The sequence below is a fragment of the Neoarius graeffei genome, chromosome 15 (genome assembly GCF_027579695.1).
Source record: "Neoarius graeffei isolate fNeoGra1 chromosome 15, fNeoGra1.pri, whole genome shotgun sequence".
In the NCBI taxonomy this organism is placed as follows: Eukaryota; Metazoa; Chordata; class Actinopteri; order Siluriformes; family Ariidae; genus Neoarius; species Neoarius graeffei.
In genome coordinates this window covers 17,086,564-17,158,652 of record NC_083583.1, presented here as the reverse complement: position 1 = coordinate 17,158,652, position 72,089 = coordinate 17,086,564, and the positions used below count along the sequence as shown (strand labels likewise).

Below are 72,089 nucleotides of genomic sequence, written 5' to 3'. Positions count from 1 at the left end.
GTAGTGGTTAGCGCTGTCGCCTCACAGCAAGAAGGTCCGGGTTCGAGCCCCGTGGCCGGCGAGGGCCTTTCTGTGTGGAAACTAGAATATGGTGTGCATGTAATTAACGTAGTGATTGTTGCTGTTCTACTGAACTGTAGTATGTTATTCACATTCTTATAAGGTATCCTATTTATTTATTTATTTGTTTGTTTATTTCCAGAACTGCCAATGTAAACTCTGAGGAGTGCTTATTCAATATATTTAGCTTTCTAATTCCTGGTTTTTGTCTATTAGGCATAATCAGCTATTAATTAAAAAATACAGATAAATATGGGTGGCACGGTGGTGTAGTGGTTAGCACTGTCGCCTCACAGCAAGAAGGTCTGGGTTCAAGCCCCGTGGCCAGTGAGGGCCTTTCTGTGTGGAGTTTGCATGCTCTCCCCGTGTCCGCGTGGGTTTCCTCCGGGTGCTCCGGTTTCCCCCACAGTCCAAAGACATGCAGGTTAGGTTAACTGGTGACTCTAAATTGACCGTAGGTGTGAATGTGAGTGTGAATGTTTGTCTGTGTCTATGTGTCAGCCCTGTGATGACCTGGCGACTTGTCCAGGGTGTACCCCGCCTTTCGCCCGTAGTCAGCTGGGATAGGCTCAAGCTTGCCTGCGACCCTGTAGAACAGGATAAAGCGGCTAGAGATAATGAGATGAGATGAAATTGATTGGGTGTTCATCTGTGTTCGTCTGAATGGTGATTGATAGGCCTACATATGTAGAGTCCAAGAATATTAATATTTTTGTTTATGAAACAAAGTACATTTTTACAAAACAAATAAAAATAAATAAATAAATAATATATATATATATATATATATATATATATATATATATATATATATACTTTCTCTTCCCATCGGATGGGTGGGCCAGCCTTGTGATTAAGTGGGCCAGGCCCATGCTGGACCCCTTGTAGAACTGGGCCCGTATGGAATAATGTGGTAAGAGCTACAGTTAGAAACTCTTACTTTCTATCTTCATCAGTCCATTTCCGTTTCTGGTTGAGAGTATGCTGTGCGTATTCTGGCTGCCGCTTCTCACCAGAGCTTTTTATTTTATTTTCCCTTTTGTTTTTCTCTTTTTTGTGTTTGTGTGGTTTGATGTTTGTTTTTTGTTTGAGTGTTTTGTCCGCCAGTCGTGATGTAGCTCCGGACCCAGTTTTAAGTGTCGGTTCCCTCCAGGCCTTAGTCCACCGTGGGTGATGTCTGTGTTCCTCGCTATGGACTGCAGTGAGGTCATTGCTTTTTTTAACATCGTGGTTGTCCAGCGCTTGTGCGGCGGTGCTTTTGTGCTTGACACAGTGTTCCGAACGATGTTGCTTGGTGGCATTGCGTTGGCTGTGCAGGTGGTTTGGGACATACCAGCGCTCTTTGTGGTGGTGCTTCTGTGCTCACTTTATGGATCCATGGCGTGGCGTTCCAAGCAACGTTGCCTGGTGGCATCACAGCGGCTGTGCAGGTGGTGTGGGACTTATTTTCATGCCCCTTTTGGTGGAACTGTGGCTGCTACACCATTGGAATGACAATTTGACCTTTTGGTGGACTTTTTTTTTCCCTATAATTGTAAAGCAACCTTATGAGAAAGTAGTCACTGTTTACCTTGATGACACTTTGTACGCTATTGGCATTATCTTAACCAGCTTCATGAGGTCATCACCTGGAATGCTTTTCAATTAACAGGTGTGCCTCGTCAAAAGTTAATTAATGCAATTTCTTGCCTTCTTAATGTGTTTGAACTCATCAAACAGTAAATAGTCAATCATACAAATACAAATAATAAAATAGCCCTTTTCCACAACTGTAGTAATCCATATAATGTCAAGAACTGCTCGACTAAGTAAAGAGAAATGACATTCATCATTAGTTTAAGACGTGAAGTGTTTTTTACTTCATAAAAGTAAAGAAGAAACATTGAATTAGAGTCGTATGTATGTATATATAAAAGCAGGAAGATGACTCATAGTATATATTAATTATACTTCTCCATTATCTCCTGCACCTGTCCCTCTCATGTGACTAATGTCAGTGTAAACAGAAAAGCAAACAAAACTGTTAACGTGTGCAAGGCACTTAATTACTTAATATGCCATGTGGAACCTTTTCTTCTGGGGGATGGAGGGGGGAAGGTTGCTGGGTGTTTTTTTTTAACATACTGTACTATCTCACGCACGTCACTGTTCGTAAAGATATCCCACTGCTCACCTCCTGTCACTCTGCTAATATCTTTTTCATTTCATTTACATAGTATTCTAATTAAACTGCACTGCTTTACTCATGTGACACTCTTCAAAATGTCATTAATCTGCCGTGACAAGAGGGGTTTCCATGAATCCGTAAAAAATAAATAAATAAACAAATAAAGATTAACGTGCCAAAATTCAAATATTTGCAATATAGTTATGGGACAACACTAACCGATCTTATCTACGTTTTGCCAACAGTGGGGACTTTTCCAGCGTTTTCACATGGTTAATCACATAAACACGTCATCTATAGAAGGAACAGGCTGCTGTCTTTTTAGGCTGCCAAGGCAAAACTCATGCAAAGTTATGCAAATGACGGGTCTGGAGCGTGCCACAACCACATCAACATTTTTATGAAGGGTCAAACAAAAGACACGCACTAAGCATACAGACTTGTTCACTCATCGGATCTTGTTGGGCCCGAGGCTGGATTGGATTTCCTGATGCACGGGACACAAAAGCTTTCTTCCCGCTGAATATTAATCAAAGAGAATGAGAGTTTGAAGGACATTTAGGACAGCCTTTGCCCAGCTGACAACTTTCCCTTGCTACAGTAACGTTCTGCAACTGGTCTCTATCAACTCCTTCAAGCTCATTCAAATAAATGTACAATTTTTAAGCTACAATATTTAATAATAGTAATACTAAGTAAGGAAGAGTTACTCTTATCACCCTGACATTTATTATTTTGCTATAAGAACCAATCCTGAAGTGTTTTATTTCTCATATAAATCGTTCCATGATTCGTTCTACAATTGTTAATTTATTAAAGAACCTTAGGTCATTTTTTATCCATTTAGAGTTATTTTTGAATATTGCGGAACGTCAGCGAAACAAATTAGTTCCTGTTATCACTCGTGTTGTAGCAAGTATAAACATCCGTTTTGTTCCCTCACCCGCATCTCTTATCTTGACGTGAACAAAGCAAAAGACCATACAGCTTGTCATGCTGCAGAGAAACCATAAAGCACAAAGTCCTCAATCCAGAAGACTTTCCTGTTTCTAAAAAAAAAAAGTTTAAGTTTCAGCTTTATCTCTGACACTGGAGACTCCTTCCAAAAATGATAAACATCAACACACATGTGACACATTTTTATCTGTTTACACTGAGTCTTTGTTATACAAGTCACTCTGGGGGAAGTCATGGCTAAATGGTTAAAGGAACAGCTTTGGGACTAAAAGGTTGCTGGTTCAATTCCCTGAACCAGCAGCATTGGCTCAAGTGCCCTTGAGATAGGCACCTGACCCCCAACTGCTTGGACAAGTGTGCTGGTGTACCTTGTGTCTAATATTAGCCAAAGAAAAACGGATAATGTGATTATCAGTTTGGGCAAGAACTTGGCCATAATAATAAAGTCCTTCTGAATGAGCTGTTACTATAGAAACAATTATTAAAAGCGCAATAATATAAACCTGTTTGATGCTATTAACATCTTCTGACCAATCAGAATCAATCTGACAGTGTAGTGGTATAACTGTTAATATTACACAAATGTACTCAATAAATTCCCACCCATAGCGTTAATTTATGCAAATGTCTTGGTTTATATCAACATAAGCAATGTATGTTTTTTTTTTTTTGTTGGGGGGGGTTATACCTTGATTGTCCTCCATGAAGCTGACAGCAAAATTATGTATGCAAATACAGTGTGGAGACTGAAAGGCACTCGAGATATATGAGAGAGGGGCAGACAGAGAGAGTTGTAAAGACTTATCAGGTCACCTGGGGCCACGCTGACAGCCCTTTGAGCAGCACATACAAATAACTGTAGGGAAAAGGAGCAGGTGATAACAGTGCAACAGTCTCCAACAACACCCCCCCACACACACCCCACACACACACACACCCATTTGCCAGCATGCTCATACAGTGAGAGAGTGTGTGTCAGAAAGTGAGGTCTCTTTGTAAGTGTGTACCTCCACATAGAGGAAAGGAGGGTTAGAAGGGCATTCAGAGGCAAATGAGCAGGGGACCGGCAGCTTGGAGATAGAAAGTCTGTGAGAAAAGGCCTCAGAGGGGTGCGAGACGCTACAGCCAGAGCAGAGGCAGCCAGAACGGCTGTAGGTCAACTGTGCCATCTGAGGAGATAAATATGTATAACGTGCTATTGTTCGCTGAGCTGTGTATCACGTATACCCCATCAGGCATGACGGATTTGACAGTTCGTTTAGGAGGCATCAAGAGAAAGAAGCCATCATTACTTAGTGAAGAGACTCTTAATGACAGATGATGGATGATACGCAATGAAACAGCTAAATTTGTTAATCCAGACTAAACACTAGTCCAGTGTGTTTTAGGTTTTAGGCCTTTAGACCATTAGGACATCATGTCATGTATTAATGTTAGATCAGACTGCAAGAAAATCCTCAAAGTTTACTGAATTCAATGTACTATTGAAGCAACTCAGTCATACATAAAGAATAAAACCAGGGCTTTGAACCAGGATTTTTTTCCTATTGGTTCGTTCCGAACAGAAACAGAATTTTAACGTTTCCGGTTTTGGGTTCCACCATTAAATAGACGTTCCCAAACCGGTTAGAACAAAAAAATTTCATCCCCGGAATGGTTAATTACGTTCCCTGTCAGCTGTTTAACAAATGGCTATAAAATTATGTCTCTGTCTCATCCAGCTTAAGCCAAATGTAGGCTAATTCTATTACAACCTTCATTAAATAAGACAAGAAATAATTCAAAACAATTATTATTTCAAATGTTGGCGATTTGGATTCCCAGTATGTCTTCCCATCTACACAAACAGAAAAAGTGCCAAAAATGAAAGATAATTCGTTTAGTGTGTTACCAAAGGCTAGTCAGGCCCTATGCATTGATAGGCTAACAGAGGTTAACGTCATTTAATGTTCGCGAGCCTCTCATTAACGTGGACAAATATATTGATATCGTGTTTGAAATTGACGTTTTTGAATAACGATAGACTGCAATATTTACCTCTTATTTAAGATGTGGAGGCGTGATAGTAGTCTACCCTCCCGCTCTCTCCATTCAGTCAGCGAACGTCACACAGGAAGTGAACCCCAGCGGGTCATAGAAACTTGCGCAGGAGAAGAATGACTTTTATTTGTAGGCTACAGAAACTTTGAGGAACAAAATAAAAACCGGTATTAACCAGTTACCATTATTTTTAATAAGCGTTTCTGTTCCGGAGCATAAAAAATAATAAAGTTTCTGGTTTCGTTTCTGTTCCATGTGAAATAGAAAAAGTTCCCGGTTTTCGTTTTCGTTCCTTGAACCGGTTCAAAGCCCTGAATAAAACACAACAGGACATGCTGTTATAAAATATACACAATAGACACTGAATATATAGAGCTATTTAAGAGTTATTCCATGAAATCGAGTCATACATGAGCCTCGTCAGCTATCAGCCATGTACAATGATATTTAATGGAATAACTGTTTTATTCTATACACATTCACTGGATTTTGAGAAACAGAACATTTTTATTTTTATTTTTTGCAAATTCCATAAATAAAATCTTTATACAAAACGTCCAACAAAATCATTTATGCTTAACAAACCGGAGAAATGACAGTAGCAATTTGTGAAAAATGTGATGATAATAATAATTCTTGAAAAATAAAAAGATATGTTCTTACCATCAAATATTTTTATTCCATATTTTGCTGCTTTTTTGTTTTTTGGGGGGGTTTTGTTTTCGAGTAGTTTTTATTTCGTCCTCAGTTGGTTCAGCAACACACTCTGCCATTTTGTTTTTCTCCACTCATGGTATCCTTGACTTGCAAGTGACATCAAAGCAAAATAGAAACCCGGATGTCGGCCATGTTGGTGGATATACAAATGTGGGGTCAAGCGACATTCCATACAAAACATAGTCACGCGTGCACAACTCTCTTTGTTTTTCCACTGCTTTAAGCATTCTTTTAGCTATGTCATATCTTTGTGCTGTATATGGTTGTGGTCACAACAGTACTTGTGACCTTGGCATGTTCTGATTTTTTAGAATTCCATCTGTGATTCGGAAAGAGGGGGGCGGCACGGTGGTGTAGTGGTTAGCGCTGTCGCCTCACAGCAAGAAGGTCCTGGGTTCGAGCCCCGAGGCCGGCGAGGGCCTTTCTGTGTGGAGTTTGCATGTTCTCCCCGTGTCTGCGTGTCCGGTTTCCCCCACAGTCCAAAGACATGCAGGTTAGGTTAACTGGTGACTCTAAATTGACCGTAGGTGTGAATGTGAGTGTGAATGGTTGTCTGTGTCTATGTGTCAGCCCTGTGATGACCTGGTGACTTGTCCAAGGTGTACCCCGCCTTTCGCCCGTAGTCAGCTGGGATAGGCTCCAGCTTGCCTGCGACCCTGTAGAAGGATAAAGCGGCTAGAGATAATGAGATGAGATGAGATTTGGAAAGAGGGTGAGGAAACTCTGAGGCTTAGTACGGAGAGCAGACGAGCATGGCTGAACAACATCGGCAGGGCTGATCTAACAGAGGCTAAAACCAAAACAGCTCGTGTTTGCAGGAATCATTTTATCTCAGGTGAGCTTCAAAAGCTTTCTCAATAATATCTTGGAAGACTTTTATTTCATGTTGCTAGAATGAGCGTTCCCTTGTCATGGTTCACTTGGTTGTTGTTATAATTTTAACACGTGTATTGCCATTTCGCTTCTAGGAGCGCCAGCAAAATTATATAATAGAAACAATCCAGACCAGGCACCCACTCAGAAAATAGGCTATGTTTCATCCAAGGTCAGACTTGATTCTTCGGCAGCCAAACCAGATAGATATCTGGGTACTCGATGGTTGGTAGAAGTGTCTTATCTTCAGAAAAGTCTGACTTTTTAAAATAATATGGGTCAAAACCACACATATCTATCTTCTCTTTGTATCAAATCTTCGCTCGACCGTTTAAATCATGGTAATACTGAGAAAATTCTGCATTGTTTACAGACACACTTTCAGCGGCTGCCATCCTAGTTGCTTTGTATATCCACCATCATGGTGGACGCTCGTGACATAGCACATTTTGATCACATAAGTCATCCATATGAGCTGATATTCTAGTGTCAGGTACGTGAAGGAGGCGGATGTATGTGCAGAAGTAATCAGTTTAAAAACAAAGTGCAGTATATATACACACAGGCAAACAATCCAAAATGGCAGGCTAGATCAAAAATGTGGTAATAGGCAAAAGGGTCAGGCAAGGCACAAACAGGATATCAGAGGCAAAGCGAGAATGGGAATGAGAAACAGGCACAGGAATCAAGAAACCAGGAAATCAAGAACATGGGTAGAAAGGCTCAGTAATGCGTACTGGCGTATCATAATACTTTGCGACGATTGTGCATCAGCACAGTCCTTAAATAGGTACACACATAGTTCCTTAATTGCATTCAGGTGCTGGAGTCCACTTAGCGCGCGCACAGCCCAAGGCATGCCTTCAGGTGCACGTGCCACGTGCGCAAGACTGACAGAACCCCTTCCCAAAGAGCTCCCACTGGGAGTGAAAATCCATCATACTTGTCCTCGGTGGGGGTTCGGGCTCAGGCTCAGGACAAGACTTGGATTCTTGACGAGGAGTGGGCTTGAGTTCAGGACTTGACTTGGGCTCTGGGCCAGAATCATGCTCAGACTCCAGACTTGACTTGGGTCTTGGACTTGGCTCAGATCCAGGACTGAAGGTGGACTCAAGCTCCAGGCTGGAGCTCTGGCTCCAGTTCAGGAGATCACTCAGGCTGGAATTCTGGAACTGGCTTGGAATTCTGGAACTTGACTGTGTCAGCCACTGGAGGGAGCACTGGATCAACTGCCTCCTCCACTGTGTCAGCCACTGGAGGGAGCACTGGAATGACGGCCTCCTCAGCTGCGTCAGCCACTGGAGAGAGATCAGGAGCAACGGCCTCCTCCACTGCATCGGCCATCGGAATGATTGCCCCTTCCCAAAAATTTTCATGGGATTCCTCCTTTTCCAAAGATTCAAAAATGAACTTGAGCATGGCAAAGAAAGTCTGTGAACTCCGTAGGCATGGATGCTCGACTCGGATCAAGTAATTGACCCATTGGCGTGCTTGTCCAGAAATAAACATTAGGACGGAGTTTACCCAGATGGGTTCAGGTGTTTTGGGCTCTTGGAGGTCCTCATAGAAGATGCCACACTGGATGCTGAATCCACACGGATGATACTCTCCATCATAGGGTGTAGGAGCGTAAGCACCGTACTGGTCTTACATCCTACACCCTATGATGGAGAGTATCAGCATACCACATACAGCGTACTACTGGTGGAAAAACGAGGCTAGACACAGAGACAGGGAGACCTGGAAGCGGCATGGAATCATGTGCTGAAAAACGTCTGCTACATCCATAGTAAGGCAAAGTATTCTGTCAGGTACGCAAGGGAGGTGGATGTATGTGCAGAAGTAATCAGTTTAATAACAAAGTGCAGTATATACACACAATGAAACAATATACACACAGGCAAACAATTCAAAACAGCAGGCTAGGTCAAAGATGTGATAACAGGCAAAAGGGTTGGGCGAGGCGCAAACAGGATATCAGAGGCAAAGCGAGAAAGGGAACAAGAAACAGGCACAGGAATCAAGAAACCAGGAAATCAAGAACACGGGCAGAAAGGCTCAGTAATGCATACTGGCGTACTGTAATACTTTGCGATGATTGTGCGTCAGCACAGTCCGTAAATAGGTACACACATAGTTCCTTAATTGCGTTCAGGTGCGCATTGTACACAGCGTGCGTGCTGGAGTCCACTCGGCGTGCGTGCAGCCCAAGGCACGCCTTCAGGTGCATGTGCCACAGTGCGCATGACTGACACCTAGTAGCAGAGTAGCCAATCAGAGCACGTGATTGCTCATATCCAGGGAATGTGGATAAAATAAATGTATTTAAACATCTCGTCTCGTCTCGTCTTCTTCCACTTATCCAGGACCGGGTCGCGGAGGCAGCAGTCTAAGCATGGAAGCCCAAACTTCCCTTTCCCCAGACACCTCGGCCAGCTCCTCGGGAAGAACACCGAGGCGTTCCCAGGCCAGCCGAGAGACATAGTCCCTCCAGCGTGTCCTGGGTCTTCCCCGGGGCCTCCTCCCGGGGGGACATGCCTGGAACACCTCCCCAGGGAGGCGTCCAGGAGGCATCCGAAAAAGATGCCCGAGCCACCTCAGCTGGTTCCTCTCGATGTGGAGGAGCAGCGGCTCTACTCCGAGCTCCTCCCGAGTGACTGTGCTTCTCACCCTATCTCTAAGGGAGCGCCCAGCCACCCTGCGAAGGAAACTCATTTCAGCCGCTTGTATCCGCGATCTTGTTCTTTCTGTCATTACCCAAAGCTCATGACCATAGGTGAGAGTCGGAACGTAGATCGACCGGTAAATTGAGAGCTTCGCCTTTTGGCTCAGCTCCTTCTTCACCACAACGGACCGGTAAAGCGACCGCATCACTGCGGAGGCTGCACCGATCCGCCTGTCGATCTCACGCCCCATCCTTCCCTCACTCGTGAACAAGATCCCGAGATACTTAAACTCCTCCACTTGAGGCAGGACTTCTCCACCAACCTGGAGAGGGCAAGCCACCCTTTTCCGGTCGAGAACCATGGCCTCGGACTTGGAGGTGCTGATTCTCATCCCAGCCGCTTCACACTCGACTGCAAACCGCCCCAGTGCATGCTGAAGGTCCTGGTTTGAAGAAGCCAACAGGACAACATCATCCGCAAAAAGCAGAGATGAAATCCTGTGGTTCCCAAACAGGATTCCTTCCGGCCCCTGGCTGCGCCTAGAAATTCTGTCCATAAAAATTATGAACAGAACCGGTGACAAAGGGCAGCCCTGACGGAGTCCAACATGCACTGGGAACAGGTCTGACTTACTGCCGGCAATGCGAACCAGACTCCTGCTCCGTTCGTACAGGGACCGGACAGCCCTTAGCAAAGAGCCCCGAACCCCATACTCCCAAAGCACCCCCCACAGAATGCCACGGGGGACACGGTCGAATGCCTTCTCCAGATCCACAAAGCACATGTGGACTGGTTGGGCAAACTCCCATGAACCCTCGAGCACCCTATGAAGGGTATAGAGCTGGTCCAGTGTTCCGCGACCAGGACGAAAACCGCATTGTTCCTCCTGGATCCGAGGTTCGACTATTGGTCGAATTCTCCTCTCCAGTACCCTGGAGTAAACTTTCCCTGGGAGGCTGAGAAGTGTGATTCCCCTATAATTGGAGCACACTCTCCGGTCCCCTTTCTTAAAAAGAGGGACCACCACCCCAGTCTGCCACTCCAGAGGCACTGTCCCCGACCGCCACGCGATGTTGCAGAGGCGTGTCAACCAAGACAGCCCCACAACATCCAGAGACTTGAGATACTCAGGGCGGATCTCATCCACCCCCGGTGCCTTGCCACCGAGGAGCTTGCAAACCACCTCAGTGACTTCGGCTTGGGTAATGGACGAGTCCACCTCTGAGTCATCAGCCTCAGTCTCCTCAGTGGAAGACATGACGGTGGGATTGAGGAGATCCTCAAAGTATTCCTTCCACCGCCCGACAATGTCCCCAGTCGAGGTCAACAGCTCCCCACCCGCACTGTAAACAGTGTTGGCAGAGTACTGCTTCCCCCTCCTGAGGCGCCGGACGGTTTGCCAGAATTTCTTCGAGGCCGACCGATAGTCCTTCTCCATGGCCTCCCCGAACTCCTCCCAGTTCAGAGTTTTTGCCTCCGCAACTGCCCGAGCTGCAGCACGCCTGGCCTGCCGATACCCGTCGGCTGCCTCAGGAGTCCCGGAGGTCAACATGGCCCGATAGGACTCCTTCTTCAGCTTGACGGCATCCCTTACTTCCGGTGTCCACCACCGGGTTCGGGGATTGCCGCCACGACAGGCACCGGAGACCTTGCGGCCACAGCTCCGAACAGCTGCATCCACAATGGAGGTAGAGAACATGGTCCACTCAGACTCAATGTCCCCCGCCTCCCTCGGAAGCTGGGAAAAGCTCTCCCGGAGGTGGGAGTTAAAGACCTCCCCAACAGAGTGCTCGGCCAGACGTTCCCAGCAGACCCTCACCATACGTTTGGGCCTGCCAGGTCTGTCCAGCTTCCTCCTCCACCAGCGGATCCAACTCACCACCAGGTGGTGATCAGTTGACAACTCAGCCCCTCTCTTCACCCGAGTGTCCAAGACATAGGGTCGGAGATCAGATGACATGACTACAAAGTCGATCATCGACCTCCGACCTAAGGTGTCCTGGTGCCACGTGCACTTATGGACACCCCTATGCTCGAACATGGTGTTCGTTATGGACAAACTGTGACTAGCACAGAAGTCCAATAACAAAACACCACTCGGGTTCAGATCGGGGAGGCCGTTCCTCCCAACCACGCCCCTCCAGGTGTCACTGTCGTCGCCCACGTGAGCACTGAAGTCCCCCAGTAGCACAATGGAGTCCCCAGTCTGAGCACCCCTCAGTACCTCTCCCAGGGACTCCAAGAAGGCCGGATACTCTATACTGCTATTTGGCCCATAGGCACAAACAACAGCAAGAGCCCTCTCCCCAATCCGAAGGCGCAGAGAGGCGACCCTCTCGTTCACTGGGGTAAACTCCAACACATGGCGGCTGAGCTGGGGAGCTATAAGGAAGCCCACACCAGCCCGCCGCCGCTCACCACGGGCGACTCCAGAGAAGTGGAAAGTCCAGCCCCTCTCGAGGAGCTGGGTTCCAGAGCCCAAGCTGTGCGTGGAGGTGAGCCCGACTATCTCTAGCCGGTACCTCTCAACCTCCCGCACAAGCTCAGGCTCCTTCCCCCCCAGCGAAGTGACATTCCATGTCCCAACAGCCAGCCGCTGTGTCCGGGGATCAGGTCGCCGAGGCCCCTGCCTTCGACTGCCACCCAATCCACACTGCACCAAACCCCTACTGCTACCTCTGTGGGTGGTGAACCCACAGGAGGTCGGGCCCACGTCACCTCTTCGGGCTGAGCCCGGCCGGGCCCCATGGGCAAAGGCCCGGCCACCAAGCGCTCGCATACGAGCCCCAACCCCGGGCCTGGCTCCAGGGTGGGGCCCCGGCTGCGTCCTACCGGGCGACGTCACGGTCCTGGATTTTTTCTCCATAGGGGTTTTTTGGTGAACTGCTCTTGGTCTGGCCTGTCACCTAGGACCTGTCTGCCTTGGGAAACCCTAACAGGGGCATAATGCCCCCGACAACATAGCTCCTAGGATCATTCAAGCACACAAACCCCTCCACCACAATAAGGTGGCAGTTCTAGGAGGGGGTATTTAAACATATTCTGTATATTGTGTATGTTCTGCAGTGCACTCCATTGTTACATTGTTATTTTTATTTTTGATTCTATTTATTACATTCTATTTTACTCCCTTTCTTTTTTCCTACTTTTCCTCCCCCACAACTACCTTCTATTGGAGCACTGCAATAAGCATTTCACTCTATATTGTACTCTGTATGATTGTGTATGTGACAATAAAATTTGAATTTGAATTTTGAGGATGTCCAGTATTACAATATTCCCGCAAATATTTGCACTCTACCTAAATATAAATTTAAGGCTATCCTACAAAAGCAGTTATTGCAAATATTGGTTGAGGAGGATACTTATGTTGACACGCCTTCTATAATTAAAATGTTTTTTTTATATATATATATATATATATATATATATGGGGCGGCACGGTGGTGTAGTGGTTAGCGCTGTCGCCTCACAGCAAGAAGGTCCTGGGTTCAAGCCCCAGGGCTGGCGAGGGCCTTTCTGTGTGGAGTTTGCATGTTCTCCCCGTGTCCATGTGGGTTTCCTCCGGGTGTTCCGGTTTCCCCCACAGTCCAAAGACATGCAGGTTAGGTTAACTGGTGACTCTAAATTGAATGTGAGTGTGAATGGTTGTCTGTGTCTATGTGTCAGCCCTGTGATGACCTGGCGACTTGTCCAGGGTGTACCCCGCCTTTCGCCCGTAGTCAGCTGGGATAGGCTCCAGCTTGCCTGTGACCCTGTAGAAGGATAAAGCGGCTAGAGATACTGAGATGAGATATATATATATAATATTTTTCTTTTTTTTTTAGTTTGCTTTTTTGTATAATTTTTGTCAATGTCATCATTATCCTTTTTCTGTTTCAACCCTACAACTTAATTTTAATAATTTTTGTCTTCTTTCCCACCTTGACTAGCTACACTACTTGTGGGCAAGGATGTCTGTATTTTTGTATATATGATATTAATAAACTAAACTGAACTAAATAGAAAAATAATCAATGACAGACGCGAAGTTACTGTTACAACCGATTATCTTCCTATAATGTTTTATTCCCCTTATATTACATCAGTATCCCAGTGCTGACAATTTTTTTTTTAATTCATTGAACAACGTCTTGTTTTTCCAGCCAATCTGAACGATCTGGGTTTTTTAAGGTCACATGAATTTTAAGCCTTTAGTAAGTCATGTCTGGTGTTAACTTTGGCATGCCAATTGCATTTGCGATTACAAATTGTAATACATTTAAAATGCTACATGCAAACGTGATTCCCATTTAAGACCACCATGGCATTGTAAGGATGACTGGAAAACAAGATGGATGATGGCATTCCTCCATTCTAATTGGCTTTGAATGTTTTAATTCTCCATCGGCCCCTTTCTGTGTTGACAACGTAAACAACATTCCTGGAGGAACGTGAGCAGTGCCAATGCTGGCTAAAAGAATGGGACTGCCTGATCAATCAGAGAGCACAGAGCTCCTTTAGCACATGTGTAAATATGGGCTGAGAGAGAGAGAGAGAGAGAGAGAGAGAGATTAATACAGTGACGCTTATTATTTTTATCCATGAGAAATCAGGTAAAGTCATCTCTTACCATTATATAGTCAAGATCAAACTCTATAACTCTATTCTTGGTGGTTGTAATGTTTCCCCCCACTCAGTTTGGCTCCCTTGTGGTTGGCCCTCAGCAGACCAGTCTTGCTTCATTTCAGGCCCCTGGTGATCTGCTGTCTCTTTCATGCACCTCCATTGTCCCAGGGGTCTTTTCCTCTTCTCAATGCCCTTGGACCCTCTGCGCACCCCACCCCCTACACCCTGTTCCTTAAGCAGAGTGAGTGAAGGGCCAGCGCAGGCCACTCCTACACTGCAGAGGAACCCCAGCTCTCCCCGTTTGCGGATCACTAAACAGGACAATCACTCTATCCATCTTTTCACGGCCCATTGTGGTGCCCACCCTGGCTTGAGAAAAGGGACTCTTTCAGTGGGTGAACTTTTTCTCCCTCTCTCTCACTCACTCTTTCCTCTCTTTTTTTTATACATTTTCTTGAGGGCGGGAGGGGAGAATTTTGATGGCGTGAAAGGACACCCCCCCAAAAAAATCTGTGTCCATTATTGCAAGCCCCCTGCTCCTTTTTCTAGCACATATCAAAGATATGAAGAGGAGTCAGAACTTCAAAGCTGGAGATGGACTTAGTAGAAAGAATGGTCTCCTCCACCCACACCCACCCCAAATAAGGCAACAGGGTTAAATGGAGGAGGGGATGCCAAAAAAATGGCACTTCAGTTAAACAACAACAGAAAATATGTGTGGTATATTTTATTATGATAACTGTGTGACTTTAATTATAATTAATTCAAATGGAACCTGTGGGAAGGTGGACACACAATGCAGTTTGGAAAACTGGTACAATTCAGCACAAATTGGTAAAATTATGAAAGCATAGTTGCTAGGCAACTGGGAAATATGTATTAACATATCTCCAATCCTACAACCCCAGAAAAGGGTAAAAAAAAAAAAAAAGACTCTAAAAAAAGGCATTTTTTAGGTTAGGTTAATATGGGACGGCCTTGGGCTGAGGTGCCCTTGAGCGAGGCACCTAACTCCCAACTGCTCCCCGGGCGCTGTAGCATGGCTGCCCACTGCTCTGGGTATGTGTGTGTGCTCATTGCTCCTGTGTGTGTGCATGTGTGTGTTCACTGCTTCAGATGGGTTAAATGCAGAGAGGAATTTCACAAGTGTGTGATGAATAAAGTTGTGCTTGCTTTCTTTCTTTCTTTCTTTCTTTCTTTCTTTCTTTCTTTCTTTTATTTTTGGTAAATATTATTTATTTTGTTCCTTAGTAAATGGAAACATCTAATATGGGATGGTGAAAAGGTGGTACACTCACTGTTAATTATTAAAATAATGAAAATAGTCTAGCTAGGCAACCAGGAAATATGGATCCCAAGAATTAACTAGCTATCTAGCTAGATGACACGTCTTTCATATTGTATACAGTGTTGTAGTCGAGTCACTAAACCTCGAGTCCGAGTCCAGTCTCAAGTCCCCAGTGTGCAAGTCCGAGTCAAGTGCAAGTCAACTGAGGTATTTCACCTGACGTCACAGGGTCACGTGACGCCCCGGTGACCGCCATTTTGAACGTCAAGCTAGCTAATGTCAACAACAGTAGCTGGTATGTTACTGTAGCAATGTTTACGTTCAGTCATTTGGATGACTGTTAAAACCTTTCAGTCTCAAGTTTTTCCTTTACTGGATTTACTAGTTTACCGAGCTAGCACGCGCCGGCTGCCGGCAGGCTAGCGCGCGCCGGCCGCCGGCAGGCTAGCGCGCGCCAGCTCCCAGCTTGCCCGAGCACGCTAGCTCAGTAAACTAGTAAATCCAGTAAAGGAAAAACTTGAGACTGAAAGGTTTTAACAGTCATCCAAATGACTGAACGTAAACATTGCTACAGTAACATACCAGCTATGATGTTGTTGACATTAGCTAGTGCTAACAGCTAGTTGCTAATACACTGCTACAACTACACCGACCCTAATAATACAGTTCTTGGTCACTGCCTGGTAACAGCAAATTTATAACGGGCCATGTCTCAACAGACTAAGAAGTTATTTCAATGATCTTTAATAACATTTTGTTTATCCTGAGGACCGAAAGTAAATGAAAATGTGAACAAACCTTAGCTGTAATAAGATGGCGACCACCGGCTCCAGGGACGACCCGCTGATGTAGGCATGTTACCCAGCCTGACACAAAATATTTCTAGGTATCCAAACTTTTATACGCTTTCAGATCAATACCTGTGTATGGCGATGGGTTTTTAACGACATAGGTATACAGATCATGTGGGCCGAAGTCAGGTAAAGACGAGGGCTTCGTGTACTTCTGTACGTCAGTGAACAATCCTGGTGGAAGCAGGTAAACGTCGTTCTCTAAGCCTGCTAACCTCAATTTTTGCAAATACCTCTCCCTCTGCTCACCCTGTAAATGCCCTACGTCGCTGGATAGTGAAGGTGTTTTCTGCATCTCGCTCTTTTTTCTTTTATGTTTTTCGTTTGTCGCCTTCCTCGCATTCAAACTGATTCGAGCCGTGCCATCCAAAATGGCAGCATCACATGACTTGGTCACGTGGGTGAAATACCTCAATAAAAAAAATTTCGAGTTGAGTTCACTACTAATCCAAGTCGAGTCCGAGAACAAGACTCCACCCACACCATTTGATGGTGGCTGTTGCTGCTTTTATGTGAAACCGTCTCTGCTACTGTGTTGGACTAACGTTATTGCTCGACTGCCCCATTTTAGTTAATAGGCTACAGATAAAAAGCTTGTTCATCGCTCAGCAAGCCCCGCCCACTCTCAACAGGGCAAATAACACGAGCTAGTTCATTGATCAGCAAGCAAGCCCCGCTATCAACAGAGCAATGAACATAATGTGTCACTTCCTTCTCTGGGTGGAGTCTTGCCAAATGACAATTGAAGTTCGAGGTTGTCCCCGTTGTCTCCTTGATAGTTCTTCTACATATGGAACACATAGCAGTGCATTTTTTTCCCACTGCATGAGAAGTCTGTATAAGCAAAGCGGACAATCCTGGGGCTTCTCTCCAGGTATTTTAGCGCCATCAATGTTAATTTGTTCCTGAACATGACGTATGAACAGGTGAATGTGCATTATCTTGCACAAAATTAGTATAAAAATTAATGTAGATATAAATATCTTATGCCAAATTATTGCATATTACAAAAAATAAAGAAAAAATCTGAGTCCTCGTCTCTAATTTACGAGTCTGAATGCAGTTAATGCAAAAGCCCGAGTCCAAGTCATCAGTGCTCAAGTCCAAGTGAAGTCATGAGCCTTTAAAATTTGGCATGAGTCGGACCAAAGTACTACAAGCCTGACTGTATATACAGTGTAAAGAAACAGTGACAGTGGAAACAAAACAAAAACAACCGGAATAACCAATATTTCCCTGGAACATGTTGGAAAATTGCTAATGATACCATTAGGATAAAAGTACAATCATTACATGTCGTACTGACCACTAACTGAATCTCTACCTGTTACACCATTTTGAGAAATATCACCATTATACATACTTGTTAGCTCCACCGATTCACACAGTAGTCTACTACTTTTAACAGGTGAATACCACCTACTGCTTTTAGTTCTGAAAACTACCGCATTACAAAATATTCAGTGAACACTGTTGGATTTGCTCTTCTGATCTTGCTTCAGCTGTTTTCGGCACACAGGATGCAAGTAGATTGGGGATGCCATGGCCTAATGGTTAGAGAAGCAGCTTTGGCACCAAAAGGTTGCTGGTTTGATTCCCTAGACCAGTACACTCAAAAAAATAAAACATTGGATTTACTTAACCGAGTTATGGCAACCGGTCCAATGAAACTGTGTTAATTTAGATGTATTGAATACAGTTATGTGTTGAAAAACTCAACATAACTGTATTCAATACATCTAAATTAACACAGTTTCTTGGGACCGGTTGCCATAACTCAGTTAAGTAAATCCAATGTTTGTTTTTTTTTTGAGTGTAGGCTGAAGTGCCCTTGAACAAGGCACCTAACCCCCAACTGCTCCGGCAAGAGTGGTGGAATACCTTGTGTCTGATTAGCCAAAGAAAAACTGATGATATGATTATCAGTTCGGGCAATGCCTGGACAAAACTAAGATATAAGTATATAGCGTCAAATAGTCATATTAAGTGAAGCCAAGAGCCAATGGAATGGCACGATGATGAAACTGTATCGCTCTATCACGCCATTCCATTGGTTCTCATTATGGTTCTAGCCAATCAGCAATGAGGTCACACATTACAACAAATTGCACCTGTAGGTGCAATAGGCTTAGCAAATCAGTCTTATGTAAAAAGGGATCAGACTCATAAATTCATTAATCATTAATTCAAGTGTCTAATAGTTTATAGCTAAACTATTAAAATCAATGGAATAACTTAGTGGTGATGCTGCTATAGTTTTAGTGAGTATTGTAGCTCTAATGTAATACGTTTATTCTAGATCTATAACATTCATATAACAACCAAATGGGCGAAGGCAATTAGAATACTTGTTGGCAGAGGTTGACACTCAGTGAATGTTGTAGCAATAGACAGGACACAGTTTACTCCAAAGGTACCATTTATTGAAATAGCTGACACGAATTAGCAAACTAATACTGATCAGATATAGCAACAATAGCAGCCAAGGAATAATTCAATATAAATGGTGATACAATGTATGCAAATAATAATCAGTAGTGTATAAAGCAATAGTCAGTAGTAAATAGAATAAAAATCAGCAGTGAATATGATAACCAAGGCACTAATGGTGATCAGAAGTAATGGGCTATATGCAAGTGTTACAGTGTAGGGAACAAATGAGTGTAGGGGCGAGTGAATGTTAAAATGTGAGAGGGAAATCACGTGTTTGTGTGTGTGTGTGTGTGTGTGTGTGTGTGTGTGTGTGTGTGTGTGTGTGTGTGTGTGTGTGTGTGTGTGTGTGTGAGACAGTGTGTGTGTGAGTGTAGGCATGTGCGTGTGTGTGCGCAGCTGCGCACTAACGAGATGAGGAGGAGCTAGGGAGAGAGACCGTGCACAGGCGCACAACAAGGAGGAGGGGAGTGAGAGAATGAGGCGGCGCACGGGCGAGAGATAGGTGTGGTATATGAATGTAGTGCGCGAGCCTTTGTGCTAGGCACCGCCTAAAGGGGGGGGCAAAAAGGAGAGCGCACAAGGGAGAATAACAAAAGATCTGTAACTTAAGCACTAGTCTTAAACCCAGACTTCTACCCAACCCTTAGCTTCTCCTGAAATCCCAATGTTGAGAGGTGTAGTGCGATGGAGGGAGTTAAAAAGAAAGAGAGAGAGAGAGAGAGAGAGAGAAAACGCATGCACGATCTAACTAATACGAATAGTAAACAAAGCAACTCAAACAACACGCGGTCTAAGACCGACTTTCATGTGAATCAAAATGCGTACATTTAAACCATGAATGAATTCCAATAAACAACACTCTTCGCATTAACTACCCACAGCTAAGACTAACAATTGCCCAGATGCCAGCCTTACTTGAGATCGCTCTTGCTTGGCGACTGAAGGTGGGTCGTCTGTTATCCGAAGACAGCGCGGAGCGCAGGTCCAGGGAGAAAACAGTTCTGTTCCTTTTGCTTTTACAGCTCGTCAGCTGAAGATCTGTGGTGTCCCATCGGTCATCTGATGATCTGGAAGGAATCTTGTTTGTAGTTCGTCGACGTTGCGAAAGGGAAAAGGGATCCGGTCGCCTTTTCTCTTTTAAAATATTGCGTGGGCTGCAGTAACTAACCGGTTCAGTTATTATTACAACTATGCGAAGATCAAATACATTTAACTTTGGCTAAAGGTCCGGTATCAATAGCTCGTTCTTTGTTCTTCTTTAGCACAGATGCAACGACATCTCTTTCACGCGTGGGGATCCACCACCAGAAAGAAAGAATTTCAATTCCACCACGGGTTTTAAAGCACAGTCATGTCGTCACTGTATTTGGTATCCGGTATAATCTCTGTATCCAGTACTATTACAGTGAGTGTGAGAAGAATGGGCGGAGATAGAACATGGCATCGAGTACAGGGATTGTTGTGTTCAATGCTGTAACAGTGAAAGGGGAGAAGATGGGCCATAAAGTGAAGCAGGGAATTGTGGGTACTATGGCTATGGCATGGCAGCCCCCTACACACCAGTATTTGTAAAAACCAAACACACACTGGTGATCGTGAACAATGAAAACTCTGTAGGAAGAAAAGATTTGCAATGACAAGAAGTTCAAGGCGACTTGGTTATCAGATCATCCAGCATCAAAGCATCGAGGCAAGGTGGGAAACAACGTTTTGTGAAGTATGTCGGTCCAATTTCCTGATCAATTTTCTTCAAATATATAATAATAATAATAATCCTTCAAATATGGCACTCAGAATACAAGAAAATGTACCATTTTACACCTTTTTTTTTAATTTTCCGGGGGGCATGCCCCCCAACCCCCCTAGAAGTGCGCAACTCGACTGTGTCACACAATCTCAATCTGATCTACTGCTTTTCATTCTCTGGGGGTTGGCAAATATGCATTACAACAGAACATAGTCAGAAATTTTTGATTTCCTAAGGGGTAAATATCACAAAGAATATTCGTTCCAGGTGAAAACCATCATGAAAACACAGATGTACTGTAGTATTAGATCCAACGCTTGTTGGCGACATCATCATCACTCTAATCCTACAATCCCAATTCTTCGTGTGCATGTGACATCACACTTATTTTCCAATCCAGAAGTCCTCCATGTTGGATGATACTGTAACAACAACCAGGAACCAGTGCTTCATGTGTGAGCTACTGCAACACTTTGTGATTTTCTTTGGATTTCATTGCCTTTGAAGAAAGACAGTGTCTACTTTGTGTGCGAGATATAATTGCGGTAATAATGCTACTCGTGACAAAGAGAAACGATTCTTCAGGATTCCCCAAATAATTAAAAATGGCAACAAAACAGATGAAGAGCTGTCCAGAGAACGCCGTGCATACACTGTGGTTCAAAAACATACATCATAAGGACTTAACTGAGGAAAAAGCTATTTAGACCCATGTGTGTGGTGACCACTTTATATCTGGTAAGAGTTCATTGCTAATTAACCCTCATCCTACCATGCTATTTTACACCTTAATCTTACCATGTGGGGTCCGTTTGGACCCCAATACTTTTCTTTAAAATTAAAGCTTATAAAGACAAAATCACCAGATAAGTTTTGTTCAGAACATCTTGTATTAATAACAGCAATACACTAAAGGGCCCAAGGCATAAAGAACACACTTAACCTTCATCCTACCAGCCAATTTTACATACACAAACTACCAGGCGGGGTCCGTATGGACCCCAGGAGGGAATACCTTGAAATCAATGCCGTAAGAACCAATTCAATGCAGCAAACAGACATAACTTTATTGAAGAACAAAATCCACTATGGCTGAATATCAATGATGTATTATAAATGCAATAACATTGCAATAATATTGCAATAACTAGCATACATGTAGCAAATTATAGCGCCACAAAAAAAATTGGCATTATATACATGATTTTTGCAGCTCATGCAGCTGTAAAACATTTTGGATTACAACTTAGGTCTTTTCTTACAGAATTTAAAACAAAAAAGTAATTGTAAAATAATTTAGGGCTTTTGTTTTGCAGCCTGTGCTTATTGCAGCAGTGGGGTCCACACAGACCCCAAGAAGGAATGCTTTGGTAATTTCATTATGGAACATAAAAGAAATAAAAGAAGTTAACTTTCAGTGTGCTATTCAATTATAAAATGAAAGACAGATAAACTTTACTCTGGGGTCCGGTTGGACCCCAGTAACAAATTAATTATACCTTCACAATGCAAAAAGCTGATCTTCCGGTGCTTTAGTGTTTTAATTAAGACATAAATTCCGACAAATTCATAAAACGGTGAGGCAGTATGTCACATATTTTTAAAATGGCAAACAAACATATAGGTGCGGGGTCCAGATGGACCCCACTTGGTAGGATGAAGGTTAAAGCTGTGTTTTCTGCTGATTAAATTGAACTTTTGAACTTTAACATGAACACTCTGCTTCTCACCTTGCAGGAGCACTGGCAAACCTATGCAATAAAACAAATCCAGATTGGGCACCGACACTCAAATTAGGACACAAAAAGATCAAATGCATGCATCACACTATTTTGTCATGTGGTTGCACATGAAGAATAGTCATTCCAGGTGAAAACCGTCATGAAAAGACAGATGTACTGTAGGATTAGACCCAATGCTTGTTGGCGACATCATCATCACTCTAATCTTACACTACCAATAGAAATATTTTCTGAAACTTATTATAGCTTGTTATTATTATACCCCTGCTCCGAAAGGGTAGATGGGGTGGGGAGATACTGTTTTTTTACCTCTGTCTGTCCATCCGTCCAAAATGCCATTTTTCTCAGCAACCACAAATCATAGCCACTTGGTACCAAACTTCAGCTTGGGATTCTATATCGTGTGTCACGCTTTCATGTCTGTTGCACATTAACTTCCTGTTTTCCGACTGAATGTATTTACAAAACATATAGCGTGGATTTACAAAATTTTCGTAACACTTTTCTCAGCAACTACAAATCACAACTGCTTGATATTTGGTACCGATCTTCAGCTTGGGGTTCTATACCGTGTATACCATTTTCAGATCTGTCGCACATCGACTTCCTGTTTACCAACCTAATGTATTTACAAAACATATAGGATGGATTTACAAAATTTTCGTAACACTTTTCTCAGCAACTATAAACTACACTGCTCTTTACTTACTTGTTTCAGGGTTAATTATTTGTTGAAGTCAACGTTCATAATAAGTGTCCTATTCCTTCGATTGTGAGATCGGGGATATATGTAAGTGAGCAGTAGCTCACAGTTGATCTTGTTAATATTAAGTTGTCTTTGGCAAGTCCTGTTCATTTTATTCATTACATACAATACTGTTTTTCATGAAAAGGGAACAGACTAATTAAATGCCTAAGCAAATTTGAGATTGTTGAAAGATAATAAACCATGGCTTATGATCACGGAGTCTCCACAATCATATCATGCTTTTTCAAATTAACACTATATGGTGTACCCACCATTTTGATTTGCTATGTCGTCCATCTGTCGCATGTTCTAATGATATAATTAACAGTTACAAGGCGTGGAATGTTTACATATGTTCTTTGACAATGTGCTCTCAATGGGCAGAACTCAGACGTATTTACTTGTGTATTTGATTTTTAAATACACGTATTAGCATTCCCTAATGTAAAGGATTGGGGTAAATGGCCCAAAGCAAAAAGCTTTGGCAAAACAAAGATCCTTTTGAAGAGGCCTTTCAATCCTAATCTCATATCCAAGCATTTAGTCCAGGAGAACCATTGTGTATAATCGGGTCTTAAAGGAAAGAGGACACTGGGTGTTGCAGGACGGCTTGGAGCATGCATACAACAAACTATACACTCCAGTGACACAATTATGCATGCATACCAACACACATTCCTCAATATGTCAGGGGATATAATATGTCTAATATTGGATATGTATGAACTTCATGAGTGCAATTTCTGGCCCTTGAACCACTGGATAGTTGCAGTGTCGAATAATGGCCATAGGATAATGCGGCCTCTATGTGTGCTAATTGATACAGCTCTGGAGAGACCGTGGGTAACCTTTTCTCTTCGCTCATATCATACAGTATGCCTTTGTTGAGAGGCATGGATGTCCTAAGCACTGAATAGAGACTTCCTTGATGGCTCCTGTGGCATCAAACTGCTTCCTCGCAACCATTCGCTATTTCCCCCTTGCCATACTATTTCTGAGCTGAAGCTCTAAAGTCAGTTATGGATGATAAAATGTCAGCAAATGTCAGAGAAAGAAAGACAAAAGCACAATTCTAGCACATGAAAGCAGAGGACGAAAACTTGAAAACTTCCTCATATCCATCAATTTGTCTCTGTTGAGAGTGAGGTGGGGTCCATTTGCCTTCATTTGGCACCACATTTATCTTCATCGCCATTAGCGGAATAAAAGGTGACTATAGGGGAAGAATGATGGTCTTTGGAAAGGACTGATCCCCCCACAATGAAGCATTGGGGCAAAGGGTCTCAAAGAGTCCACTACAGATTCATCATAAAGGGATGTGAGATGAAAGTTCACTTGTTATTCATTTGTTAGGTTCGATAAAAGGAGAGATTGAAAAAAAATTGTTTGGAATGACAATGACAAGTGGTAAATGAAGTGACACTAAAGATCACATATCTATGATTAATTTGTGAATGCATGATTCTGATTGGTCAGAAGATGTCAATTAATTTTCTATAACAGCAGCTTTGACAAAAGTCCATCCATCCATTATCCTGTGCAGGGTCACGGGCAAGCTGGAGCCTATCCCAGCTGACTATGGGTGAGAGGCGGGGTACACCCTGGACAAGTCGCCAAATCATCACAGGGCTGACACATAGAGAAAAACAACCATTCACACTCACGGTCAATTTAGAGCCTCCAATTAACCTAACCTGCATGTTTTTGGACTATGGGGGAACCGGAGAACCCAGAGGAAACCCCTGCAGACACTGGGAGAACATGAAAACGCCGCATAGAAAGGCCTTCATCGGCCACTAGGCTCGAACCCAGAACCTTCTTGCTGTGAGGTAACAGTGCTAACCACTACACCACTGTGTCACCCGCTTTGACAAAAGTGATAGATTCAATTCAAACTGCAGACTTATATTAATGCACTGTTTTAATATGTTCATTTCTATAGTAACAGATCATTCACAGGGACTTAGCACTGTTGCCTCACAGCAACAAGGTTCTGGGATCAAGTCTCATGGCCTGAGTAGAGTTTCCATGTTCTCCTCGTGCATCCATGGGTTTCCTCCAGGTGCTCTGGTTTCCTCCTACAACACAAAGACATGCAAACTGGCTACTCTAAATTGCCCATAGATGTGAGTGCAAACAGTTGTTCATCTCTGTGTTAGCCCTGAGATAGACTAGCAACCTGCCCAAGGTGTACCCTGCTTCTTGCCCAAAGTCAGCTGGGATTGGCTCCAGCATCCTTCACAACACTCGCAATGGATAAGTGGTTCAGCTAATGGATGGCTGGATGGATAGATGGACTTAATCACTTCAAGAAAGAGAAAAAAGGCAAGCTGGTGAAGGAATGACTGTTTATAAGGTAAGTAACATCTGGAACTAACTTGTCTCGCAGATGTTCCACATAATTATAATTGGTTAAAATGCATAATGTCTTGCTCATTAATAAAAATAAAAAAAAACTGAATCACTGGAAAATCATTGTGGCATAAGAGGACTTCAGGACATTACATTATTGGAGAGTAATCCACTCCTCCTTAGTGTTATCTTCATAGCTGCATCACACTTGCCTATTCTTTGTTTGCGACCACATGACCAAAACTGCTTGCATCAATGACCACTGCCATGTTGAAGGATATACAATATATATACAGTGGTAAGATATACCGTGTTAAGAGTACAGACTGGAAGGTAAAGAGGAGTTACATTTAGAAGCTTGTAGTCATTTCTCAAATTGATTTTAAAAACGACTATTTTGACTGCTTTAAAAAGACAGGTGTCTAACATGCTATATAACATATTTAGTTATAAAAGAGCACTCCCCGGGCGAGGAGGCTGCAGTATTTGAGGTAGTGGATTGACATGAAGCATGTTCGATTGACTCTGTGATCGTTTGGGAAACTTCTTCAATAATTTTGTGTTTCTTTCTGCACTCTCTAAGCCAAGCATTTCGAGCTATTGCTTTAGTACTACCTTTGATTTTGTTGTCGCCCATATTTTGTGTTGGAGCCCAGTCTGGATCTGTAAAATTGTCGAGATCAGCTGGTTTCCCTAATGGAAAGAAAAAAACAACTTAAAGTGGCGTCATCAAAAATCACATACAGCTCTTTTCAGAATGAAATAATCGTAGAAGCCTTTGATTGTCAGATCACACACTCGATGATCATGGCAAGTTTCTGCACGACCATGCTATTAAACGATCCAATATTTCTTATATATTACAATCTTTCATTAATAACTAGTTCGTAGCACTTACCACTGATAAAATGTTCACTGCAGATTTGTGTGGTTTTTGCTTTCTCATCACTTAGATTAGCCTGGTTTATGTTGGACAGCCATTGACGTCTACGCTCCGTGGACAACTCTCTTGTTTTTTCTCCTTGATTATTTATAATTGCTGGAATTCTAAAGAACTTAAGTCCCCTTGTCTCGAATAAAGTTGTGCCCGCATCCTATTACAGCATAAAGAGTAGGTATAGTGAAGAAACAAAAGGAATTCTTGGGCGTAACAACCTCTCGAGCACATCTTCTATAGTAAATGTGCGCCGTGTGAGTTTGTGTATATCCTCCAACATGACCCACTTCCAGTTCAAAGCCTCATGCATAATTAGCTGTGACGTCATGTGCAAACGAAGAATTGGTGACTATTTCCTGAAACTTATCATAAGCATACAATGTGCTTGAAAAAACTGGGATTTGTTGGTGTCTCTGAACAACTGGCAAGGGACATGTTGCCAAAATAAACTAGCAGGCTATGTAGAACAATGATTTTTGATGAGGAACTTATAAACTGAATCCTGACGGCCATCCTCTTGGAATTGGGTTCTGAATTAGAGGTAAGGTTAGAGAGAATTTCTTCATTAATGCAGAAAACATGCAAATCCTTTCACTATTTATATGCATACAGGATCATGAATCAACAAAATGGAGTTGTAGGGACATGGGCTGTCACTTTTGATCTTACATTTAAGTTCTGGTTTTTGTGCATAAGGAAATATCTTAAGGAATGTATGCCAAGTTTTGGCTAAATGTGACATCCCTAGCTGGTACCCCTAGCGCCCTAGTGCCCAAACTCATACACAAAGTGTCCCAGGCAAAGTTGTTAGCCAGAATACTGAGGAGACAGCAATTAATCTTTGATATCTGTTACACAGCCCTTTACCACACCCTCTGTAGTTGGTTTTGCATTATAGAACCATGATTTATCGTAGCATTCAGGGGGGTTTGGGGGCCCCATTTCCAGGGCACAGGATTTATGATTTCTAAGACATGGCAGCTCAGATGTTGTTCAATAGAAAGCAGTGAGGTCCTGGAGTCCCTCTGCTTGCTCTATGTACTGAGGATCTTCTCTGGTGGCCTTCCTTTGGTGGATTAGTTGATGAACCTTAACTCAATAACTATCACTGGACCACAACTCAATACAGACTCCATATCACATGTCTTCACCTTCTATATTAAATAGAAATATTCATTATGTCACACCATATACTCACATACCTGTATATGGGTATCTACTACAGTCATATGAGTCATCCCGTTTTACTTGTCAGAGGAAATTAGTGGGGATTGGCCTGGCTAATGCTTCTGAACCGTGGAGATGGGCTTAGTGTGACCAGCTGGAGCTTAATGAGAAGCAATAGAGAACAGAGCAGGATGGAGATGGCAGGCAGGGTCAGAGGGCCTGCAGGTACAGCGCCGGCTGGAGGGATTAGTCCAGGTAATTGACAAGCTCTAACGCTCTCATTAGTTCACTGACAGTTCTGCAGTGTGCAGTGATGCTGGTTTAGCCACCAATAAAGTTGTATACATGCCTCGCAGTGCTTGTTATCCCACACAAATATTGTATTGCTAACCACTTAGTTATTATTCAGTTATCCCTTACATTTTTTTTTAATCCCACATACTCCAAAGAAGCTCTGTAAAAGAAACTTTGTAAGTGACTCTACCTATATATGAGTGTTTTACTGGGAAATACGCCACTCATATTTTTCACATGAACTGCGTACGGGACATTGAGTGACATATTTTTCAATATCCTCCATGAATTGTTTTGATAAATTTGGGTACTTTTTGTTTCTGAATGTGTCTATGTAATAAAAAGAACAATCACACGTTGGCTTGAAGATATGAAGTTTATCTTTTCATGTTGAAAAACTTGTATTTTTTCATACAAAATACATCACGGATCTGAGTGACATATTTCCTGATATTTCACTCCGATGACGTCACTCCCAGTGTTTTCCCACTGACTGGACACGTTATCAAAATGGCGAACCGATTCAAACTTAAAATTCTTTTGATTCACTTGCTTTTATTTTTGTGGATGTGTCCATATAATACAAAGAACATTACACAGTGGTGTGAAGATATAAAGTTTATCTTCTTGTGTTGAAAAATATTTCACGCTTTCACCTGGCTCACTCGTGAAATAGGTTCACCATTCAAAGATAAACTTCATATCTTCACGCAACCATGTAATATCCTATATTCTATCGACATTCACTGGATATGAGCAATCGTACGATCTGATTGGCTACTCTACTACTAAGATATCAGCTCATATACCGTGAGTAGAGAAAAACAAAATGGCGGAGCGTGTTGCTCAACCAACTGAGGACAAAATAAAATCTCTCCTCGAAAACAAACCCCCCCCAAAAAATGGAATGAAAGTATTTGATGGTAAGAATGTATCTTGTTTTATTTTGCAAGAATTATTATTCTAGCATTTTTCACAAATTGCTGTTGTCATTTCGCCGGTTTGTTTACATGCTAAGTGGAAATGATTATGTCAAACGTTTTGTACAAAGTTTTTAATTATCGAATTTGCAAAAAATAAAAATGCTCTGTTTCTCAAAATCCAGTGATTGTGGGTAGAATAAAACACTTATTCTACTCAATCTCATCATACGCGCCTCGTCGGCTATCAGCTCATGTATGACTCAATTTCGTGGGATAACTGTTAAATACACACACACACACACACACACACACACACACACACACACACACACACACACACACACACACATATTGGCTGCTGAGTGTCAGGCATTAGCTCACATCAGATGATTTCAGTTCCAACGATACTGCTTTGTCATCTGGAAATTTCTTGTCAAATCTATAAACTAAATCTACACTGACACTTCAGCATTCTAACAAGAAAGCAGAACTTTTCTGCCTTCCCATTCTTTAAAAATACATTTTACATACTGTGAGGAAGGTTTGAAGATGTAAAGACAAAGAAAGACAGTTCAGACTTAGGGCCTCTGCATGCTCTTGCGACAAGGCTTTCACAGATAGCTTTTCTCAGACAATTGTAATTTATCGTTGAGTGGGGAGTAATAGGCGTGCGCAATGTTATTCACTGCCACAACGCAAGGGGGCGCGAAGTCGCGAAATCGCTAGGAGTAGTTGGTGGGTGTGGTTAGTGGAGTGTTTATCCTCCGGTTACTTATAATGACTAGAACTGGAGTCGTATAGATGTACGTACTTCCTCACTTCCTCGATCAACCGCTCTTCGTGCTGCTCCATCTTCGCTCGTGTTTTTAAAAATGGCGGTAGTGAAAACAAACCAAACCGGGAAAGTAGGGAAGCGGAAGTGCGTGTACAGCGGATGTAGAGTGGACCAATCAGAGCCCTCTTGTCTGCGACGCTGTCTGCGAGGCTTCTGCGGTGGTCACAAATTTTGGGAGGTGCGCGCAGAGCGTCTGCGAAGGTGAGGGGGCTACGCAGATGCCGTCTGCGACGCCATCTGCGAGGACTGCGTTGTCAGCATAAATTGGCCTTTACTGTGCTGTGTACAGCAACCTGCATGTTATGTCTCTATGAGCAAATCATTTCATTTACATGGAGATTGCAGTGTGAACAATGGCTCCAAATTGGTGCTGAAAGGCGTAAGATGGGACTGCAAGGTGGAGGAGAGAAGTGCTGAGCACTGAGCAGCAATTAGACCAGCACCCTGTTTGAAATCTCAAACAAAGACCATCTTTTGTCCTTTTGTTTCCTAATCTTCTGCTCACCCCAGGTCTGACAACTGACTCTTGCCCTTAGGTATCCAGAGAGAGTTATTTATTATGCCCGAGGCCTCACATTTAAAGGATATGGGACATGGATTTTTACCTGGGCATAATTATGTATAAAGGACATAAGAAATGCCATCTAAATCACTGCAGGGCATCAAAAATGTGAAAATCATCACATTATTCAAGTTTTTTTATACATCAGCGTAAAACAAGGATTCGTTAATGAGCTAGGTGGTCACGTGACCCGTGACGCAACAAAAACTTTCCAAGGAGCCAGCGCTTGGGAATCTAATGTAAACAGGTTACCGAAATGGACACCATCGACAGTGATATTCCCGATGTTTCACAGAGATGTGAAGTTAGACCCTATCAATTCGAACCGATAGCTGGAAATTCACATGAACATAGATCTTGTCTTTACTCTGACGGGTCAGATGATTCTGAGAGTGAGAGTTCATTCAGTTCCCATGAAACTGAAAGTGGTCGGCTCGATAACACTTCCTGGTAAGTTAAAAACAATTCTGCTCAAAGGCTAATGATCTGTTGAAAGAAGTATTATTTTTGTATCATACATTGAAAGTTCATCACAGATCTAGCTAAAGTCCGTTGCAAGCTAGTTTTTTTTTGCTGATATTTTTCGAGATTGATTGAGATACAATGCTTTCAGAGTCCGAGATGAAAACATTCAAAATGGCGAAACGAGTCAGAATTATGATAATCAATAATTGATACACCCAAAATTATAATACTAATCCTTACCTCGGCTTTCAGTCGCTTAGAGCAGAGGTCTTCAACAGGGGGGTCGCGAAATCACACCGGATCACTCATATCAACAAAAATATTCCTGCCCTGTCCCCTGGCCTCGCAGGGATGCAAACAGCGCACCTTTCGGCGGATGCCGCCTTTTTCACGGCTGAATCGTGCAGATCCGATTTTTTTTTTAAAATAGCGATATTAATTCATGAAACATGAAGTATAAGGATGAGAAAAAAACAGTTTAAATCGGGAAGCTGCGCACATTTGTACAGCCTGGCGCAAATGTGCGCAGCTTCCCGATTTAAACTGTTTTTTTTTCTCATCCTTATACTTCCTGTTTCATGTTTCATGAATTAATATCGCTCAGTACCTGAGTATTAATGTTGAAAGAATCCTCAGTGAAATGGTCCGAACACAGTTTGTGGGAAACAGTAGGTGCAAAGTTTTTTCAACAGGTGTTCTGTAAAGTTATCCTACCTCTTGGATTTGTCCTACCAAGCCTACTGCGCATGCGCGAAGCCTACTGCGTATGCGCAGGTGAGCCCACACTTTCCTCAGCTTCGGGTCCTTGGGGAATGCAAAAAAACTTACTCCAGGGCATTTCCCATTGGAATTATTGCAACCATAAGCAGCACAATACACCATGATGTCCAATGTATGATGTCCAATGTACTTTAAAGACTATACAAACAATTTTCTTGTCATCCACTTCTCCATTCATCTACCCGCTTGTGCTGTGCCCGAAAGTTTTTGTTACGTATGATCACGTGACAGCGGCTCTTCCGGTTGCAAAAAATGCATATCGGAAGTCGAGCAGAAATGCCATATAATCATCACGAATATAACGATTTTGCTGAAATGAATAGATGATTTTGTATTTGTTGATGCAATTAATTCATATTTTTAATGGAAAGAAACTGATATAGCGTGCTTTTACGGTATGTTTCATGTCCCATATCCTTTAAGTAGACGGACATTCCCACTATAATGTGCTCCTCACGGAGAGTGTGTTTGAACATCCACCTCAGGGTTACCTGGCATTAATGCTGGTCTCTTCATACCTTGGGCCCTTTGTTATAATCTTCAACAATTTTTATTGCTGTTCTGAAAAAAGAGTCCTAATAAAAACAGTCCCATTAAAAGGTCTTCAAGTAGCAGTACCTATCATGTAACCTATTACCGTATATGTCTGAATTGCAGATTTTTACCCACTTATTCATAGTTATTACTATTCACTTTCAGAGGCTCATTTTAGTACTTTATAATCACAACGCTGCCTGAGGTCCATCTGTGGCATTAAGTGGCAGGACAAGGTTTCTAATGTCAAGGTCCTAGAGCGTTGTGGTGTCCCCAGTGTAGAAAGCCAGGTCATCAAGGCACAGCTTCGCTGGGTAGGACACCTCTCCAGAATGGCAGACACGAGAATACCTAAAGCGCTTCTCTTCAGTCAACTGAGCTACAGAAAGAGATTAGTAGGCAGGCCGAGGTTGAGGTACAGTGATGCTTGAAAGTTTGTGAACCCTTTAGAATTTTCTATATTTCTGCATAAATATGACCTAAAACATCATCAGATTTTCACACAAGTCCTAAAAGTAGATAAAGAGAACCCAGTTAAACAAAGGAGACAAAAACATTATACTTGGTCATTTATTTATTGAGGAAAATGATCCAATGTTACATATCTGTTAGTGGCAAAAGTATGTGAACCTTTGCTTTCAGTACCCCCCTGCCTTGTGCAGCATTAACTGCATCTAAACGTTTCCCGTTACTGTTGATCAGTCCTGCACACTGGCTTGGAGGAATTTTAGCCCATATCTCTGTACAGAACAGCTTCAACTCTGAGATGTTGGTGGGTTTCCTCACATGAACTGCTCACTTCAGGTCCTTCCACAACATTTCAATTGGATTAAGGTCAGGACTTTGACTTGGCCATTCCAAAACATTAACTTTATTCTTCTTTAACCATTCTTTGGTAGAATGACTTGTGTGCTTAGGGTCGTTGTCTTGCTGCATGACCCACCTTCTCTTGAGATTCAGTTCATGGACAGATGTCCTGACATTTTCCTTTAGAATTCACTGGTATAATTCAGAATTCATTGTTCCATCAATGATGGCAAGCTGTCCTGGCCCAGATGCAGCAAAACAGGCCCAAACCATGATACTACCACCACCATGTTTCACAGATGGGATAAGGTTCTTTATGCTGGAATGCAGTGTTTTCATTTCTCCAAACAGAACGCTTCTCATTTAAACCAAAAAGTTCTATTTTGGTCTCATCCTTCCACAAAACATTTTTCCAATAGCCTTCTGGCTTGTCCACGTGATCTTTAGCAAACTGCAGATGAGCAGTAATGTTCTTTTTGGAGAGCAGTGGCTTTCTCCTTGCAACCCTGCCATGCACACCATTGATGTTCAGTGTTCTCCTGATGGTGGACTCATGAACATTAACATTAGCCAATGTGAGAGAGGCCTTCAGTTGCTTAGAAGTTACTCTGGGGTCCTTTGTGACCTCGCCGACTATTACACATCTTGTTCTTAGAGTGATCTTTGTTGGTCAACCACTCCTGGGGAGGGTAACAATGGTCTTGAAGTTCCTCCATTTGTACACAGTCTGTCTGACTGTGGATTGGTGGAGTCCAAACTCTTTAGAGATTGTTTTGTAACCTTTTCCAGCCTGATGAGCATCAACAACGCTTTTTCTGAGGTCCTCAGAAATCTCCTTTGTTCGTGCCATGATACACTTCCACAAACATGTGTTGTGAAGATCAGACTTTGATAGATCCCTGTTCTTTAAATAAAACAGGGTGCCCACTCACACCTGATTGTCATCCCATTGATTGAAAACACCTGACTCTAATTTCACCTTCAAATTAACTGCTAATCCTAGAGGTTCACATACTTTTGCCACTCACAGATATGTAATATTGGATCATTTTCCTCAATAAATAAATGACCAAGTATAATATTTTTGTCTCCTTTGTTTAACTGGGTTCTCTTTATCTACTTTTAGGACTTGTGTGAAAATCTGATGCTGTTTTAGGTCATATGCAGAAATACAGAAAATTCGAGAGGGTTCACAAACTTTCAAGCACCACTGTACAACCTCAAGAGATGTGGAATCAAACCTGACGCCTGGGAAAGCACTGTCAAAGTCTGTGTGACATGGTGCAGCACCTGCAGCAAGTGCATCCAGGTGTTTGAGGAGAGGTGAACTGGTCTACTTAATGAGAAGCATGTCAAGAGGAAGGCCACTAACACCACTACCAGCCCTTTGTACCAGTGCAGCATATGTGACAGGGCTTGTGGCTCTAGGATTGGTCTCTTCACTCACAAAAAGAGTCATCATTAGTGTCACTGGATACTCATGTGTTGCCTTCGACATGAGAATCCATCAATCACAGTGCTTTAAGATTTTATAACACTGTAATTCAAATCTCATCTCATCTCATTATCTCTAGCCACTTTATCCTGTTCTACAGGGTCGCAGACAAGCTGGAGCCTATCCCAGCTGACTACGGGCGAAAGGCGGGGTACACCCTGGACAAGTCGCCAGGTCATCACAGGGCTGACACATACGGTACGTTTACATGCACATCCAAATCGAGCTGCTGTCGGTAATCGAGCAAAGGGTCCCAGCAGGGGTGCCAGAGAAATCCAATCCTACATGCACACAAGGAAATCGAGCTATTGTGCGAGGTACATTGTGCACCCGAGCCACAGGTGGTGCTACACGCCCCATCGTGTTGGTACACTTCCGGTTGTCGTCATGAAGAAGAGCTATTCAAGAGTGTAAACAAAGTTATCAATTCCGTGTTCTCCATTGCGCGTTTTTCTCCCGTCCATGAATTTTAATATATTCAACTCCTTAAGCTGAATGAGCATGAACTCTGTCTCCTCATTGCTCCAGAAGTGCACATTTCTGCTCGCCATTTTCTCTTCTTCGTTTGTTCCTCCTGACCTCTTCTGCTGCTCGCTACTACTGTTGTCATGCCGACCGAGGCTGTTGTGTTTCCCGCTTGTGGTCTCGTCACTCGTCACTTCCGGAAGGGGCAGTGCTGAAGTAAGTCGCTCGACTACGTAGCTCGATAGGGTATACATGCACTAAGTAGCTTGGCAAAAATCGCATAATCTAGGTCATGTAGCTCGATTACGAGAAATCAAGTTCGGTTCAATTTCAGCCTAGCTAAGGTGTTTCCATGGCATTTAGAACTTCGATTTCAGTCCAGCAACGGCAGAAATTTGATTTTCTCTATGTGCATGTAAATGCACTGATAGACACAGACAACCATTCACACTCACACCTACGGTCAATTTAGAGTCACCAGTTAACCTAACCTGCATGTCTTTGGACTGTGGGGGAAACCGGAACACCTGAAGGAAACCCACGCGGACACGGGGAGAACATGCAAACTCCACACAGAAAGGCCCTCGCCGGCCACGGGGCTCGAACCCGGACCTTCTTGCTGTGAGGCGACAGCGCTAACCACTACACCACCGTGCCGCCCCGTAATTCAAGTCAGTGATTAAAAAAGAGACTTTACCAGCTAATGAACACACACCAGGCAGGCTTATTACCTGGATTAGTAGGATTAGAACTAATCATGGAATAAATGCATAATATAAGATGACACTGAACTTCCTGAAACTATCTAAATTCAAACAATGCTCACAACTTTTCCCTCAAGGAAATGGGAAACTTCTTTCAGATATTAACTGTGCAAACTTATTTTATAAGCTGTATAAATAAAACAAAAAAATTATATTTAGCTATTTTATTATATAAATTGTTGCAATGTCTGGACTGCTTACTGATTGAAAACTAATCAATTGGGACTCTTGGAGATATGTCTGTGATGAAATAGGAGCATGTGCAAGGCCTTTAAACTTCCTATCCATTTTACCATAATAGCTATAAGAGAAGTGAACTTAAAAACTCACATGGCTTTCCACTCAACAAAGCCCTGAATGGTTCTGTGTTGAAGTAGTCATAGCACTGAGCAAAACTTTTGCAGTTTGAAAACGTGGGTGCTGAATAAATGAAAAGGCTATAAAAAATAAAGTTTCTTGATAATATTTAGGTGCTATGGCCTCAGTAATGCTAAGCAAACTTAAAATATCTCATCTCATCTCATTATCTCTAGCCACTTTATCCTGTTCTACAGGGTCGCAGGCAAGCTGGAGCCTATCCCAGCTGACTACGGGCGAAAGGCGGGGTACACCCTGGACAAGTCACCAGGTCATCACAGGGCTGACACATAGACACAGACAACCATTCACACTCACATTCACACCTACGGTCAATTTAGAGTCACCAGTTAACCTAACCCGCATGTCTTTGGACTGTGGGGGAAACCGGAGCACCCGGAGGAAACCCACGCAGACACGGGGAGAACATGCAAACTCCGCACAGAAAGGCCCTTGCCGGCCACAGGGCTCGAACCCGGACCTTCTTGCTGTGAGGCGACAGCGCTAACCACTACATCACCGTGCCGCCCATATTTATCTGTATTTTTTAATTAATAGCTGATTATGCCTAATAGACAAAAACCAGGAATTAGAAAGATAAATATATTGAATAAGCACTCCTCGGAGTTTACATTGGCAGTTCTGGAAATAAACAAACAAACAAATAAATAAATAAATAAATAAATAAATAAATAGTGATACCTTATAAGAATGTGAATAACATACTACAGTTCAGTAGAACAGCAACAATCACTACGTTAATTACATGCACAACATATTCCAGTTTTCACCCATGTTCTGAAAAAGACAATATTCCTCCTGAGCTGTTTACATGGCTAATGAAAATGAATATTCCACTAATATTCCCATTTACACACAGCCGTACATATACGGATTAATGTAAAACACCCCATGTTGGTTTGCGTACACTAGACAGAGCCGACTGTAAACAGGTAAGAGGTGGTGTGTCACAAACTGCCTGCGTAAAAACCCCATTTGAGATGCATATTCCGAACGCGCTGTATAAATGTCCAAAGAACGCGTCTAAAACCTAAACAATATCAGCATATCCAATGTCTTAATCAGAAAATGCTAAATTAGGAATAAGGCCGAAATCGGAATGTCCCAACAGAATATGCTGTTTACATGATGTGTATCAAGTTCTGAATCTTCTTCTTCTTGCAGCTTGTCCCACTTATGTGTGCACTTATGAGCCACAGCATAGTTTCATGCCAGATGCCCTTCCTGTCGCAACCCTCCTATTTCCGGGCTTGGGACCAACCATTCACACCTATGGGCAATTTAGAGTAGCCAGTTAACCTAACCACATGTCTTTGGACTGTGGAGGAAACTAGAGAATCCAAAGGAAACCCAGGCAGACACGGGGAGAACATGCAAACTCCACACAGAAAGACCCCCATCGGCCAGTGGGCTTGAACCTAGAACCTTCTTGCTGTGAGACGAGAATGCTAACCACTGCACTACCCAATAGTGCTAACCGTCTTCAGGGGGGTTTCCCAAAAGCCTCTTAATGCTAAGAGCATCTTAACTAGGACAGAGAGTGTTCATTGTGATGTTTACTCTACCATTTAACGATAATCTTTGTGCTACAATGCTTTTGGGAAACCCACCCTTCTTCTTTAGTGTGCTGCCTGATGGCAAGTCTGGCTCTGACGTCTATTAGTGTTTCTAGGGAACATTACAGGAGTGGTTTCCTGTTGCCTTCTACTACATTATTATATAGGTTTTCTCATCTCAACCATTCACACACATGGACAATTTAGAGTAGCCAGTTAACCTAACCATGTGTTTTTGAACTGTGGGGGAAACCAGAGCACCGGGAGGAAACCCACACAGATACGGGGAGAACATGCAAACTCCAAACAGAAAGGTCCCCGTTGGCCACTGGGCTCGAACCCAGAACCTTCTTGCTATGAGGTGAGAATGCTAACCACAGCACTACCCAATAGCACTGCCGAATATCGTCCATCCATTATCCATAACCGCTTATCCTGTGCAGGGTCACAGGTAAGCTGGAGCCAATCCCAGCTGACTACGGTACATCCTGGACAGGGTGCTAGATCATCACAGGGCTGATACATATAGACAAACAACCATTCACACTCACGGTCAATTTAGAGCCACCAATTAGCCTAACTTTCATGTCTTTGTACTGTGGGGGAAACCAGAGCACCCAAAGGAAACCCACATAGACACGAGGAGAACATGCAAACTCCACACAGAAAGGCCCTCATCGGCCACTGGGCACGAACCCAGAACCTTCTTGCTGTGAGGCGAGAGTGCTAACCACTGCACTACTCAATAGCGCCACGGAATATTGTCATATTTGAATATCTGAATGATAGAATAAGGTTAAAAAGCACCAGGTTTCATTTATGTCACTTTCTGATTGAAGCAATTGTTACTTCTTTTTACACTTATTCAAAACTATTTATTTAAAAGTTTTTTAAAAAGCGTTTCCATCAGGTATTATAGCCTATGGAATATTGATATTTTACCATTTTTAATATAAAAAAACAACAACAATAATAATAATTCACTGTAGGCTAGTTTAGGTTACTTCAGATGTCCTTAGTCAAAGTTTCGACTATAATTAGAAAGACATGTCAGTGTATAAAGCAACAGGGAACTTCCTTGAAGTGATATTAGGTGTTATACGGTATATGGAAGCGTAGCGATAGGAATGCGAAGAATGTGAAAGGCTCCAATTCATCCTGAAGCGACAGCAGTGAGGTCTTTAAAGTGAGAGCGCCCCTATTTGAGCAAAACTGTTAACACCAGACAAGTTTTAACTCGCTTCGTTTATTAGCAAAATGTCGTGCAAATCGTTTAAAAGGAAATCATTTCATACATTCTTGGGAAATAGAAATTATTTAAGCTGTTTGCAAACATAAGTATAACCTTGTATAGACTGTAGATAGGGCCTTGTGCTGTGTGTGTGTGTGTGTGTGTGTGTGTATATATATATATATATATATATATATATATATATATATATATATATATATATGAAGTGGTGATAAGTTTTGGCTGCAGACAACAGAATTTGGTATGAATGTTTGCTTTTGAGTTGATAAGATGATGTTTGGAGTTAATGTGAGAAGTTTTTGTCATTGCTGCAGAGTAAAGAAAGGCGCAGTTCTGCCTGGCAACTCAACTTTCCTCTCATTGGTTTAAACTCATTTCTGTTTCCTCCTCTTTCTTGGTGTGGGACAAAGAGGTTAGTTTTAAAACTTTTTTTTTTAGTCGAATGATGCACTAGAGTTGGTTTAGAAGTGTTATTGCTTTAAGAAGATATGCATTGCTTATTTAGTGGTCATTCTGATGCAATGCTTAAAGCATGGTTGAAACTTGTATGCATGAAAGTTGAACTTTCAAAGTTTTTCAAGTAAATGAAACTTGGCTGCCACGAGTTATAGTGAGCATGCAGTGTGTGTGTGTGTGTGTGTGTGTGGCTTAATGAGACAGTGTATACCGCCCCCTACCAATAAGTTTATCAATGCACATGTTCACACTACTAAACAGGCTTTTTTTTTACCCTCATCATTTAGGGGGGGAAAAAGAAAAAAAAAGTAAAAAAAAAAAAAAAGCCCCCTCGCTCCTCCTCTGTTGTCTACCCCAAGTTTTTCACCCCCATAGCCACCCGGGGTAAAATAAAAGGACCTCCCATTTCCAGAATGGCAGCAATAGGAAGGGCTGAAAAAAAGTCATTTAAGAATTATCTTTACGCTCAAGCAGACTGCCTCTCTCTCTCTCTCTCTCTCTCTCACTCACTCACTCACACAGGCCGCTGCTGTGGCTTTGATCTTCCCCTTAACAACAGTGCACGTCACTGGTTGCATCGCACAGAAAGGGAGTTTTGTCAGGCGGAACGCGGTGCGAGAGTTGTTCAGTGGCTTGCAAGCAGCACAGACGGCAAGAGCGGCATCAGGCATCAGCACAAACCTCCGTCCTTGCCGAAAAAGCAGACTTTTATATATATATATATACACACACACACACACACACACATATATATTTTTTTTCTTCTTTCTCTCAACTTTTACTTCCCTCCGTGCCAAAGTCAGCGCCGAAGCCATGGAGCACCAGCTGTTCTGCTGCGAGGTGGATACCATAAGAAGAGCTTACCACGACGCCAACTTGTTGAATGATAGAGTTTTACAGACAATGCTGAAAGCAGAGGAAAACTATCTTCCCTCGCCCAATTATTTCAAATGCGTGCAAAAAGAAATTGTACCCAAAATGAGGAAAATCGTCTCCACATGGATGCTAGAGGTTTGTATACGCCGACATTTGTTCCCATTACACAACTATGTCTCAAGATGATTGTCCCTTATGCTCTTTGGACCCGAGCATAATGCAGGCCTATTTTGTCGTAACAGGCATATTTGGTATTCTTTCTATCTCTAGTAATCATCTTCCTTGTTTTAATCGTGACTGAATGACATGTTTTTGCTGCTTTTATCTTTAATATTCTCCACCCTTCATGCCATTGATGTCGTTTCAGCTTAAAGATCACCACTGAATTGTGTACAAATCTTTCAGCTTTGGATGGTTCGTTTCGTTTTCAACCAAAATAAGATGAAATGCAGTTTACTGGAATTTATTTCAATTTAATATCAATGTACACGTATGCAATCCCACTCGTGCCAGTAGCTTATTATGCGCCATCTTTGCTGTCGTGTTGAGAAGTTGTTTTAATATCTTAAAAATTCAGAAAATGCCTAAACCTTGACATTTCTCACATATTGTTGTTCAGTATGAGACCTTTAAGGCATATGTATAAGTTAGTCTAGGTTCCTGGAAGTAGACTTTATATTTATATGCTAAAACTTTTGTTTCATTTCGCCATGCTTCATGCACAACGTCGCTGAAGGTCGGAGTATAAATAAGATATTTACTTCTTTTCCAATGACAAAATCCTGATTTCAATATTCGGATTATGATCCTCATGGGTTATCTTGGATTTACATGTGCTTTATGTGCAGTTTTGTCCACTAGAATAATTTATATTAATTTTTGAAATGTGTACGGGGTGTAAATGCGGCTTGCTGTGCATCATTGCGGACACCCTGCGAAATTAAATTATTTTCACTTGCTTTTCGTGATCAAATTCAACATATTGTACTTGGGACCGATAGAATATATGTCGAGGAACATTTCCATATAACTTCGAAGCGTCGAAACAATTTTATTATATTTTTAAATGTTTTTTGAAAAGATGACGAACTAGAAATTGCTTCCTCGAGCCTGGCGCCGGACGCCACCTTTGTGTATTAGGAAGCAACGACCACTAGCATCTACTGCTAACTTCAACTTATGTCCTATCAGAGGAAAGCCTTATGATCAGATCAATCGATTGAATAAATACTTTGCATGATATTTCACTTGATGATCAATCATTCGAATGCGTTTTCCTTAACAAGCATAGACTGCTACATATCAAAGTCAAGAGAAAGTTCATGTCATGACTTAATTTAGGCCAAAAGAATGATATTGAGGATTTTTCTGGATTTTTTTTTTAAATTGAAAATAGCACTTTTTATTTCTTTAACTGTTAGACTGTCTGTTCTTGCTTGTGCTTCAAACACAGTATTCTCATATAGTACGTTTCTTATCAGGTGTGCGAAGAACAGAAATGTGAAGAGGAGGTTTTCCCTTTGGCCATGAACTATTTGGACAGGTTTCTGTCTGTCGAACACACTAAAAAGACGCGACTGCAGCTGCTGGGAGCCGCCTGCATGTTCTTGGCCTCCAAAATGAAGGAAACTGTGCCATTAACAGCTGAGAAGCTTTGCATATACACCGACAACTCCATCCGCCCCTGCGAACTATTGGTAATTATCTATCTATTTATTAATGTCTTGTTAATGAGGTCATTCTGTCATCCATCAGTTTGGATCATAAGGTCATTTTGTGCAGATTGTGCCCGGATTGACTTAGTTTGCAAAGTTATGCAACGCATGCAGATATGAGTCATTCTTCATTTTGGTGCACACCATTCTTCTTTGAAACTGTCTGCAAATCAGCCATCAAGTCGTTCTAGTTTGTAACTGGCCATACATTGAGTAGCTTGAGTGAGGAGCAGAGAAAGCCATTTGAAGAAGGACACCATCTAGAGGCCAAACCATAGAATGCCTTTTGAACAAACAAAAAAAAAAGTGCAGTACTTCTCTAGAGGCCTTTTATGTCAACCCGTGCACTTTCGTGTCTTCCTTACAGCAAATGGAGCTGCTTGTACTGAATAAGCTGAAGTGGGATCTAGCCTCGGTGACACCACATGACTTCATTGAACATTTTCTCACCAAACTGCCCATTCATCAGAGCACCAAACAGATTCTGCGTAAACACGCACAGACGTTTGTGGCTCTCTGCGCAACAGGTATGCACCTTCGTTTGGATCTCTGTAGATGTGTGGTGTTTTGAAGTGACATGCAAGATGATTCTTTGTTGCGAGACACTTGCAAGAATCTAAATCAAAATGTTTCGAGACATTAGTTCTGTTTTCTTTTTTCAATTTGCAATCAGAAAGCTTTTTTTTATTGGGGTGGAAAGAACTGCCCTGATTCCTCGTGCAGAGGTATTATAAACTGATGTGAGTGTCTGCGAGTGAGAGGAAGTCTGTTTCCTTTTCTGGTGATTGCAGTGTCTGCACCATGCCTCTGCAGAGGCCCAAGAGCTTCCCAGCAGCAGCCTGCTAATGCACAGTCTCTGACCATTAACCAAAAAAAAAAGAGGAAGCTATTTGGTGCTTCTCTGTGAAATGCAGGAGATATACAACATGCTGTGGAGCTGAGTTATGTCATTTAAGCAAGTGGAGCATGCATCTGCTTTTTGCTTAAGCGTGCAACTCTTCCCCCAGAAGATCCTTTTTTGTTGTTGTTTTGTTTTGTTTGTGACATGTCGAATCCCATCAGTCTCTATTGTTATGTAACCTATTACATTCAGCTCATGGTCAGTTTATCGTCTGTCTCAAGTAGCCTTTAGTGTCTCAGGAAGAAATCTCTCCGCTTTAGCCCTTTCATTCTTTCTTTGTCTTTCTTTTGACATGGTGGGTATCACTGCAGCTCGCACCCCTTTTATGTTTATGACCTCAATTTCTTTTGGGAAGTGGCCTGGGATCGCAGCCAGGAAGATTGTGCTTGGGTGGGTAGTGAGGAAGGGGGCTAGCCATGCTCATGAATAGATTTCGGTGACGGCTCCCGTGCCTTTATGTTCAATTTGTCTTAACAGTTGCCCTCTCGTCGCTGGGCTAGCAATGGTGGACTGCTACCTATGAGAAGGGCTGTTGTGTTGCGCTGCTGCACTCTCCATGTGTGGGCAGAACCCATAGTGAGTGAGTGAGAGAGTGAGTGAGAGAGGGGAAAAGTCCCTACTTTGATTTATAATGTCTTCCCTCTCATGTAGGCAGTGTGGGAAGACAAGTTACCACTGAGCAAGCACTCACATTTCAGCCACTTTATGTAGAAGCAAGTCATTTTCTTGTGAACTTGGATATAATGGTCTATATGCTCTGGGTGTGTTGCGCTAAAGATATATTTGTGTGTGTATTTGTGTTTGGTTTTGTTTTGCTGGAGAGTTTCTGTTTGGTGGTAACAGAGGTAGAGTAGGGGTGGGGGTACTTGCAAACGACCTACAGCAAAGTTTCCCACCCCCCAAAAAAGCCCTAAAGGCCTGAAGTCACAGTCTGGTGTCACCCCAAAATGTCACGGACTGTCCCCTGCCCTGCCACGACCGCCTTCATTGTGATTTAGTCATGCTATGCTCCATTATGAGCCCTCCCAGAAACATCACCCGACTGCAGCTTTCCTCTTTTAGATGGCTAGTTTCAGTGGGTTTTACACGGTTCCTATTTGATTCTCATCACATGTTTGAATCAAATGCTCAGCCTGGTTGATTCTTAACAATTTCTGTGATCTGCAGATGTCAACTTCATCGCAAGCCCTCCCTCGATGATTGCGGCAGGAAGTGTTGCCGCAGCTGTGCAGGGACTCTACTTGAAAGGCGCCGACAGTTCTTTATCCTCCCAGAACCTCACCAACTACCTGTCCCAAGTTATCAGGAGTGACCCAGTAAGTCCAACTCTTCCTCACTCCTTTTTCCAAACAACGTGTCTCAGTTCCAAGTTTCCAACTGATACTAAATGCTTCTGGTTCCTTCCACAGGATTGCCTTCGATCGTGCCAGGAGCAGATCGAATCTCTGCTGGAGTCCAGTCTGAGGCAGGCACAGCAGCAAAGCATCTCCACAGAAAGCAAACGCGTGGAGGAGGACGTGGATCTCTCGTGCACTCCTACAGACGTCAGGGACATTAACATCTGAGGGTATCGGCCTACGTCTAGAGTCTTGTTTTTTCATTGGGTTAATGGGCTTTGACCAGAGGATTCATGGGTCTAGAGGGCACACAGCCCCCCACACCACCAGAGCCCACACAGACACCTCAACCAATCCTAATCAGCCCCTCAGAGTGCCCTCGCTGACCCCTCAGTGGCACCCCTAGTGGCCTTCATGATTGGGCTGTTGCTGGCCAGGACCACCAGAAGAGGACAAGGGAAGGATAAAATCCCTGATCATCCCTTCCACATTGCTTATTTCTGTCTTTTTCAAACCCTCTTCACGTAACTTGAGTAAAAAAAAAAAAGACAAAAAATGTATAGTTAATCTAGGATTTTTTAAATTGCAACAGCTGCATATATTATTTATGTAGTTGGTACTTGTCAAATGTACAGACAAGGAAATAGGTTGGTAATTTTATTTTAAGTGTATCAATAACCATTATTTGAAAGAGAAGAGGCATTATTTTTGTTTCTTTTTGTCTCTTTCTTTTAGCTAGTATAATGTCACACATGCTAACAGTCACCCCAGCCTTTTTTTTTTTGCAGTCTAGGCATGTGTATGTATCCCCGCTTGCTTATGCGTTTAGTCACTTTATTCTATTGTCTAGACTTTTAAAATCCCTAACATGTTTCTTTTTCTTTCAAAATGGCTTGTGTAACCCTAGTATATTTTGTTTTAAGCATGTGTTATTCTATGTTATGATTTAGAGGCCTGTGGATTGCCAAAGCTAAGGCTTTAACTTTAACACCAGACAGAACCATTTACATTTTCCCCAGTTTTCTTGTTTGTTTGTTTGATTGTCCTCACTGCCAATGCCATCACTGGTTGTGACACAATAAGCTTCTCTCCTACCCACTTCCTATGTTACATTCACAGTGCAATCCAGTCTACTTTCTGTTTAGATTTATGTATTATAATCTAAAACCATTCCATTCAAAAAAAAAAGCACTTTCAGTCCGTCTTCTAAGGCTGACTTATGAGAAAGAATCTACATTTGTAAAACAAAACTGAAAAAAAAAAACATGGAATGGAGTAGGATTTGACGACAGGTTTATTTTCCTGTCTGCAGCATGGAGCAGGTCTCTTTATGGTGTTATAGATTAGAGAAAGAAATGGAGAGTTGGGAATGAAATGGATTCTGAGAACAGCAAAGGAGCATTACAGCAACCATCGTTATCCTACTGGCTGAGATGGATGCTGGAGAAAGTTGAGGTGCAATCTCGATGAGAGCGACCCATGCAAGCCTTCCACCGTTCAGCTCCAGGCGCGTTGATGCATTTAAAACACTAAAGTAAAAAAAAAAAATAGCTATAACAAAGATTGAGAACTATTTATTTTGTTCTATTCCCCCTCGTATAAGGCCAGTATGGAACGTGACAACAGGATGCCTGAGTTTTCAAGTGTGCCCAATGCACGACTGTTTGCTACCTTGTGTGAAATGTTTTTTTTTTGGAAGATCAGAGAAGCGCCATAGTTATTGTTCAGATCTGACAAACTCTGGAAAAAAAAACAGAATTACAAGAGAAAACAAAGTGCTGTGGCCTCGAGAAGATTTTGCACAAACCCCAAGATTTAATGTCCTCTCTCAACTCTCGGTGGAGGAGAAACAGGGACGAAGACGGATGTTAGCGGTGGAAGAGTGAGACGTTAAAAGGGGTGACGCCTGGACATCGGAAAGTAACTGCAGAACTAAACTAAGGTGTTTGTACAATGATAAAAGAAGAGAACACGGGAGCACACACTCCTCATATTTAGCTGCTATGGTGGGATTTCCGGCAAGTATGAAACTTTGAATGAAAAAAAAGAAAAAAAAGGAAAAAGACATGCTTTGTTCTCTTGTCTTGTTTTGCTGCTATTTTTGGTTTTGTCTATGTATAATGTCAATATACTGCCATAGGTTTTTAATTTTCTCATAGAAAATTATGATATTGACATCTGTTTCTTTTGGTAGTTTTTTATGTGATCAGTTTTTATTAATGTGATTTCTGCGCTATTCCAAAAAAAAGAGGAAAAAAAAAGAAAAAAATAGACAAATGTTCCTGTTTTACCCACAATACCTCAACCAGTCGTGATTAGTAATGATGATTTTTTTTTCCTCAGTTCTGTATTTTGTTTTACTTTGTTATTCAGTGTCTGCTAGTCCGGTAATTGGACACCCATTATACATTACATTCTCCTTCTGGGTCCTGATATGAGCAAAAAAAGAGAGAGAGAGCACATTAAATGAAATTGGTGCCATAAACAGCTTGATTATATAACTCATTTGAGTTTTTAACTGTTTCATTAAAAGAGACTTTTATGCCCCTGCCTTTCTTTCGGCCCCTTGTGGCCAGGTCTAAATGTATTTATGAAGCTTTTGTTCAAATTGAAAGCAGATATGAATTTGTGAATTTTTACAAAGCCATAGTATTGTAGTAATTTAACATGGCTCCCATGTCTGAAGCTGGATATGTTGCTTTGAACACAGGAAGTTTGGCATGTTAAAATCACGTGTGTCAATATCACAATAAATGGCATGTAGATGCAACCAGCAGTAGTTCTTTCCTTTTTCATATTGCATTCATGGGATATTTACAAAATTGTAAAACATTTTAAACATGTCGATCCCTCTTTCCCAATCCCTTTCCCGTTTAGCCACAAACCTGGTGCTGCTGTGTGTTCTGCATTGTGACTGGAGATAGTACTTTTATCTAAAGAGGTGCAAATTGGAGTTGTAGGGTGAGCTCAAGGCTAACCCAGGACCCAGGGGGACAAAACCATGCATTATCCTCTGTATAGTATCAGGAATGTTTGTTACCTCAAGACAAAAAAGTCTAATGAGCTGTGTGTTTCACAAGGCAAGATATATTGGTTTATAAATAAATAAATAAATGTAAAAGAAAAGACCAGCTGGTGTACAGGTTTTCACCCAAGTTTTTCTTTTGAATGTGCAAGGAGAGATACTGACTCAGACAGTGTCAGAGAAGTCACTGCATCCTCCTTTCTCAAACCCTAAAAAGCTTGTCTTTGTGTCTTGCAAATGAGACAAAAGCAGTTGCTCTTTTTAGTCTTTTTAGTCTTGAATGGTGTTAATCAAGGAACACTCGAATGGATATGGTGATGACCCAGAAATAAAATGTCACTTCATGTGTTTTTTTTTTCTTTGCTGGTCCGAAATGCACAATCTTTCCTTGCAGACCCATCCTAGACATTATGTTAGCTAGAATTAAAGTTGAGCTACAAAACCGATTGTCTTACCTTGTCTTGTTTTCTCTCTTTAACACCAGCCAAGAAGTACTTTTAATGCTTGTTGGGGTAGAACTATAATAAGTACAGTTTATCTAGTCATAAGTAGGAAATAAAACACTCGGGTGTGCTGGTATGAGAAAAATAATCAGCAGTGGGGTGGTATGATGCAGCCCGATACAAAAAAAGGGTTACTGTTACCTCCCAGAAGTGGATTATTTTCCAATAACAGCGTGTTTTATTCCTCTTATACCATAGAGATTTGCTAATGAATGATGCATTTCATGTTGCAGAACATCCACGAAGAAACAAGTTCCTGCCATCACTTTACATTACAGCACTGATTAACAGTCATTCCATCACCAGACTCTGTTTTTTTCTCTCTCTTGATGTTAATATGACAAAAAAAATAGCTTGCGATGTTAACCAATAGACAAGAAAGCACAAAGATTTTCCTGTGGTGGAAACTTAATGTTACAACTTCAGCTCTGACTGCGACAATGCACCGACAATGGAGACTCATTTCATTAACGTAAAACGAACTTCTGACCAATTAGAACCGAGAATTAAACAGCGCTGTGGTCTAAATATTTGTATAGTTTTTTGAGTAATCATTAAGTTACACACAGAACCCTGGAAGGGATCTTCTGCTGCTCCTTCAAAATTTTATGTAATTTACAGTGGAGTATCAGAAAAAAGGTTACAAGTAGAACCCCAAACTTTTCAAAGAACACCTGAACGGTTGTTTTCTTTGGATGCAGGATTAGATAATGTTATAAAACGAAATGTTTCCTTTTTCCTATTTGAAATGCAACAGTTCATTCATCGCCTATGATTTATGACATATACCTAGGAAATATGAGCAATGATCATAAGCCGATATATAACAATTCAATAATCAAATCTTTTCAAATATCGCAGGTTTAACAGTGCTGTGTTGAATGGCATCATCACTCTTTTCAAGCTTTTTATACTAACCCTATTTTCAGAAAAGTTGGAACATTTTCCAAAATGCAATAAAAACAAAAATCTGTGATTTGTTAATTCATGTGAACTTTTATTTAACTGACAAAAGTACAACGAAAAGATTTTCAATAGTTTTATTGACCAACTTAATTGCATTTTGTAAATATAAACGAAGTTAAAATTTGATGCTGCAACACACAAAAGTTGTGACAGACTCATTATTACTATTGTATTACATCACCTTTCTTTTTAATAACACCTTTTAATCGTATGGGATCTGAGGATACTAATCGTTGCAGTCAGGCTTGTAGTACTCGAGTCCAACTCGTGCCCTAATTTTAAGGACTCGTGACTTGACTCGGACTCAAACTTGTGCATTAACTGCATTCAGACTCGTAAACTGGAAACAAAGACTCAGATTTTATTTTATTTTTTAATTTTTTGTAACATGCTATAATAATTTGGCAGAAGATATTTTTATATACATTCATTTTTATACTAATTTCATGCAAGAGAATGCACATTCACCTGTTCATACGTCATGTTCAGGAACAAGCTAACGTTAATGGCGCTAAAATGCCTGGAGAGAAGCCCCTAGGATTGTCTACTTTGCTTATACAGACTTCTCGTGCAGTGGGAAAAAATGCACTGTGTTCCATATGTAGAAGAACTATTGAGGAGACAATGGGAACAACCTTAAACTTCAATCGTCATTTGGCAAGACTCCACCCAGAGAAGTTAGTGGCATGCTGTGTTCATTGCTCTGTTGATAGCGTGGCTTGCTTGCTAACTGATGAGATAGCTAGTGTTAACCCTCTGTCATGTTATTTGCCCTGTTGATAGTGGGCGGGTCTTGCTGTGCAATGAACAAGCTTTTTATATGTAGCCTATTAACTAAAACGGGGCAGTCGAGCAGTAATGTTAGTCCAACACAGTAACAGGGATGGTTTCACATAAAGGCAGCAACAGCCACCGTCAAATGGTGCGGTTGGAGTCTTGTTCTCGGACTCAACTCAAAATTTTCTTTAATGACTTTGACTTGACTCAGACTTGAACACTGGGGACTTGAGACTGGACTCGGACTCAAGGTTTAGTGACTCGATGACAACACTGGTTGCAGTTTTGCAATTGGAACTGTTGTCAATTCTTGCTTGATACAAGAATTCACCTGCTCAGCAGTCTGTGGTCACAGTTGTCTGATTCTCCTCTTCATGATGCACCATACATTCTCAATAGGAGACAGATCTGGACAGCAGGCCAGTCAAACATACGCACTCTGTGTTTACAAAGCCACACTGCTGTAGCCTGTGCAGAATGAGGCCTGGCATTGTTCTGCTCAAATGGCAACATATGTCTCTCTAAAATCCCAATATACGTCTCTGTGTCAATGGTACCTTCACACGCATGCAACTCACCCATGTCATGGGCACTGATGCCCCCATACCATCACAGATGCTGGCTTTTACACCTTTCTCAGATAGCAAACTAGTCATGTTCACCTTTGGCACTGAAAACTCGACATCTGTTTTTCCCAAAAACAAGCTAAAATGTGGACTCATCTGACCACAGCACACGTTTCCACTGTTTTTTGGTCCATGTGAGATGAGTCCAGGCCCAAAGAAATCAGTGGGGTTTCGGAGTAGAATTGATGAATGGCTTCTTCCTTGCGTAATACAGTTTCAGGTTGCATTTCTGGATGCAGCAGTGGACTCTGTTAAGTGACAACGGTTTTCCAAAGTACTCCTGAGCCCATGTGGCTATATTTGTCACATTTGCATGATGATTTCTCAGGCAGTGCTGCCTGAGAGCTCAAAGGTAACGCACATTCAAACAGTGGTTTCCGACCTTGCCCTTTACACACTGAGAGGTCTCTAAATTCCCTGAATCTTTTCACAATATTATGTGCTGTAGATTTTGAAAGACCTAAAATCTTGCTTTGAGGAATGTTCTTTTTGAATTGACGAACACTTCTCTCATTAATTTTGGCCCAAAGGACTGAGCCATGACCCATCCTTGCTTGCAAAGTCTGAGCCTTTAGTACATGCTCCTTTTATACCCAACCAGTATACCAATCAACCTGATTATTGTGGAATCTTCCAAAATGGTGTTACTTGAATATCCTTGTAAGAATTCGAGCGGGTGGGTGGAGCACAGAAGTACGGCAGGCCAGAACTGAGTTCCAAAACTCTTTATTTTGCACTTTTCAGTGAATCATTTCCACTCTCCCAGTCACACACGCACGCGCACACACACCAGTCGTCTGGTTGGGGAGAGAGCTCCCTTCCTCTGCTCTCTCTCTCTCCTTCTATAGGGCGCGGTCACTAGGGAAGACACACAAACACAGGTTAACTGACATCAGGTGCAGTGATTCTGCCACTTACCTTCCCTGACTCCGCCCTCCGGTCACAGACTGACGCTTGACCACGCTTCCGCTGCCACATACCCCCACCGCCCGACTCAGGCCGGGCAGCCGTCCGGCCTGCAGCCGACTCCTCCCCCCCTTGACGGGAGAGGAAATCCACCATGACCATCTGCGCCCCCGGCCTGTGGACCACCTTGAAGTTAAAGGGCTGGAGTGCCAGATACCAACGGGTGATCCACGCGTTGGCATCCTTCATGCGGTGGAGCCACTGGAGGGGCGCGTGGTCCGAATAGAGGGTGAAAGGGCGTCCCAGCAGGTAGTAGCGGAGGGCAAGGACCGCCCACTTGATGGCCAGGCACTCCTTCTCTATCGTGCTGTAGCGGCCCTCATGCACCGACAGCTTCCTGCTGATATGGACCCTTTTCACGTGACATCACGACAAACGCGGCCGCCATTTTGGACATGTACTACCAGTAGTTTACCACAGCCAACATTGAGGAACGACAGCAAAGAAAGTTTTTACTTTCAGCAAGACTTCCATCATGACACTATATTGTTGTGTACCTGGATGTAGTAACCATCAACAAACAAGGCAAGGGTTATCGTTTTATCGGATCCCGGTAGATGCTGACCGACAGAGAAGATGGATAGCGGCATACCAATGCTTGTGTAGTGACCACTTTGTTGGAGGTAAGACGAATAAAATTAGCCAGAAAAGGCATTACATTGCTGTTAACATTCCATTCTAGTTTACTGTAATTATGATCTGGCAGCTATTTACACCGGATCCAGTGTAAATAGCTGCCGGAGCCAACGTCCGAGCTAGCGAGCTAGCGCTGGTTCCGGCCGGCTGCGAGCTAGCTCTGGCTCCGGAACCTCAGACGTTGGCTCCAGCAGCTATTTACACTGGATCCAGTGTAAATAGCTGCCAGATCATAATTACAGTAAACTATAACGTCCGAGCTAGCTTGCTAGCACTGGCTCGCGGCCGGCTAGCTCGTGGCCGGCCGCGAGCCAGCGCTGGCTCCGAGCCGCCGCGAGCCAGCGGCTGGCTTGCGGCGGCTCGGAGCCAGCGGCGGCTCGCGGCGGCTCGGAGCCAGCGGCGGCTCGGAGCCAGCGGCGGCTCGCGGCGGCTCGGAGCCAGCGCTAGCGAGCTAGCTCGGACGTTCTAGTTTACTGTAATTATGATCTGGCAGCTATTTACACCGGATCCAGTGTAAATAGCTGCCGGAGCCAACGTCCGAGGTTCCGGAGCCAGCGCTAGCTCACGCCCGGCCGGAGCCAGCGCTAGCTCGCTAGCTCGGACGTTGGCTCCAGCAGCTATTTACACTGGATCCGGTGTAAATAGCTGCCAGATCATAATTACAGTAAACTAGTAAATACAGTTTTCTGCATCTCGCTCCTTTTTCTTTTATGTTTGTCGCCTTCCTCGCATTCAAACCGATTCGAGCTGAAGTCCACTACATGTCCAAAATGGCGGTCGCTGTTACGAAGGTCACGTGACTGAAAAGGGTCTATACAGCACTGGGCGATCCTCCCCCTCGACCTCCTGGGACAGAACGGCCTCCATCCCCCTGTCCAACGCGTCCGTCTGCAACATAAAGGGGAGAGAAAAGTCAGGGGAGTGTAACAGTGGCACCCCCACACAGTGCAGCTTTTACCTCAGAGAAAGCCCGCTGGCATTGCTCCGTCCACTGGACCGGATCTGGTGCCCCCTTTTTAGTGAGATCAGTCAGTGGGCTGGTGACGTCCGAATAATTAGGTATGAACCTACGATAGTAGCCAGCCAGCCCCAGGAACTGTCTCACCCCCTTTTTGGTCTTGGGCCTCGGGCAGGCTGCAATCGCTGCTGTCTTATTAATTTGGGGACGTGCCTGCCCGTTGCCCAAGTGGAAGCCCAGATACCATACTTCCACCCACCCAATCGCACACTTCTTTGGGTTGGCTGTGAGACCCGCTCACCTCAGCGACCTAAGGACGGCCCTTAGGTGTTGTAGATGCCGTGGCCAGTCATTACTATAGATTATAATATCATCCAAGTACGCGGCCGCATAGGTGGCGTGGGGGCGGAGGACCCTATCCATAAGCCGCTGGAAGGTAGCGGGCGCCCCAAACAGCCCAAAAGGAAGTGTGACAAATTGGTGTAAGCCAAACGGTGTGGAAAAGGCCATTTTCTCTCAGGATAATGGAGTCAAGGGGATCTGCCAATATCCTTTTGTCAAATCCAGTGTCAAATAAAAACAAGCCGTGCCTAGTCGATCCAGCAACTCGTCAATACGAGGCATTGGGTACGCATCGAATTTAGACACCGCGTTGACTTTTCTATAGTCCACACAGAACTGGACCAACCCGTCGGCCTTGGGAACCAAGACCACCGGGCTGCTCCAGTCACTGTGGGACTCCTCGATGATGCCCATGTTGAGCATGGCCTCGAGTTCTTCCCGAACCACCTTTTCTTGTGTTCGGGCAGCCTATAAGGGCGGCTGCGCACGACCACCCCTGGGGGCATCTCAATGTGGTGTTCTATGAGGCGGGTGTGGCCGGGCAGGGGCGAGAACACGTTCGAAAATTCAGTCTGCAACTGGGCAACCTCCGTGAGTTGGGTCGGGGAGAGGTGGTCTCCACAGGGGACCGGAGAGGTAAGCGATGTCATTGTTCCTTTTTGAACCTCCGGTCCCAGCTCCACCTTCTCCGGAACCAATGACACCAACGCCACGGGGACCTCCTCATTCCAGAGTTTGAGCAGATTGAGGTGGTAAATCTGTAGTGTCCCACCCCTGTCCATTCGCCTCACCTCATAGTCGACGTCCCCGACTCACCGTGTGACCTCAAAGGGTCCTTGCCACTTGGCGATCAATTTGGAGCTCGATGTGGGCAACAGCCCGAGTACTTTATCTCCCGGTGCGAACTCCCTAAGGCGTGTGCCCCTGTCGTACAGGCGGATTTGCTGTTCTTGGGCCTGCCACAAATTCTCCTGGGTTAGGTGTGTGAGTGTGTGGAGTTTTGCGCGCAGGTCGATAAGGTATTGAATTTCGTTTTTGCTCTTTGAAGGTCCCTCCTCCCAATTTTCCCGCAGTACATCTAGGATGCCCCGCGGCTTACGCCCATATAATAATTCAAATGGGGAGAACCCCGTGGAGGCTTGTGGGACCTCTTGCACTGCGAATAACAGGGGTTCGAGCCATTTATCCCAATTGCGTGCATCCTCGCATACAAACCATTTAATTATGTTCTTGAGGGTGCGATTAAATCGTTCGACTAAACCGTCTGTTTGTGGGTGATAAACGCTGGTGCGGATCGGCTGAATTCCTAGTAACCCATACAGTTCGCACAGTGTGCGTGACATAAATGTAGTGCCTTGATCAGTCTGAATCTCTTTGGGGATTCCAACTCGGGAGATGACGTGGAAGAGTGCTTCCGCAACACTACCTGCTGAGATATTGCGAAGAGGCACTGCTTCCGGATATCGCGTTGCATAGTCCACCAGAACTAAAATAAAGCGATACCCTCGTGTTGACTGATCTAATGGCCCGACGAGATCCATCCCAATTCTTTCGAACGAGGTCTCGATTAATGGCAGAGGGCGCAAAGGCGCTTTTGGAATGGCTGCTGGATTTACCAACTGGCATTCGTGGCATGCCGTGCACCACCTACGGACATCGCCACGAATCCCTGGCCAATAGAACCGGGCCATTATTCAGGCTAGTGTCTTATCCTGCCCCAAGTGTCCAGCCATGGGATTAAAGTGAGCCGCCTGGAATACCAATTCCCGGCGGCTCTTTGGGATCAAAAGTTGTGTGATCGGCTCCTTAGTCTGAGTGTCCTGCGTCACTCGGTATAACCTATCCTTCATAATGGAAAAATAGGGGAAGGACGGGGTGGCGTTTGGCTGGAGCATTTGACCATCGATTACTCTCACTTGGTCAAACACATGCTGCAGAGTCTCGTCTCGCGACTGTTCTTTTTTTTTTTAAAGATTTTTTGGGGGCTTTTTTCACCTTTTATTATTGGATAGGACAGCATAGAGACAGGAAATGAGTGGTAGAGAGAGACGGGGAGGGATTGGGAAATGACCTCGGGCCGGAATCGAACCCGGGTCCCCGGATTTATGGTATGGCGCCTTATCCACCTGAGCCACGACGCCCCCAATCTCGCGACTGTTCTAACGGGAAATCCGCGAGGGATTCCCTGAGAGAGGGAGGAGGAGCCTGCTGCTCCTCACTCTGACGCGGTGATGACTCTGTGACAGCTGCTTCTGCCAAGGCCACACTGGGACCTCCCCCTGCTGAACTATGGCAGGCCCCACTCTTCACTAAAGGAGTCATTAATTCCCGAAATCCCGGCCAATCAGTCCCCAAAATTATCGAGTGGGTAAGGCGAGGATTACCCGCCGCCTTTACACTAAATTTCTCCCCTTGAAATAGAATGTGGACCGACACTAAAGGGTAGTTGTGAACATCCCCGTGCACACACAACACCTTCACCAATTGTGCTCTCCCCAATGCCTCGTCTTGCACCAGGCTTTGGTGGATGGAGGTCTGATTACAGCCGGAGTCCACCAAAGCCTGATACGTATCCCCTTGGATACTCACCGGTATGCGATACGCTCCGGCCCGATCGAGGGCGGTCCCTGGCGCGTCGGGGATCCAGACCACTGCGCCCACCTTCATTGCCAAGCACTGATGCTGGAGGTGCCCCGGCTCCCCGCAGCGCCAGCAAACCAGCCCGGGCTCTCTCTCTGCACCGGCGTTCTGGGGCTCACTCACCTGAGGGGGAGGAGAGACAGACACGGAAATGGGAAACAGGAGGGCACCATGGGTGCGGCAGGCCAGCTGGGGTGGAGCTGGCCCCCGCCTCTGCGGTGGGGGGACGGGGCGAGGACGAGAAACAGAAGGGGAGGGGGGGAGAGAGAGAGAGAGAGAGAGAGAGAGAGAGAAAGGAGAGGGGAGAAGAGGAGATATGCTGTCCTGCCATCGGAACAGCTGCCAAATGGTCCTCTGCCAGCTCGATGCCGGCGCAATGGCACTGGACCCACTCCGCGGTCCCTTCGGGAAGTCAGGCGATGAACTGCTCCAGTAGCACCAGATCGATGATTTCCTCGGTGTCGCGGTTGTCAGCCCTCAGCCACTGCCGGCAGGCATCCCGGAGTTGCTGGCCAAACGTGAACGGCCGGCCGACCTCCTCTAGGCGCAGAGCGCGGAAGTGCTGTCTTTGTTGTTCCGGGGTGCACCCCACATGCTGGAGGACGGCCCAGCGGAGGTCTGCGTAGACCAGCCGGCTGTCGGCAGGGAGCTGTAGCACCGGTCAGCTGCGCTTCGCCCGTTAGCAGGGGGAGGAGGCGCACCGCGCACTGTTCCACCGGCCAGCCCCAGGCCTCTGCTGCTTGCTCAAAGAGTGCGACGAAGGCCTCCAGGTTGTTGTGCGGGTCCATCTTCATTAGGGTGAGGTGGGGAGGGCCCACAGTGGTGGAGGTGGTGGACCCCGCTGCCGCGAGGAGGTGCTGGAACACCTGACAATCTTCCTGCTGCGCCAGCACCAGGGCCTCGAACCTTTGCTCCTGCTCCTTCCGGAGGGTGACTAGCGCCTGGTGCTGGTTCTGTTGGGCCGTGGCGAGGGCATGGATCAGGTCCACGAAGGGGAGGACTCCATGGGGCTGTTCTCCTCTGTGCTGCGATCTCCCAGGTTTCAGCACCACTGTAAGAATTTGAGCGGGTGGGTGGAGCACAGAAGTACGGCAGACCAGAACTGAGTTCCAAAACTCTTTATTTTGTACTTTTCAGTGAATCGTTTCCACTCTCCCAGTCACACACACATGCACGCACACCAGTCGTCTGGTTGGGGAGAGAGCTCCCTTCCTCTGCTCTCTCTCTCCTTTTATAGGGCGCGGTCACTGGGAAAGACACACAAACACAGGTTAACTGACATCAGGTGCAGTGATTCTGCCACTTACCTTCCCTGACTCCGCCCTCCGGTCACAGACCGACGCTTGACCACACCCCCGCTGCCACAATCCTATAAACTTTTCAGTCTTATTTTGTCTCTGTCCCAACTTTAAGTGTGCTACAGGCATCAAACTCTAACTTTGTTTATATTTATAAAATACAATTAAGTTGGTCAGTAAAACTATTGAAAATCTTTTCTTTGTACTTTTGTCAGTTAAAGAAAGGTTCACGTGAATTAACAAATCACAGATTTTTGTTTTTATTGCATTTTGGAAAATATCCCAATTTTTCAGGAAATGGGGTTAGTATTTTTTAATAAAAGTTAATTAAATCCATATTGGACATGTAATACAGAGCTATAGAGGTCCAAATACATATAAAACATTGTGATATATTCTTAGTCAATCCAATGTGAAAATCTTTTTGATAAATATCCATAAATAAATAAGTACAGAAGTTAATAAGTCCCACACATGTACATGAGAGAAGAGCTCAGATATTCATCTCACCATGGTGCAGTCAGTCATACAGACTTTGTTTAGATCATGTCCTCAATTTACCGAGAAAAAAAAATTCAAAGTAGAACAACTCTGACTATTTCACACCCTCACCTTACTGACTAAGGTCTGTGATAATGCTGGGTCTTTGGCACTTGGCAGCCTTGTGTTTGCGGTTTTTGGAGGAGGGAGCAACATTTCTTCCCACACTCTAGCAAAGGCGTAGCGAAAGGCTAGCCCGAACGTGTGACTTCCACAGCACGAGCACGAGCGACTATGCAGCTTCCACCCTGGCGCCTGTAAAGTTAACTTTAACCTGTGCCGTCACAACAAAGCATCCATCTTCAGTGATGTGGTTTACCTGCGCTGAAAGGCCAGAGTCACAAAAAAAAAAAACATGCTCATCATCTCATATGATCTCTAAGCAGCTCTGCTCTGATCCATCTGAGACTTATTCCGGAGAGCAAACAATAGATGAAGGATGATTAGTGGTTTCCATGGACTTGGATTGAAACGTCAAATTTGTTAGAGAAATTTATGGAGCAGGATTTCCTAACGTTTCTGTGCCAGCGCCAAATTTGTGGCATAGTGAGTAACATAATAAATAAAGAGTTTAATCTCACACTGTGCACTTCCTAGTGATACAATGCGATAGCTTGAATGATATCATAGAGTATTGTGTAATGGTTGTTTATAGGTCATACAGGATTTTGAAAATATATTACATGTTGTAAAGAGTAAGTGGGTTGACCTGTAACAGGTCGTGCTGTCACAGGAAAAAAATCCACCGAGAATTAATTTTTGTAATTTAACATGTGACTTTCAACAGCCTACAAGATTTATTTTTACTTTTTTTTTTAGTTTAGACTTATTTAATCTACATGTTGACCTGGTTTTGCTTCTGTTAACAGTTTCCTACGTTAGCCACAATGCTGTACAGAAAGTCTAGACGGTCTCCTCAGCCACAAATTCAGCATGTGACATCATGTCAACATGGCCACTCACAGTATCAACAGTAAATAAAATATTATTTTACCACTTTAAATGAGTTTATAGAAGTTCTGATCAATCAACAAAGATACATTAGTCACTTAAATCTACAACACTGACATCCAGATTTGAGAAAGTCTCATGATCACTATGTAGTTGGTGAGACTGTTACTAACAAAATACACACTTTCACGAAGGCGTTTATCAAAAATGGCATAATTATAAGTTCAGACTTCACACTTCTGAGTTAAATCGAATGCAGCATTAAGTTCTACCAAAAGAGAGCAATGCAGCGGCTCTTTAGTCTTTTAATCTGTTTTAATCTTGTTTACACTTTGCTCAAATATATCAGCATCCACAGCTTCAACTTTCATGGTAATACCACAATCAATACCATTGGTCCAGTCATAGATCGATAACTAGCCAAGCCAAGATGCTCCAGTAACTCAGCACAACTGTCATTTAAAGCGATTAACCAGGAAATTTTGAATTTACGGGGTTATGAAATGTCATCATTATACATTAATACAAGATGTTCTAGACAAAAAAATTAACCCGACTTTAGCTTAAAAAACATGTTAAAGTTGTAACATCAGTCCGTTGGGCCATTTCCCCGGGTGCGGCCATACTGGATTAGCCAGATACATGGATGTATTAGGAGACGCAAACGAGGGTGGCGCTGTGTGACGTAGGATTCCACGTCATCTTCGTTCTGTCCTAGATCCAAGATGTTTGGCCGAGTGGTTTCATCAAGTAAAGCAAGAAAACTTTACTCCTGGAAAAAGCAGCAAATTGTGCAGTGAGCATTTTACAGAAGATTGTGGATTTGTGCAGGACTTGGATGAAAAAAAATCACCGGGAAGAAGCGAGACACGAGGCAGAAACGTCGACTGAAGCCAGACGCGATCCCGACTTTGTTTCACTACAAAACACTGGCAGCACAACAGCACACCGTGTCACGCATCGAACGGATGGAAGATAAGCAGGTAAATATATTTTTTAAATAAACAGGCAATAAAATAGCCACTACTTTGTTTTGATTCCTTTTCTAATACTGCATTGTCATAATTTTTGTGGAGAAATGCAAACAAATTGACCGAGAAGTCACGCTAGAGCATAATATTATACTACAGTCTAGTATAGCATGCACTTGTATATTGTGCAGTTTAATGCTAACTGCTGTCACAGTTAGTTTTGCCGGAGTCCCTGCTTGCAATCAGCGCAAAATGTATACTGTTCCTACAGTATACATTTGTAAGTGCCCTACGTCTGGTTGGAGTCTCATCACATCGCTCCTGTGGAGGACGGCCCCATGTGGACAGTTGAAAGTCACACCTGGAAGACGCTCTGGACACTTACAGTAATGCTTTTATAGCTGAGGACTACAGTTGACTTGCTAACTTTAGGACTGCAGATGTCATGAACAGTTTTGCACTCAAGTTTCCATCAATGAAGAGTTTATAACATCAACAAAACTGACTTCATGTTAAAACTGTTATAGTCATGTTGTCTGTTATCACCCAAATGAGGATGGGTTCCCTTTTGAGTCTGGTTCCTCTGGAGGTTTCTCCTCATGTTGTCTGAGGGAGTTTTTCCTTGCCACCATCGCCACAGGCTTGCTCATTGGGGATAGATTAGGGATAAAATTAGCTCATGTTTAAAGTCATTCAAATTCTGTAAAGTTGCTTTGCGACAATGTCTATTGTTAAAAGTGCTATAAAATTAAACTTGACTTGAACTCTGCTGTGCTCGCGGAAAAATGGCATTACGCACGATGGAATTATGGCGGCCTCCCTGACAAAAAACAGTCTTGTATATTTTCATCACTTTAGTGGTTATATCATTAAGAACAAATTCAACATGCAGCTTTTTTTTTTATAAAAGGCAGACATAAAGACTGACTTTAACTCGGTTTGTTTATCCATCCATTACCCGTAACCGCTTATCCTGTGCAAGGTCATGGGCAAGCTGGAGCCTATCCCAGCTGACTATGGGCGAGAGGCGGGGTACACCCTGGACAAGTCAACAGATCACCACAGGGCTGACACATAGAGACAAACAACCATTCACACTCACATTCACACCTACGGTCAATTTAGAGCCACTAATTAACCTAACCTGCATGTCTTTGGACTGTGGGGGAAACTGGAGCACCCGGAGGAAACCCACGCGGACACGGGGAGAACATGCAAACTCCACACAGAAAGGCCCTTGCCAGCCACGGGGCTCGAACCCAGAACCTTCTTGCTGTGAGGCAACAGTGCTAACCACTACATCACCATGCCACCCTCTATTTGTTTATTTTGGGAGGTATTTTCTTTAACTGCATTGCATTCTGGAACTTTCAGCCCAACGTTTGCACAACCATCTCCAGCACTTCTACATTGGATTTCTGATTAATTTGACATCGCATATAGTTGGAAAAATGGTGGGTGAGAAAAGAAACTGTTGCTATTTACTTTTTGGGGCAAACAATGAAACCTGAGAGAGAGAGAGAGAGAGAGAGAGAGATCACAAATATTTAAATATTAGCATATCTACTGTATTTCAAGAGTGTTTTCCTTTAACTGTATGATAATAAGTAAGTATTAAAAGCTGAAAATAAAGCAAGAGTACAGTAACTTCAGACATCTGCCAAATTAAGTGGCAGGACCTTTCTGGTCTGTGCTATGAATAGGAATTGCACATTTTATCATCCACATCATGAACTATGCAGGCAAGTGAGTGGCTTAATGCTGAGATTGGAGCTTGTGTGTGTCTATGTGTGTGTGCGCACGCGCAAGGGTGGGGGGTATGAGGCACCGAGGAGGAAAAAAAAAAGGGAGATACTATGCCACCATTCAGCCAGGGGCCTTTTTTTCTGGAGTGCCCGCCGGTTGCATTTGTCACGTCCTCCTTTCATGTCACCACTCGCCACCTGCTCCTGAAATTCCTGAACATTTTCTGAAACCTTCCAGCGTCCTCCTTCATTTGCTCGGGCCTTGCTCCCTCTCGCTGGCCCCAGCCACTCGGCTCGGCCAGCTGAAAGAAACCAAAGAAACATCGCTCCTCAAGCTTTCTTTTAGCCTTCGTTCACCAGCCCCCCTCCCCATCTTCATGTTTTACTGTGCTGCATTCGGAATGAGTCAGACACACAGAAACTTCTAGTACAGATCCATATCGATACATAATCATTAAGATAATTAATTTGAGTATCCGAATGAAATAGTCCGGCTTTCAGTGTATAAACAGAGATCTATTACTTCAATACAAATGAACTCAATTTTCTATAAAATTACTCGCCAACACAATGGCTCGGCTAAATACCTCTGGATTCTTAGAGCACATCTGTAAAGAGAAGGCCATCACATAAATCTCTATATTCCACACACACACAAAGGCAGGTCAGACTGGAGCGAGCGTTGCCATGTTGTGATTGGAGGCCTTTAGGGAAGAGTGCGGTTTTATCTGTCATTGCTCTGAAGGTGCCGCCATCAGGCCCCGTGTTCACCTGCTGCTGCACAGAGCGCAGACCAGCTGCCACTTTCAGCACCACCCTCTCATTCTCTGCCAACCCGGCTGAATTCAGAGCTGCACCTCCGTCTCAAAGCGCCAGCAGAGTAGAACAAAAAAAAAAACGGCAGTGCGTTGCCCGGCCCCTGCCCTCTTGCGCCGGCCCCAGTGTGGCATTGTTGTAGCCGAACGCTATCTGTCAGCAGACTTTTACTGACCACCCGTGAAACGGCATTGAGAGACCCAGCGGAGGAATTTCATGGGGCCTGGGGTTGGTTAACCAAAACTAACAAAAGGTAACTGGGATTTGGGCCAAGAGCAGGTGTAAGCATTCGCATGATAAAAATCACACTCGTTCTCTAGGGAGAAAGGAGGTAACTAATGATCCAGCGTGGCGGCACTTCTACTGAAATCCAAGACACCTTTGAAGCTTTTATGGCACTGTTCTTCAACAAAGGATGAGGAGAGAAGGCAAATTCTCAAAGAAATTAAATTTTTTTTCAGGGTATATGAGGTTCAGTTCTTTATAGCAAAACCTCACAAAAGAGCAAGACTATAGAAACCTAATTTGGATGATGAACAAAGGATTTACCCGATGCATGAACCTGGATTAATGCCAAATGGCAATGCGTATCCAGATTACACACTGAATTCAAATTCTAAGAATGATATTATGTAATCAATTAAATACATTTCCACTGTTCACTGTTGAATTCTTAAATCTGATTCATCAGAAGGTGTTGATTAATTTCCTATAACAGCAACTATGACAGTAGTGCCAGCTGCAATTCAAATTACAAGTTTATCTTAATGCGCTTGTTCTAATACGTTATCATTTCTGTAGTAACAGCTCACACAGGGTCTTGTATAGCGGATGTATCACAGAAACAGATTTTTAAAACGTGTAATTGTTGAAATGGTGACATTTTCTGGAAGATGTTTATTTAGCAGTTTTGGAATGTAAAGAATCTCCAATGTGGATGCTTTGTAACAGTCAGAGATAAAGTTTTTCAACATGCACTCTCAGAAAATAAAGTACGTTGTTGTGCCTTTAGGGGTACTTGTCACTTGGGCGGTACCCTAATGTACTTATTTGTGTCTTTTATATACTGTATGGGAACATATATGTACCTTTTTGGCCCTAAAAAGGAACAGATAGTTACCTTGAGGTCCAATAATAAACTCTAGGAGGTACATTAGTGTAGACTGTACCTTGGGGGACAGAAATGGACTCCTACTGTACCCCCATTTCTGAGTGTGGGAAGAGCTCCAGGAGTTTACATTTTTGCAGTTACTCAGTAACATGACAATTTTTTTTGTCCTGTTGATAAGACAGGTTCATAATCTATGTTCTAGTCAAACAGGAGGTAACTTGTTTTGTGGGCATTTCACAACTTTAATGGTAACTATAAATGGATAATCAAATCAAATCAAGTTTATTTGTATAGCGCTTTTAACAATAAACATTGTCGCAAAGCAGCTTTACAGAATTTGAACGACTTAAAACATGAGCTAATTTTATCCCTAATCTATCCCCAATGAGCAAGCCTGTGGCGACGGTGGCAAGGAAAAACTCCCTCAGACGACATGAGGAAGAAACCTCGAGAGGAACCAGACTCAAAAGGGAACCCATCCTCATTTGGGCAACAACAGACAGCCTGACTATAATATTAACAGTTTTAACAGGTATAACCCTCAACTGTCCTCATGGGGCCGTCCTTCACAGGAGCGGTGCGATAAAACTCCGACCAGACACAGGGCACCAGATGGATCAAGCAGGTCCGAGGGGCAGAAGAGGCCAGCATCTCAAAAAAAAAGTATAACATGCTGTTCTGTAATAAAATATTTTGAAGGATGGAAAAAATTATGCTGCTGAACAGGAATAAAACACTTCAGGATGTACCACACTGTTGATTATTGTTTTCCTATAACACGCTCTGTCATGTTTTATTCCTTACTCGTGTAGTTATGATCATATTATCAAAGCTTCTTGCTCAGTGTAATGACATAGGCAAAAATGGCAAGCTTACCTAAAATGCTTTCTTGGATATCAAACACACTCACCGGCCACTTTAATAGGAACTTGCTCTTGATTCTGAGATTCCTGTTTTTGGCTGCAGGAGTGGAACCCAATGTGGTCTTCTGCTGTTGCATGCTGAGATGCTTTTCTGCTCACCACGGTTGTAAAGAGTTGCTAATACGAGTTACTATATCCTTCCTGGCAGCTCGAACCAACCTCACCATTTTCCTCTGACCTCTCTTATCAACAAGACGTTTCCACCCGCAGAACTGTCGCTCGCTCACTCACTCACTTAATGTTTTTTGCACCATTCTGTGTAAACTCTCGAGACTGTTGTGTGTGAAAACCGCAGGAGATCAGCAGTTTCTGAAATACTCAAACCAGTCCATCTGGCTCGAACCAACACCCATGCCACAGTGAAAGAAAGTCACACTTTGAGATCACAATTTTTTTCTCCATTTTGATGATTGACGTGAACATGAACTGAAGCTCTTGATTTGTATCTGCATGATTTTATGCATTGTGCTGCTGGCAAGTGATTGGCTGATCAGATAACTGCATAAAACAGCAGGTGGATGGGTGTTCCTAATAAAGTGGCCAGTGAGTGTATGTAATTGTTGTTAAGAAGAAGCATGACACTTTAAATGTTCACAAGCATTTCTGTGTATTCTGTTAAAAAATAAGTTCCAAAAATATTAAAGTTCTGAAGCAAATATAGCTGAAATGCTGTATAACAGGTGTTGATTCAGTAAGCAAGATGAAAAGGGAAAAACGTTAATCATCTGGTTCTGAGTCGGTCCAGCAGATGGAGATGTGCATCGATTAACATAAGCAGGTCTGATGGTGGCTCTGTTTTCTCCAACTTCACCACCAGATGGTGTTCTCTCTCTCTCACACACGAAAATTCAAGCAGAAAGCCAAAGTCAACCAGTAACTGATCACAGATCAGCACATACCCACCTTCTCAAAAGGCCTCACTCAAGATCCTAAGAATCATCTTCTGACTCATTTCCTGGCATTTACCATGAGGTCATGATAGAAGCGCTGACCTTTAACACCACAGCATTAATTTACTATAAAAAACAGTCCTAGTGTTCACTTCACAAGCCTTGACTCTGCATATACACTACAGCTGCACCATGTCTCGCTTCGATGAGTCGAAGATGTCTCGTGATCCACACCGCAGTAGGACGCCTCAGACCAGGGGTCGCTTCTGTAGTCTTTCAGAATGACATTCCTTCTGATCCAGACACATACTCACGGAAATCTGCAGCCACGCTGAGCAAAGAACACACCTATGACACAGAGAAATGTTGCAATTGTACAAACGCACATATTCTATATCGTTCAGCTAATGTTAGCTTCCAGGCAAGTCAAAGCTGCAGTGTTTAACTTGGCTGCAGTGTTTAATTCCAGGTTTAACTCGGCTAAAAACGCAATTTAACTCACAAATATGACAAGCTAATTATATACAGACCATGGAAAATGAAAATCCTGAATTCCTGTGAGGGGTGACTTTATGTAGCCATAAACGGTTTCTACTATCCTGACAATTTCTCTGGTGAAGGATGAAGGATCTCGTTTGCAGGAAAAAGTCTTTGGCTAATGTTTCGGAACACTCTTGAGCTGTGGTGTTCTCTCGTCGCACATAAAGACGTTATGAGTCTGGCTAGCATCTTCATTTTTGCTTGATGAAGTGTTGACATGTGTGGTGACAGTGTGTTGTGTAAGCATTATATATATAAAAAACAGTTTTTGTGCTGTATTTTGCTGAGTCATTGTTTCCACACCCGTACTTATTCCTTATTCTGGAAACACTGGGCCGCATTTATCAATCTTTTAGTTATGTTGCATGTAAATGTTTGTGTAAGGCTTTTTGTTTTTGTTTCTTTATTCAAAGTGAAGTGTCTTTTGAAGTCTTGGTCAGAAAGTGTAACTTGTATATAAAAAGTGTCACAACTCACTGTGATTTTACATGATTTGAAGCCAGTTTAGTTAGCCTTCTTACGCATAAATTTACACACACTCAGGAGTACGAGTAGGATACAAACATTTTTTGAAAATTACAAGATTTTCATTCACATTGAATTTCTTGTGTAAATGCTCAAATGAGCGATTACGAATACATTCCTTCATATCCAGCTTGATAAATGAGGACTGCTGTCTAGCATACTGTATCTCATCTCATCTCATCTCATTATCTGTAGCCGCTTTATCCTGTTCCACAGGGTCGCAGGCAAGCTGGAGCCTATCCCAGCTGACTACGGGCGAAAGGCGGGGTACACCCTGGACAAGTCGCCAGGTCATCACAGAGCTGACACATAGACACAGACAACCATTCACACTCACATTCACACCTACGGTCAATTTAGAGTCACCAGTTAACCTAACCTGCATGTCTTTGGACTGTGGGGGAAACCGGAGCACCCGGAGGAAACCCACGCGGACACGGGGAGAACATGCAAACTCCGCACAGAAAGGCCCTCGCCGGCCACGGGGCTCGAACCCGGACCTTCTTGCTGTGAGGCGACAGCGCTAACCACTACACCACCGTGCCGCCAGCATACTGTATGTTCAAGCTAATTAAAGCAGAACTGAAGTCATTTTTAAACTTGCTTTATTTCTTAATTAACATGTTATTAAATTACGTTTTCGGTTTTAGTAACCTTATATTGTGACTCGTACTGGCAACTAATTGCAATTAAATATTATACTTATCGGCCTATTCGGTTTTTAGCCGTGTTGAATTTAGTTCGTTTGGTCCACAGCAGGCGTCGCTTATCCGCGCGATCTTCACGAGACTTGTGCGAGACTTCAAAACGTCAAGTGTCAGCCAGGTGTCAGTGCCGCCATTTTGAAAATTGTTTTCCAAACGAAATATTGCACAAAAACGAGTTTAAATGACGATTACTGCCTACTTTTTTCAAACTTTCCTGATCGCTATCAAAACAAACAAAACTTCCGGCTTGATTACGTCAGCATTCGAAAGAGGGCGCGCGCGTCTTTTGACAACGTTGGCAGATGTCGGTCTCTTTGATTTCTGCTGTACATTTTACTTCCGTCCTACGATGTCTCGCACAGGTCTCAACGAATCTCGTTTACGGCCGCTGCTTTGACATATGGACTGATATATTACAGAGCATATTTCAAACACTCATAACTTGCTATAGCAGTGACACAATAGCTATCAAAAATGCATTCCTATCTTTAATGAAATGAGAGAAATAGAATTTTGATAATTAAAAAAAAAATTGCCTTCAGTTCTCCTTTAAAATGCTTGGCTAAAATAGTTTCTAACAGCAAGATTACATCCTCGTTTGTATATGCAATGCAACAGGTGGTGAGATTTGGAAACATATAGCATTAAGCACAAAGAATTGGAGGATGCTGAAAGTTAATATGAAGGAGTAGGTGAAGTAAAAAAAGAAAAAAAGCCTACTGATATAATGGTAGGTTGTTACATCAGCCGCCAACTATATAATAATTAACAGTTATTCTATGAAATCAAGTCGTACATGAGCTGATAGTCAACGAGGCGCGTAGCACCAAGTTGGCTATAAGCCATGGATGACGAGACTGTGTGGAATAACTATTTTATTCTATCCACATTCACTGGATTTTGAGAAACAGAGCATTTTTATTTTTTGCAAACTCGATAAATAAAAACTTTACACAAAACGTCCAACAAAATCATTTCCGCTTAGGCGGACTTCTTAAAAACCTATCGATGGCTGCACAAATTGTCTTTAGTGTCGTTCTGTTGTAAAGAGTGTGGTCTTGCTGTCGTGCCGAAGTAAAGAATATCTTTAGACATTTATTTAATTCTTCCTTGGACATTTCAATTATGTAATTTTCAAACTTATTTGAGCTTTTGAACCAGTCTAAAAAAAAATTCAACAAATTTTAATGCTTAAAAGGTGAACAGTGTAAACAAACCAGTGAAATGACAGTAACAATTTGTGAAAAGCGCTATAATAATAATTCTTGAAAAATTACAAAAAAAATTACAATCAAATACTTTCATTCCACATTTTGTTGCTTTTTTTGTATTTTTTGGGGGGGTTTTGTTTTCGAGTAGAGTTTTTATTTCATCCTCGGTTGGTTCAGCAAAACACTCCACCAATTTTTTTTTCTCTACTCACGGTATACAAGCTGATATCCTAGTAGTAGAGTAGCCAATCAGAGCGTGCGATTGCTCATATCCAGTGAATGTGGACAGAATAATTAACAATTATTCACCAATGGCAAAGTGAACATCTGTGAATAATGACTGAGACAAAGTCGATATTCACTGAGCCTGAGACGGATAATTGTTTTAGTATGATTATGTAATCACACAGGTGATTATTAAAAAAATTAATAATAATAAAAATATCATATTTTAAAAAAAATAATTTATTTCATTCTTCAAAAGCAACATGCAAATGTAATAACAGTGTGAGGCAGACTTGTGTCTCTTATCTATGTGATTCACGTAAAATACTTTTTTGTTTTGAAATAGATAAAATAGATTGTTTTCCACCTTTGAATAGTTTTAGACCAAACTTTGTAGCATCTTTAGTGCTTTTAGAAACAGCATTTTCTTTCATAATTTGTAATTCTTCCTCATTTACTGTGCCGAAGCGATCGGCCGCCAATTTGCCGAGTCGCTCGAGGTGATTATCCAGAAATAGCCTGAATTTCTCGACCAATCAGTGCATATAATTTTCTATAATCGCATGTGTATTTATACTAATAAAAAATAGTCCAGACATGTTATCTGCTTGTCCCACACACGTGATTTGTCCACCCCTGGGCATCATAAAAAGAAATGACTCTACCTGTCTAAACTTGGCCCTCACTCTTTCCATGTGTTCCTGAAGGTTCTCATACTGTGGGTCTTCATATGGAAACTTCTGGATCATTGCATCCAAAGACTCAACAGCTTTCAGTCGTTTCCTGGGAAAACAATCAGACTCAGAATGCCCATATTCCACAAATGGATAGGATACACAGACATTTGACCTGGTCTGAATACTGAAGATACAGTATTTCCATTCAAAAACCCAAATGGCCTACCTTGCTTTAACATCTTCAGTGTTTTGTAGGAGACACTTCCATGTGAGTGCAAAGCCATGATAAAAAGAAACCTAAAATGACAGACACGAGTTTAAAAAAAAGGAAAAGCACAAATTGTGGGGGGCGGCACGGTGGTGTAGTGGTTAGCGCTGTCGCCTCACAGCAAGAAGGTCCGGGTTCGAGCTCCGTGGCTGGCGAGGGCCTTTCTGTGTGGAGTTTGCATGTTCTCCCCGTGTCCGCGTGGGTTTCCTCCGGGTGCTCCGGTTTCCCCCACAGTCCAAAGACATGCAGGTTAGGTTAACTGGTGACTCTAAATTGAGCGTAGGTGTGAATGTGAGTGTGAATGGTTGTCTGTGTCTATGTGTCAGCCCTGTGATGACCTGGCGACTTGTCCAGGGTGTACCCCGCCTTTCGCCCGTAGTCAGCTGGGATAGGCTCCAGCTTGCCTGCGACCCTGTAGAAGGATAAAGCGGCTACAGATGATGAGATGAGATGAGATGAGACAAATTGTGGGATGTGATGTAGCCTGTATACCTCAGCTGAGAGTTTGGCACCGTGCAGCATGCCATGGTTTCTGCCTTCAATCAATCCCTGTTGTGTTCCTTCCTCAAATCCTTCACAATATCCATCTATATGGAACCTGCAGATATGAGAAGAAAAAAAAAATACGTGCACCCTTGGAGTTAGATGTGTTTCTGGATTAATCAATGATAATGTGATTTGACCTTTATTAGAGGCTTACACATGTAGAATGTTATTCTGAATGATTGGGGTGGAGCAAACTTTGCAATACACAATGATGGCTTGGTGGGAGCATTACCACCACACAGTTCCTGGGTCCCTGGTTCAATCTTCAGTTCAGGATACTGTCTGTATGGAGTTTCTTTGCCATTTCTCCCTTTGCAGGTTTCCTTCAGGGTCTCCGGTTTCCTCCCACCCCCAAAAAATATGCCTGTAGACTGACTGGGTACATTCAATTGTCCCAGGTGTGAATGCATGTGTGTGAATGTGTGTGAAGGGTTTCTACTACCCCATTGGAGCGCAGGTGGCCAAGTGGTTAGAGCATTTGACCGCTAAGCGAACGGTCCCTGGTTCGAGCCTCGGCTAGACGGGGATCTGGGGCTCACTCCCTGTCCACCCAGCAGTGAATGGGGACCTGGTGGAAACACTGGGGAAGTTAAAAGGCGGCGAGGAAAGGAACTGGCCACCCTACCTCACTATGCCGATGGCCCAGGACAAGTGCGCTCTCTAACAGGCACTCCCCCAATGTACGAATCGTATATGGGACTCCCCTTTGCTTTTTACTACCCCATTAATACTCACACTGAAAACCGTTTATTTATCACTATTATGCTGTAATGCATAATATGACGTGGGAATTACAGCAAAACAGCAAAGTCAAACTGCTAATCTATTGTAACAATGATAATATTTTGCTATGTGGGAACTGGAATCATTGGATTAACATGTTGTGACCAGTCGTAACATTACCAGCGGTGATGTAAACGATGATACAGTGGAATTGTGATAAAACTACTGACACTTACATGATCTGAATACTCATACTGCCTCACTGTAACAATTTCAAAATGACAAGGAACAAAAACATCAGCATATATGGTTGAAAATTGGAATGAACTATACAGTACGTTATACCCGGTCTCACATTTTTAGACGTCTCATGAAGGTTCGTGATTTGTAGCATCCCATTAAATACACCCTTAAATAATCCCAGGAATACACGACAGCCATTAGATTACGGTTATAGAAAACTAAGTAGGAATGAAAATTTGTTCTCTGTCCTGTGGTGTTTTTACATGATACATTAACAGGTTTCGTATACGAAAAGAACTTATTCCTACCTAACAACCTCTGTTCCTAGGAAAGGCTCCAATTCCAGAAAGAAAGGAGGAAAAATAAACTAATGACAATACGACATTAAGTATGAGAACTAAGTTCTGATAAACTAATGACAGAGGTGAGCGGAGTGAGCCACTTAACAAATCTCATCTCATCTCATTATCTGTAGCCGCTTTATCCTGTTCTACAGGGTCGCAGACAAGCTGGAGCCTATCCCAGCTGACTACGGGCGAAAGGTGAGGTACACCCTCGACAAGTCGCCAGGTCATCACAGGGCCATTTAACAAATCAGTTTGGAAAAAATAAATTATTATAATTGATTTACATTCCGGTGGCACGGTGGTGTAGTTAGCGCTGTCGCCTCACAGCAAGAAGGTTCTGGGTTTGAGCCCAGCGGCCGATGAAGGCCTTTCTGTGTAGAGTTTGCATGTTCTCCCAGTGTCTCCATGGGTTTCCCCCACAGTCCAAAGACATGCAGGTTGAATGTGAGTGTGAACGGTTGTTTGAGTCTATGTGTCAGCCCGGCAATGACCTGGCGACTTGTCCAGGGTGTACCCCGCCTCTCGCCCGTAGTCAGCTGGGATAGGCTCCAGCTTGCCTGTGACCCTATAGAACAGGATAAGCGGCTACAGATAATGGATGGATGGATGGATGGAAGGAAGGATTTGTTAACAAATAACAAATAAAAAACATGTTGATAAATAACAAGCACATGTAATCATTGATACGGTAAAGCTTTCTGTAAGGAGAAACGTGTTCGTTTAACATTTATGTAGAACAGGATGAGTGGCTACAGATAATGGATGGATGGATTTACATTCTAACTAATATAAATCAGTGCTTAGGCACATGATATGAAGTTATATTGTGATTTTTTTTCAAACACTTAGTACTTACACTACCATTCAAAAGTTTGGGGTCACTTTGAAATTTCCTTATTTTTGAAAGAAAAGCACTGTTCTTTTCAATGAAGATCTCATCTCATCATCTCTAGCCGCTTTATCCTTCTACAGGGTCGCAGGCAAGCTGGAGCCTATCCCAGCTGACTACGGGCGAAAGGCGGGGTACACCCTGGACAAGTCGCCAGGTCATCACAGGGCTGACACATAGACAACCATTCACACTCACATTCACACCTACGGTCAATTTAGAGTCACCAGTTAACCTAACCTGCATGTCTTTGGACTGTGGGGGAAACCGGAGCACCCGGAGGAAACCCACGCGGACACGGGGAGAACATGCAAACTCCGCACAGAAAGGCCCTCGCCGGCCACGGGGCTCGAACCCGGACCTTCTTGCTGTGAGGCGACAGCGCTAACCACTACACCACCGTGCTGCCCTCAATGAAGATCACTTTAAACTAATCAGAAATCCACTCTATACATTGCTAATGTGGTAAATGACTATTCTAGCTGCAAATGTCTGGTTTTTGGTGCAATATCTCCATAGGTGTATAGAGGCCCATTTCCAGCAACTCTCACTCCAGTGTTGTAATGGTACAATGTGTTTGCTCATTGCCTCAGAAGGCTAATGGATGATTAGAAAACCCTTGTACAATCATGTTAGCACAGCTGAAAACAGTTGAGCTCTTTAGAGAAGCTATAAAACTGACCTTCCTTTGAGCAGATTGAGTTTCTGGAGCATCATATTTGTGGGGTCGATTAAATGCTCAAAATGGCCAGAAAA

At 43.1% G+C, this 72,089-nt stretch overlaps 2 protein-coding genes and 1 long non-coding RNA gene across 4 annotated transcripts in view; 1 reads left to right on the top strand and 2 right to left on the bottom strand.

Moving 5' to 3' along the window:
• The first annotated feature begins 39,405 nt into the window (after positions 1–39,405).
• On the top strand, positions 39,406–47,217 carry ccnd1 (cyclin D1). The gene is made up of 5 exons (XM_060940937.1): positions 39,406–39,930; positions 41,277–41,492; positions 41,878–42,037; positions 43,579–43,727; positions 43,821–47,217. Exons 1-5 carry the CDS (start codon positions 39,733–39,735, stop codon positions 43,974–43,976), a joined length of 879 nt encoding a protein of 292 aa, XP_060796920.1. The 5' UTR covers positions 39,406–39,732; the 3' UTR covers positions 43,977–47,217.
• Positions 47,218–51,925: 4,708 nt separating this feature from the next.
• LOC132899211 (uncharacterized) lies at positions 51,926–59,449 on the bottom strand. Its single transcript, XR_009656666.1, has 3 exons — positions 56,996–59,449; positions 55,137–56,434; positions 51,926–52,135 (listed from the first exon to the last, which is right to left on the bottom strand). It is a non-coding gene; the product is annotated as an uncharacterized LOC132899211 (long non-coding RNA).
• A 4,683-nt stretch (positions 59,450–64,132) lies between these two features.
• The window catches only part of lto1 (LTO1 maturation factor of ABCE1), an 8,678-nt gene continuing 721 nt past the window's right edge, over positions 64,133–72,089 (bottom strand). The window contains exons 2-6 of one of the 2 annotated variants that reach the window (XM_060940936.1): positions 69,574–69,699; positions 69,078–69,183; positions 68,544–68,614; positions 68,306–68,423; positions 64,133–64,780 (exon numbers count right to left, since the gene is read on the bottom strand). In XM_060940936.1, the coding sequence (XP_060796919.1) occupies positions 64,709–64,780; positions 68,306–68,423; positions 68,544–68,614; positions 69,078–69,183; positions 69,574–69,578 (372 nt within the window). In that variant the 5' untranslated portion in view covers positions 69,579–69,699 and the 3' untranslated portion in view covers positions 64,133–64,708. The remainder of the gene's footprint in view (positions 64,781–68,305; positions 68,424–68,543; positions 68,615–69,077; positions 69,184–69,573; positions 69,700–72,089) is intronic. The other variant, XM_060940935.1, reaches the window with a different exon arrangement.

Excerpts from the sequence above, each read along its gene's own strand:
- ccnd1 (XM_060940937.1), top strand. The coding sequence starts at position 39,733 with ATGGAGCACCAGCTGTTCTGCTGCGAGGTGGATACCATAAGAAGAGCT. Across the intron at positions 41,493-41,877 it reads TCCGCCCCTGCGAACTATTG|CAAATGGAGCTGCTTGTACT; the intron begins GTAATTATCTAT and ends TCTTCCTTACAG. Across the intron at positions 43,728-43,820 it reads AAGTTATCAGGAGTGACCCA|GATTGCCTTCGATCGTGCCA; the intron begins GTAAGTCCAACT and ends TTCCTTCCACAG.